Genomic DNA, 54,014 nt, shown 5'->3' on the forward strand with positions numbered 1-54,014 from the left:
AAAGTAAGGGGCATATTTTTTTTTTCAGGTGCGATATGGATGAGGGGTGTACGCAACACAAAAACTACTTTCTTGTCTCCCGTGACAACCTGCTGACACTCCTGAACACGTGCCGCACTTGCTTCTCTACGTCCTGCACAGTGAGCCTCTCCTATTCTGGGACACGCATCACAGCTAAGACTGAATGCCCAAGGGGACATGAGCACATGTGGGCGAGCCAGCCACTAGTAGGAATGAAGCCCAAAGGCAACGTCGACTTGTGGGCTGCAATACTCTTCTCCGGTTCAAGTGCTGCTGGAACACTCAGAATGATGAGGTTGATGGGTGTTCAAGTCATCAGTGATCAAACATTCTTCAGATACCAGAAGGTATATCTTTTCCAGCTGTCACTGCAGTAAGCATTTTGTTTCAACTTTCCTGAATATGTAGATAGCCACATATTGAACAACGGCCCAATATCTCGGGAGCAGCTAGAAGTAGTGTCATATTGGCTCTTTGTTTAACCATTCACTTCAATGGCAGAATGTTGGGCTGCAAAATATTTGTAAGCTGTTATGGCTCGTCATTAGCATATAAAACTGCTAACCTCCTTTTTTTCGTGCAACAAATCTATATGGAAACATAACTTTCAAAATTAGGTGTAGCTAATTTCAGGCAGGCATGCTCAGTGCACAAGCACTCAGCATAAGGCTAGCATTCCGAGAGTAGTTTCTAAAGCTTTAGCATTGCTAAAATCAAACAACAGAATGAAGCAAGCATTTCAAATTTTTCAGGCATTTTTATTGCGCGAACAAGCGAACAAAACACATACAGAAAATATGCCTGGCATGAGAAGAAAATGGTTCCAAGAACAGACACTGACATTATTCTAAGCAGCCTGGAAGTTCATCTTAAATCTTTGCTAGCACACAATGCATGTAGCTGCAGAAATTCTAGCATCTAAGTTCAGGAAACCCATAATGGAACTCTAAGGAAAAGTGCTGCATTGTGCTGTATTTGTAGATGGCATTTTTGTACAATTCTCGGCTTATGCATTGCAGAAAAAAGTTCCTTAGAAGTAGAGAAAGTGGAAGGGGAATTTCTGAATTTTGTGGCTCATATGCAGTACCGAAGATTCCATTGCGATTATGAGAAGTTCATTGTAGTTTCATTAAAAATTAAATTATGGGGTTTTACGTGCCAAAACCACTTGCTGATTATGAGGCACGCCGTAGTGCAGGACTCCGGAAATTTCGACCACCTGGGGTTCTTTAACGTGCACCTAAATCTAAGTACACGGGTGTTTTCGCATTTTGCCTCCACCGAAATGCGGCCGCCGAGGCCGGGATTCGATCCCGCGACCGCGTGCTCAGCAGTTCAATGTAGTTTCATTTACTTGCATTCCTTTTATGCTGCTAATGTCTGCAAAGCTTTGCTACACCAACTCAACATTTTTTAACATAATATGTTCCTTTTGCGTCCACCGACAAGACGTTTAGGGCTGAATGTCTTCAAAATCCGTCACGTAACGTGGGAATCGGAATGATGTTGCAAACTGTGCCTCATTTTTGCATATCATCCTGAATAAAATACGAAACACAAATACAATTCACGAAAGTTACTTTCAGTTTTTAGCCAAGGTCCTGTGTTAGCATGTTCTGTGCGTCAGTGTTTATGTTGCTCTGTGTATCTAGGCAGAGCTTATATGTGGGTGGTGTTTCTCCTAAAAGTCCATTAAAAGAGTGCACAATAATTTGTGATTGCAGCTATTGTTTTTCATTCTTATTATTATCAGACATAAACCATTTGCACAGACCTGTACACGTAGCACCTGGAGTGGATCAAAACTCAGGACAGAGTCCAAATTTCTCGTAGGTCTGAGATGAACACCACAAAGGACTTCTGGCAGCAGGTGGTGACATCAGCTTGGAGCTTTGCGGGGACGGGCTCTGCGACTCACCAGGCCACAGTGCCAAGTTCTTGACATACTCGTTTTTGTGTCCTGGCACGGGAAAGATAATACACACTGAGCAAATTCAAGTCAAACAAGTAAGTAGAAGAAAGAACTACCGAGCATCATTCGACCTAATGTTTGATTATTGCTATTTTGGAAGCATCGTGCAATGATTGTTACATGTTTATCAAGCATTCCAGGAAGCACGAGTTAATCGCATACATGCCTCAGTATTCTTTTTTAGCTTATTAATGCACAGGTGAGCGTGTACACGCTGTATTTAGAAGGCCCATCCTTCCCTGTAACGAAACCTTTCATAATTCCCACACCCTTGACGATTTACTCACATACTCCTGAATTCATCTGTACAAAATGGGCCTTGTGTGCTAGAGGATAGTGCCACAGCGATTTGACTGTGTGATGTTCTTGTGCTAGTGCGATGGTTTCAACTTACGGTAGTCGAGGTGGACCGGGGTTGAGGAGCGTTTTAAGAATATGGAGTAAGATGCTTTATTTGCACAGCTTCACTTCATGCAATTGTGTATCCAGTGCACATACAATTTTTTGTCTTCCAGAGTGCCCAAATTCAGGTGAGCTCACAAATGGAGAAAGAGGGCCTCGTCAGAGGTCTTCAATTTCTCTGTGACCAGGGCCTCTCCATAAGGTCCCTGACAGCAGACCGCCATACAGCAATAAAGAAATACATGAGGCTGCATTGCCCGGCCACCAAACACCAATTCGACGTCTGGCACGTTGCAAAAGGTAATTATGAATAGAACTAACGTATTTACTCCTGCTATTAAAATACCTAATGTTGGTTAATAGCCGCAAAGCAACTCCTGACTAGCAATTACCGTTTATTAAAGAAGAATGCATCATACCTCATCATACTTCAAACATTTGCATTGAAGGAACTGTCTACCACAGGATCAGGTCTTTAGATTTTAGCGGGAATGATAATGTTGTGTGTCACATTGACAGAAACAGCGAACTTGTATCCTATAAGCTAGGAATTCTATTTCTTATCTGGCTCTGAGAGTGGTGCAAAAATTAAGTGTTTCTCGACGGTGAAACAGTGTAACCAATGTGAGCATTGTTATGCCACCAAAAAGCTGTGCAGAGAGAGTTATTTTGCTTGGATGCATTATTTTATTGTCTAAAATTGCATTTTAAGTGCCTCTGCTAACTTTTCTTTGCATGAGAGATTGATTTCTTGTTTTCCAACTAGTGCATGTTGAAAGGGGCACTGAACAAATAGAATGGTGCATCAAGGGGTCTTCAAGTATGCCCCCATGATATCGTGGCATGCAGCAGTGCTAGTAGCATTGTGCGAATGATGCAAGGGTCACCGTCTTTTTCAGGTTGTTCAAAATTACAGGCACTCAGACTGTGCCTATAGAAAACATGCGATTATAGGTGGCCAAAAAAAACTTGCAACTTATGTGCTGAGGACAGCTATTAGAGTCATTTTAGTGCTTTACACAAAGTAATCCTGCAGAAACACTAAGTGCTTCGGGTTTCTCACTTCTACCACCATCGCATCCACTAGTCCATTTTTCGGGCATCTATAGAGTTTTTAAGACTATGTAAGTCGAAATAGATTGTTTTAAAATTTCTACTCGCTTACCAGCGAAACCACTGCACGTTTACACTTTAAATGATAAGCCTTCTATTAAATTACAAAATAGGAAGTCCTTGAAAAATGGTAGACAGTCCTTTAGCTATGAAGAAACAAGTACCTTGAAATAAAAAGCTACACCCTTATTTGAGGCTACACTACCAGAAATAGTGTGCGGAAAGATCTTTCGGTGCACTGTATTCCAATTCCATTCTGTACTAATGCTTCGAGCTAGTCTTCATCTACCTACAGTTTAAGTTTACACGAGATGGACTAAGAAATTATGGCGCAAATTTTTTCCAAGCATCACAAGAAAATTGACAGCTCCTTCACGGAAGGCCAGATGCAGGGCGCTGTTGAGCTGGATACAGCCCATTGCGAACCATCTGTTCTGGTACGCATATGCTTGCGGAGGAAATGGAGATTTACAAGTGGCAACATGGACAAGTCCACTAAACGACATAGTTGACATTCATGATGGTCATGGCAACCTCTATTCCCGCTGTGTCATGGCTCGAAATTGGTAAATACAAGTAATCTGCCAGTTGAAGTGGTACTGCATTTTGTGCAGTGTAATTACATCGTCATTCAGTTGAGATTGAGAATCTTTTGCACAATTCATCAAATTTAGCACAATGCGCATTGCCCATCTATACTTGTGATGAAGGGAACAATACATATATGTCCTATCTTTTCCCACATTAGACTCTCCAGCGCACAAACAAGTCAGACCCATTCTCCTGGCCCCAGTGCTTCCCAAAGACATCCGACAGCTCTCGCAAGACACGCAGACATAAATCCTGGAATCTTTCCATAGTGTCCTGTACGGCTATGCTCCTAAATCTACCGCGTACACATATGAGGGAATGAAGGCTCGGTAAGCATGTATGCGTTATTAATTTTTCAGGCAGACAAGTACTTCCTAAAAAATTTTGCAAAGTACTGCTGAGAATTAACCTTGTGGGAAAACTTGCATTTCCAGAACACTGATTGCTGCCCTTCATTTCAATGAAAATGCCAACAAAGAGCAAGCAACAACAAAGGATGGAACACAGCAAAGGCACAGCAAGACATTCAAGGCCAGACATAGCATGATGACTGTGTGTCCACTCAAGATGGCTGCTACATTTGGCAAGTCTAACTGTGTCACGTCCTTCTTTCAGTTAGCAGTTCTGCTCTACAAGTGCTCAGCAAAACTGCACCTAACGTTGCATTTACAGGCTATTCAGAAGCTAGTGTTGTAAGGAGCAGAGCACTGAAGATTGTGGCAGAACAAACTTTTTTCTCGCAGGGTGGCTATAGAGTTAGATTAGCGGCATGTACTGCATTCGTTGCGTACTCAAGCATCGTGCAACACTTTTTGAAGTAACTGCGATCGGGAAGCACAGACAGCTTTTTCTCCCTATCATACATTTTAACACAAATAGATATTCTCTATCTTTATAGCTAGGCTCAATGCGGAAAAGCCAAAGTTCTTGCTACTTTGACACAAGACTCGCAAACCACACTCGCAGCGACAGACAAGGAACAAAGTTTCACATGATGAATTAATTGTAGAATGTTGCTTGTACTTATTTGTTCCCAGATCAGGTGACCTCTTCAGACATTTGCTATAGCATTAAAATAAAATACAGCGCTGAAGTTACCTGGTTTGTTCTACTTTCAGATTACGTGCAAGATCTACAAAACAAGGTGACCAAGCTTTGCATCGAGCACCCGTCATTTCCAGAAGCACTAACCCAGGTACCAGAAAAAATTGCACCAGCATTTGTGCCACAGAATGAACCTAGGCCCTGCAAAACTTAGCTCACAGTGGCACACAAGACACGGTTTTTGAATTTTTGATATATGTAGAGCAGACAAGCAACTGGTGGAGTTATGAAAAACCAATTGTTCGAAGGCTATACCAGTAAGTTGGAAAGGCAAAGACACAAACTTCATGCTCGAAAGGCTTTGTGCTGTACTGAAGCGTGGAAAAGAACGAACCAAGTCGCATAGATTGTCTCTGCAACTGATGCTGCATGCGTGCAAGGACACCATAAGGTTTCTACCGACTGGCACGGCTGATGAAAAGTTAAGAACATCATAAGTCAAGCAGAAGACACTGACTGACATGCACATCATGCTGGGAAGGCTTTGTGCTACACTAAAGTGTAGGAGTGAGGGAGCCAAGTGGCATAGGTTGTCACTACAACTGTTGCGGCATGGCCACAGAAGTACCATAAGGCTGTATCTGGCTTGAACAGATAATGACAAGTTTTACAGCATCTTAAATCAAGGACAAGACACTTGGTGACATGCGCATCATGTCGGAGGTGTAACAGGCTGACGAATAAATGCAATACTGACCCTTGTAGGTACGCATTCAACTGGAAACAGTGTTTCGCGTTCAGCGTGCCAACATTCAAAAGAAAAAAAACTAAAGTGCATTGCGAGTGGCTCTCCTGCTGCTGTTTGCAATTGTATGGCTGACTGTGATCATCAAATTTTATTCACGCAAGCTTTGGGAAGAACCTCAGAGAAAAATCTAGTCAGTAGCTTTACCTAGGTCCGGAGTCCCTGGTTATGACATGGGAGGCAGGAAATAAAACATGAGCAAAATGGAATGGACACATCGCATTACGTAGCGCTTCCATGCTCATACGCACTAAAGAAACTATGAACAGAACTGCACATCAGGAACCATATCATAACGACCAATTACAGATGGTCATTAAAAATTGGACGTGGCAGGTAAACATATTCAAAAAGCAGAGAACATGTCCTGGCCGAGCTAAGAAATTAACCGCTCAATATGACAGCAGTTTCACTGTCCCATTTTATGATAGCAATATCTTTGGCAAAGGATGCAAATGAACTCGGCACACCTCTAAAGCTTTCTGTATGGGTAGCAGAAAAGGGCCCATCTCGCTGCATACAGGCACTCAAGCTCGCTTAAGTTGGGAAGCACTTGACAGCGTCCGCAGTCGCACCTGGAAAGCAGAAACACACGGTGAAACAGGCAGCAGTGTTGAGTTGTAACCTTGCAGCGAAGTAGCCTTAGAAGCTACTCGACGCGCATACGCGATGTAACCTAAATGCTTCCGCAACGTCCACAATGCTTGCTTTAGCAGTACTCGCAGATGCCTTCTGAGCAAGTCAACGTGCACTATGTTTTACTTATAGCTAAGGCGGTAAATGGTCTCTCGCGCACTTTATAAAAGCTCACAAATACTACGCCCGCCAGAGGAATAAAAAATTTTTATCAGCGCGCGAGGTACGGAGCTTAGTCGAACAGGAGTTGACAGCTCACACGGGCGTTTCGGTCGCAATCGAGCCCGATTAGAAAAGAATTGTAATATTTGGGGTTTTACGTGCCAAAACCACTTTCTGATTATGAGGCACGCCGTAGTGGAGGACTCCGGAAATTTTGACCACCTGGGGTTCTTTAACGTGCACCTAAATCTAAGCACACGGGTGTTTTAGCCCCCATCGAAATGCGGCCGCCGTGGCCGGGATTCGATCCCGCGACCTCGTGCTCAGCAGCCCAACACCATAGCCACTGCGCAACCACGGCGGGTGATTAGAAAAGAATTCTTCCAGCGTGATTGAGAGTGATCACTGCTATACGGCCCAACGATTCGGGCTGAGCCCACAGAGAGTAAGAGCACGGACCTAGCCCAACCATTTGATCGCAATGGATGGGTAGCGATTGAGGGGATCCGGATCAAGCACCATCACGATCGAATGTCCGTGTGCGCGTATCTGATACTTGTGTAATTTATGAGACAAGCAGTTAGGAACAATCGTACGTACCACTTAGTGCTTCGCAGATGCGGCTGAAGCGTGCACCACTTTCAGCTTCCTTGCCTGACGAAGAACTTGAGGCGGTGTCGTCGTGCGGCGATCTTGACCCTCTCTTTCCTTAAAGCTCTCCTGCATTCGTTTCCGCCGACCAGGTTAAAAATGCAGCGATGGCGCGTGTATGGAGGGCCTTTACCTCATCTCATAATCCTGCGGAGCTCTATCGTATGCTGCAGCGCTCGAAGCGCGAGCTCGCACGAGCACTTGGCGTTTTTCTTCGCTTCGGTCGCTGAAGTGTAACAGGACGTACTCAGCTAGAATTCCATTACGCGCACTACATCTAAACATGTTCTATAAGAACGCCGTTCAGAGGAATATGTGACACAGTCACACATGCTATCATAGGCTTCACGCACACAGGAACGCTATATCAGCTGTTTCGCGGTTGCGGCTTGACTTGACGCGCCAGCTGTGAAATCCACAAAACGATCCGTGGAAAACCGCGAACTGTAGCGCTCCCTCTCGGACACCCGCTGATTCACAGAAAGCGGAAGCAGAGACGGTGACGTCAGGTCCTCGATTTTGGCGCGGGCGATTCAAATTGAGCAGCGGCACCAGAGACTTTCGGTGGAAGATTTAGATGCAACAAATTCGTTTATTGGCGCGCAGAAAGTGGTGATAGACTCCTAGACAGGTAATATATCAATGTAACCAAACTTAATATTTTCCTTTAGTGTCCCTTTAAATCAGAAACAGAATCGCACAAGAATGCATACCCTGGTGTGTCCTGGTGATAAACCATAGTAAACCGTGCTTCCATCTCAAAGTCATACAAAGTCATACAATGTAACGTGCTGTAAATTAAATAAGATACTGCAGAAATAAAATTGGATTTTATGCGATAATACTTCAGTATAACTTTGCTTACTGCGCCGCAAGCAAACGCCACTAGTCAAAAGATCGAATTCAATCCGAAGCGTGTACTTCCCATCATCCCCATGTAGGTTGAGGCAACGTTCATGAGAGCCCCGTAGACACCAGCGCCACATTTCCCTCTAGGGTATTTATTTAGAAACTCTATGGTTTAGAGGAAGCGAAAGCTCATTTCAATAGTTAGTGACGATGAACGAGAGTGAGAGCGTAACCATCACGAGAATTTACGGTGAAGCGGGAGCAATAGCTGCCGCCCGGTTCGACAACGCTATTTCTGATCGTCCGCGAAGATTACGCACGTTACATTGGCCAAATAGCGCACGTTATCATAGCATACATAAGCTACAGAAACACAATAACATGCGGAGCATGCGCAGCGAGAAAGACGCGTTTTCTTTACGTACGTAATGCGTCTACTTTCGGTTGCAAACACAAAACTTAAACTGTCTGATGAGGCCTCGAACCTATAGGCTCATCGCAATGGCCGGTCACGTATGCCGTCTGAAGGTAGAACACGAGCGCGTTGGCCCCAATATTCGATTATTCATTCCGTTTCTCGGCGACAGGCATTCTGGCTCATGAAGCAGGCGACGGAAGTGAGAAGCGTTTTTGACGGAATGTTCATAGGCTTTCAGCTAGCTCCTTTAGTTTTCACGAAGGAATCCCTTTTGCTTGATCAAGAAAGTTAGACTTAGTGCCTCCAGTTCAGTTTCTTAGGCGAAACGTGATCTTTATGTCACGTTAGGAAAGCACGACGCCTACATCTGCGCCATTTCGAACACGTCGCGCCTACGTCACGTGTCGACGAAAAGGCGACATTGTCCACAATAGAGGCTCAAGTCACCAGATGAAGGTACACGCGCGATCGTCTAGTAGGCGAGATTGATGAAGAATTATATGGGCGACGGCATCAACGCATAATGACTGCGAAGGCACCTTCAGACGTGTACAAAGGTCAGAGTTATAAACGAAGGAGCCCTGTGATAACCAGAAGCAACCTAGTAGTGTACTGAGGGTTTTTCAGCACAATGAAACGCGTACACATTGCCACAGAACATGCTTGGCCAGCGGAATATTGATGAGCATGTCAAACGGATGTTTATTCTGATAAACTGTCGAGAAGGAGCTTGGCGTGGCTAGCGGTGACCAAGGGCCTCACTTGAATGTACTCGGCACGAGGTAGCAGTAATTTTCCTTGCAGCCATTGCGGCAGCAGATGGATCCCACCTTGAAGCAGTTCAGTTGTTCACAAGTCGTGTTATTCCTCGGCTCAATGCAGTCCTGGGCCGAATTAAACACTGGTGGACAGATCTCGGTGAATTCGGGTGGCGGACGTATACCTGGAATGGTGCGAAATGAGAGAAGAACGAATAACATTTCAACAATATTATAGGCAAGATTGTCTAGTGTTACACTTTGACAAACCCTTCGTCAACCTGCGTTCTATCGAAGGAAGCAAAGTTCAGCTATTAGGTAAGCAGTGTACGTTGTGATGTCTGGTATTGTGCGCCATCAGAAAGTTACAAAAGCTTTTATAACTAACACCACAGTAAATTTTTTTATGTGATAGAGGCATTTCTGTGTATTATTTACGCAGTGGTACCTCCTAGTGCTAGATCCAAACGCCGTACTAGACATTTTAACGTAATGGTTTGCGTGCCATGGTTTGTGGCACCTAGGCCGAAGCGGGCACAGCCTAGGCACTGTGGCAGTTTGCAAGTCAAAGTTCCAGCAGCTATGTATACTCATCGACCAAAAAAAAAAGACTTACAATGCGAACAATTGTTACTTGTCTGAACGGTATAAAGCATAGAGAAACATACCTACGTAAAGAGCGGGCAATCGAGCCATTTCGCAGCCCAGCAAGTAGGGGTCCGACCACCCGCCAGGCGGCGTAGTGATTTGCGCTTCCACTTTACCTTACATCTACGGGCGTACGTCCACGCATCCCGTTTCCATAGAGACGTTAACGCTGGGCTTTTCATGTGCCTCTGGTTACCCCCTCCCCCCTTGCGCTTTTCCACGCACCGCTTCGCTCGTGGGCCAAGGTGTTTCCTTATCTCTGCAGAAATGATTTGGCTGTTTCTTACATTAAGAACATTGTTAGCAATATGTGTGTTATGCAAGGCGAGTATATTTTGCACGTGTAGCGTAGAATCTGAGCCGTGGCACCCGTTTACCGTGCAGCCGCCCGTCTCTCTTTGTACCCATCTCTTGCGTAAGATCATTTGCATTAGTAACAAGACGTAATTTTCCAAAAGTCACTCGCAAGACCTTCACTCTAAAGCGCAGAATTTGTTATGCGTGGCTCACCCGTAGCATGGCACAAACGTTTTCATTTGGCGCGGGTCGAGCACTGCAATGCAGATTTCGGATACTCTTGTGAAGGATGGGAACCTCACGTGCATGGATGCTGCATGCACCTGGCCCAGTTCGCAAGTGCCACTTTTACTTGACATGTTGCCTGTCATTGCTAAAACATTCTTCTTGTAGTTTGTATTTATCTAGGGAAGGATCCGGTATTTTTGCTGCAAAATTCTCTACGTAAACAAGAAAAAAAATGTTTTTGCATGGAACTACTGCTTCCTTTTGTGAGCAACTGAGAAAAGCGGCTTAGAAATTACAAAAGAATTGCAATAAAGAGAGCCATGACCGCATTTTCACAATATGCGCGAGCTGGTTCAGCCTTGCTGTACTTCGAGAAGCTTGGCGTCTTTCCCAGTGAAATATTTGCCATCCGCGAGTTTATTGCGTCCATCTGCACGGCCTGCTTAAAAATGAAATATTGAAGCTCGTGCGCTCCACTAGAGACGACGTATGGAACATTTTTGCAGCCAAAGGTAAAGCAGAATCGGAAACATTGTTATCGAAACCGAAACCAGAAGAGAGCTCAACCACATTTAGTCGAAACAAATATTTTCTAGGAAACAAAAAGACGCACGGTACTTGCACTAGTCTGACTTATTACCTAATTATAAAGCAATAATACTGATTTAAAATCGGTTCACATTAACAGTAATTCCCTATTTGAAACTGAGCACTAATGAAGCAATCTACTTCGAAAGAATTCCGCGCTCCGCATCAGTTTTGAAAAATTCGAGAACAATGGAATACGAGAGAATCCATCCTTTCTTAGTCACAAATACAGGAAGAAAGAAACGATGATGTGGATGCAGCAGACGAGGAATTAATTTTATGTTTATTGCCATGTGTAAATAAAGAACCTACAGAAATTCGGACAATTGTCTCCTAATGCCTAGCGTTGTTTAGCTCGACCGATACTTATTTGCTGCTTCCGTTTCCCCGATTTCAATTTCTTCCACACCCATATAATTCCCAAATTTTCGTTGACTCGCTCCCAAATTCAAGTTGGCCCATCTCAATCCTATGTATTTTCTATAGAGGCCTATGTTTTCCTATGAGAAAAGTCTCACGCTTGTTGGGCTACAGGCATGATTTTGCTCCCGAATCGGCGGGGGTACTCACCAAAGAAGTTGGGGACGCACCGATTATTTGGAGACATTTGGCCACAATAATGCGATTATAAATCTTTCTAATGATGAATGCGTTGCAGTTTTAAGTTCTTATGTCACGTAACTGAGGCCTTTGCTTGATTCGGCACCGTGACGCTGATGGCTGCTCGGCGACATTTGCTCGAAGCGAGTGGCGCGGGCCTTCGGGGGTTCCATCGCATAGCGACGGCTGTGGTTGCGTTCTTAAAACTCCTGGGTAGAGAGTTGCTTCTTTGGGGCGAGGCATGGACACAGAGGGCTCATTGAATGAGGCTCATCGAATGAGGCACATGGAGCGGCATCAGGTACGAGGAGCGTACTGGAGCCAGGCTCCGCGCTCGCGCTTCGCTCTGAGCACGCTGCGCCACCCAGCGAACACGCCGCTACAGATACATATTTAAAGGGGGTTTAACAAGCGGCCACGTTCGACGTGCATGGGGTGCTGTCGCTTTAATATATTGAAGCTGCATGACCCCTGTGTTGCCTCACCACGTCCACTCTGGACGATTGCTTAAACATGACCACATGCCAATATAATGCACGTAGTGTTGAAGTTGTCTGTTCGGGTACATACCCAGTTGGCACATACCCACTGACTAGTTCTCAACAGGCCAGACGGTGCCCTGCAGCAAATTCTAGACCACGTTGTCCGCTCGGCAGCACAACAGTCAGTGCGTACCTCAAATGCCTAGTGAGACAAGCAAGCGGACAACTTGTGTCACTGGGTATGGCTAATAGTCTACATACGGACAGATAGAGAGAGAGAGAGTGAGCAAGGAGAGGAAAGGCAGGGAGGTCAACCAGATGAGCGCCCGGTTTGCTACCATACACTGGAGGTAAGCGAAAGGAGAATAGAAATAGGAAAAGATATGTAGAGTGAGCACGGAGTGCACGTGGGAGGATGTGCAGGGACACTGGGAGGATGCGTAGGGACATTCTTAGCCGATGCACCTCAAGCAGTGTAGCAGTGCAGGAATCGCTTTTTGTGCCAGTGACAGGTGTGGCCACGGTCTGAGTATATTTGATTCGGAGAACAGTCTCGAGTACAGTTGGTTTAAAGTTCTCCTGAGAGAGAGGCCTCGGACGTCGTAGTTCACTACGACGTCCGACGCCCTCTCAGGACAACTCGTACATAAGCCCGTACATAATAGGTGCCCGGCGGTTTCCTCGCACCTACAGGAGTCGCACACTAGGTTCTCGGCCATTCCCATACGATAAGAGTAAGCGCAGGTGAACGCCACTCCCAGTCACAAGCGGCACACCGAAGGTGGTTTCGCCGCCGGAAAGGCTAGACGGCAGCTGTAGCGAGCGGTCCAGCTTATGCAATTGGCAATTGCACTCCAGAAAGCCTGTGAATTTTGCGTGAAAGCAGGCGAATTTCGTGGCAGTGCGTGATCTCACCGAAAGTATTGGACGTGTCTGGGTGTGTGCGTGGGCAGATCGGGCAGCCCTGTCAGCAAAGTTGCTGCCGACAATGCTACAGTGAGCAGGAATCCCCTGAAAGATGATACTGTGTCCAATTTCCAGTGCATGGTGGCGTACTTCCCTGATGTCGGGTACCACCTGATCGTGAATTCGGTGATGTAGTGCAGACTTGATACTGTGAGTCACAGAATATGACCGATTTCAGTGTCGGCTCTTCGTTGACGTACGTCATAGTGGCATGGAGAGCTGCAAGTTCTGCCAACGTATATGTAGTCATGTCTGACTATATGAATTTAGCTGTAGCCTGCTTAGCATTGTGTGAATGCGAAAGTGTCATTGTATTGAACGCCGCTCAGCGTTGTGTCTAAATATGAACTCCTCGCGGGCGAACGAGTGCGTTGAGGCTTCGATCTCAGACGTCATTGTACCTTGATTAACTGCCATAGATTCTCATCCGCGACGTCAGCCTACTTTGATGAAATGCCATAGAATATAATGGGAGACACTCGAGTAAGCGGTGGAGATTTTGACGTAGCCATATTTGTCACGCAGCGATTGGCAGTGGAAATTTCGGTCCCAGTGGCTTGATGTCAAAGCCGAGTGCCTAGGCCTGATATCTAGGAGGTGCTGGTTTAACCCAGTGGGCAAGACACTCCCTTCTGAGCGTGGGGTCGTAAGTTCGAAACTAACCACCGCCAACCCCTCAGAGCGATAGCTCTACTACGCCGTGTCTCGGAAGGTGATCCATCGTTGCCGAAATGACCTTGAGCCGCCGCAACGCAAGTGTGGCAGGTGTGACGTCACGCCACGTGATCCGCTGCAGAGATGGGTCGCAGCCGCGTGGAGCCTTGCCACTGTGGCACCACGTGACTAAGCGAAGGTTTTTCGCCGGCGCTTCGTCGCTCAGTCAGGCCCCGCACACTCAAGTTCTAGCGATCGCCACAGAGGGCGAAAAATCAACCGCGGCGCGTTCCAGCGTAAGTGGAGCTACTGTAATTTCGTCGCATACTTTGTATTTTTTCTGCTAGGGGCGCTCAACGCGGCTAAATATTTGATCTATAGATGTACACATAATAACCGTCAAACAAAGTTGACGTGTAACTTTCTGCAAAATAAACAGACAATTGTTTTGATTAAACTTACGTTATTAAAGCCTGTGCTTTATCACTTTAATAAAGGTTTTGGGACTTCACTGACGTGTAAGAAGCCGCAGCCCACTGGTACCGATGGCAGTCCGTGCGGTTATCGATTCAAATTATACGGCGGTTATATTTGCGAACGGGGTGGTCGTTTCCTCGGTGCAGCATCACGCAGGTTCGTCTTAATTAGCCAACAATAATATCTCAGCCAGTTTATGAACCCGACATTCGATAGCCGCAACCAGGCCACCGGGTTTAAAGACGGTAAATTTTATCAGCTGCGGTGCATCACTGGCGTAATGGGTACATACACGGCTTTCGTCGTCAGTGGTCTGCCGGGTCTAGCCGCGTAATGACGGGTTGTTTGAAAAAATGTGCTAGCTAGCGTGAGAACTCGTCGCCGCAACCGAGCACAGTCTGTCTGGAAACTACCCAAGAAAGCGGATTAACCTTGCAGCTTCTGGGTGTGTGCACCGGTGAGTCAAAAAACACTGCTTCGCATTTTCAACTTTCAGTTCCTTCGGGTACAAGGCGGGTACAACAGATTGCTGTAGTCATTTTTTTTTCAAAGTGGAAAATCATAATAAAGTTATTGCTCTTCAATGCCAATTCAAACAAGGCTCTTGTTATTTTGCCACGTTGCGAGAATTCCTAACACGGAGTACAGTAAAAGAAATGAATAGTTCTGGCTGTGTCTGCATGAATGATACACTGCGATAAATTCTCAGCACATTAGTGCAAGTATACTTCCGGCGATACAGTTGAATTAATATCATTTCATACATAATAAAATTGCTGTGTTTATTACCTAGTAGCTGGAAAAAAAATTAATCGAGGCTTCAATAATGACAGCCCGCACAAGGACACCATTGAAAGAAATGCACACTCAAAACAGTGTTGTGTGTGCTTTTCTGTCAAGGAGCGTTTTGTGCACTGTTCTTAGTCACATGAAACACAAACTCACCCACGTTACCACCATTGTAATTGAGGCTTTCTTGTGCCTCTAGCCTCCAAGATGCTGCTCATATTTGATCACCACTTTGGACTATTGTCTCTGGACGTGCAAGTCACCAGTGAATGTGTCGCCACAGAGCCAGAATCCTCGCAAGGTATGTTTCTGAACACTTCAACTAGAACTGATTTGTTCATGTATTGGACAAGCTTTTGTTTCACCATTCTTTGCATGCATGTTTGTCATGGCTTCATGATTGCTCTTTTCAGGAAGGACAAAAGAGATTATTGGTTTGCAAGCTGCCCACACCAAGCCGTAAGAAGCTCAGCGGACACCATAATGACAACAGGTCCTCTTGAACTATGTGCCCCACTATGAAATGTTTGCAAGTTTACCAAATAGAGGGCTGCGAGCCTTATCAGGAAAGCAACAGTCTGCAGTTTTGTATCGTACCGAGCGGGAATGCTAAAATTTGACGTACAAGCTTGCTTGATTTTAAGGGCATTTTATGACAATCGGAGAAGTAACAAGTTCAGTTCCAACTTGTTTCTTTTCTCGTCATGTAGTAAGCTGCGACTTGGTAATGCACAAATTTCATCTGCTATTTGAAGATCAGGTTGACGGGCATTACCAACAAGTATCACATGCTCCTTCATAGCGTTGATTTGTTACATGAAACTGCAAAGAATTTTAAAGCCTTCAAAACCGCTCAGTGCAATTTTGAGGATATGATGCTTCATGTTCACAGAAACTCTGGCCGTCACTCTTCACTTTATTATTCTATTTTTTTATTTAACGTACGCTCAGGGCTGTATGCCAATAAAGAGGGGAGTGGTTACAAAGCAGTAGAGTAAAACAAACAAGAGCAGTGAGTTTTGGTAATACAATGATTCTCCTGATTATACAATGTTAGCTAATGTTTTGCAAAAAAAAGTTGGTTATCGGTGATGGCTACGATACTTGAGGGAAGGTGGTTCCATTCCTGAGATGTACGAGGTATGAAAGAAAGACTTCGTGTAGCAAGACTCAATCCCTGCGTTACTGCGATGATCGATGCAGTTTGAAATGTACTTGACGCCGCTATATGAAGTCGTCGTGAAGTGTCGTATGACGGAAAATTTTATGAAATATCGAAACATGGCGACTAGCTAGGGGAATAAGTGCTGGTTAGCTTCGTTAAGGTTATATTTGCGGTACAGTTATAGCTAGAAAGAATGAAATGAGCAGAGTTATTTTGTACTAGTTCAAGTGAAGTAGAACGACTAACGTGACTGGGATCCCATATTGCAGATGCATATTCAAGTTATGAGCGTATTAGCGTCTTGTAAAGGTGTAGTTTTAAAGTAGACAGCGCTTTGGAAAAGTTGCACTGTAAGTACCCGAGCAGGTGAATTGCATTGGTAGTGACATACTCTATATTGGTCCAATTTAAATATTTGGGAATGTGTGCGCAAATATACTTATAGGACATGATGAAATCTAAGGGAGCATTGTTAAGATAGTAGGTGATAGGGTTAGAATTAGATCTGGATATTGCATTTTTCATTTGCAAAAATTTGCAACTAGGCTAGCCCTGCACCGTGAAAAATGGCTAGAACAGACAACTTCACACAACTGGCCTACTCCACACTTCTCAAACATGACGAACCAATAAAATCTAATTTTCTTTCGTCTTCAAACAGCAGATGACATACCTGAGGACAGTGTGTTCCCAACAAGTTTGAAATATACTTGAAGTTTGGCTTAACATTCAGCCAATCAATACTGGACGAGCAAGGGAAGCCTCAGCGTGGGAACTATCTTCGCAACCGCCTTCACAAATATGTTTGATTTTTTTAAACATTGGCTACAGGCATAGGCTTTCCTTGCTCACCTGTGTTACTCAACTGACATGTTCATCTCCTTGTAACCTTTTAGCATTGTTTGAACACGCAAGCCGAGATGCTTTTTCAACATGAAACCGTAAATCGCACTTTACAAGGATCTGTGAGCATTAATTGGGCATACTGATATGTTTATTTAGTGTCGTCGTTTACACACAGTATTGGCAGAGGTCCTTGTAAGCACTGTCATCTCCATAACGTTCCTCGCCTTCCTACGAGTACTCCACTTGTGTCAAATGCTTTACTGCCGCAGCTGAACAATAAATGTGCAGTAGATTTGCATTGCAGCTCGAGCTTACCTTACTGACAGTACACGTTTGCTGAGCACTTCTTGTGTTTCTTTTTTTAATCTAGCTGAAATTGTCGAAGGCAGACAACATACATATAATATGGAACACGTCAAACAGCACTGTATGCAACAGAAGTACTAGCGTAGGCGAGCACAATATCGTTGTCCTTCCTTTAGCGGCACGCCCAAACTTTCCTCGATTTCAGCTTTCAATTCCGTTAAATAGATTACCGTGTTTCTGTATGTTGTCAACTCAGTAACTGACAGCATTAGCTCCACCTAACCTGTACGAAAATTGTGGGTCATGTACTGCTTCCTTCACGATTGTCAATAAACAATGCAAGCTTACTTGTCTGACGTGTTTCTTTACCATTTGAGGCCTCTCGGTCACCTGGCGATATAATAAAGGTATCGATAGTCATTTAAGAGTATTGTACACACGAACACCGCTCCAAAAGCGGTAGCAAAACACCAAAAACGAGCGAGCGAGCGAGCGAGCAGCACAACGAACCCCACCAGCCGCTATCGTGGCGGCCATATTGCGCACTACGTAATGATGATGATAATAGTGCCAGCGCCATCTCTCGGTTGCATACTTTAGTTCGCAACGCCACCGCTACTCTTATTTCCGTTGCAGTGTGCAAGGTACAGTTTCCCTTCTCTTAATTTGTATAGGTGTTCTGTGGCTCAGTGGGCTCAGTCGAGCCATGGATGGCACGCCGGCTGGGCCCTCCTTGCGTGCGCTTCACCGCAAGCGACTGGCTGAGTGCAGCCACCCGCTAGATATAGCTAGACGGCAGGCTGCGAAATCTCAAGCAAAGGCAAAGTTGCCTGCTGAAACACCGGAATACAGGGAGGCCAGGTTAGCACGTTATAGAGACGCTTACCAAGCGCGGAAGTGTGCTAAGGCCGAAACTACCACAATCACCGCCGTCGTTCACAAACACGAACAATAACAAGGAGACGAAGCCGTGGGTACAAGGGCACCCACAATGAACGTTTGACTAATCGCACCCTACGGCTCTGGCAAGTTCGACTGCGACGGCCAGGCTTCACCGCAACTTCACGGGCAACCCGCTCGCGGCGTGTGTAACGTGTGTGAGACTGTGGCCTGACTTTAATGAAAGACTATGTGCATAGTCCTCGAGCTGTTATAACTATGGTTAGAGGAGTTAAACCTCAGCCAATGTTTCCTTTCGGCTTTCATTACACGTCAATTTCTTCATTGCGATTACCGAAGTGAAGTTCGAACGTAAACGAGAGCTTGCGCGGATAAGACAGACTTCCACGAGCAAAGGTGCTATGGCGTCGCTGTGGCGTCCGCTCCCCTAACGCAACACCTGACGCGGCAGCTGTTTCCTTTGCCCTGCTCTGCTCAGTCGAGCCGCGCAGCTTACGTGGCACCGCATCCAGTAGGGATTTAGGTGACGCTTCCCTGCTACAGACGCCGGCTTTGTCACTCAATGGCACATGTGATGCTTTGGAATCAAAAGATTTCAATCGGTGGAGCATGAAAATCCGTTTAGTTTTATCTGATTGCACTGCGCCACCTAAAATGGATACATTTTTCATCTACAGTTATAAAAAGAAGTGCACGTTACAACGCTAACGCAGAATATAAGGCAGTATGGATTCAACTCGCTTGGAATATTGCGTGCAATAGGCAATGCTTACAACTCCAGCCTACAGTGACATGAGCAAGAACGATTCCACGCTGAATTTCGAAGCCCGAAGCAGCGCTGGCTAGCACATTGAAAACGCTGTCACAGGAAGTGCTCGTTATTTCGGTCCGGATCATTTCCATGACAATAGGCACAATTCATGAGAAAGGACGTACCTGTCTAAGCCTTCGGAATAGTTTCGCACAATACATCGTACCACGCACTGCGTTGGCTCATTAACTGCGGCGCTCTGCAGCTGAGCGCCGGGACGCGCAGGCTCGATTCGCCCTCCAAATTCCAATGTAAACGGCACAGAATACATTCGTGCCCTTAAGTCTAAGTGAACACTCAAGAATATCAAGCCCTCAGACATGCCGTCACTCATAACCCGCTACGTTGTTTTGAAATGTTGAACCCAGTGGATCAGTCAATCGTGGTTCAGTAAACAGTGGGCCGTACCTTTGACGCACCAGCTTCCACCGCACGGTTTCGGGCAGCACTCCAGACCCTGCGCGGCGCACTCCGCGGGGGAACATACGGTGTAGTCGCAGGTACTCAAGAGACCCGACCGCCTGTGAGGGCAGCGAGCTTGCACTCCCGTCACTGCGGCTAGCACCAGGAACCCTGTAATGGCAGCGAACGCGTGGCAGCGAACCCTGCCGACACCCAGGGTGATCATTGTACCCGTTGGAATGGACGCCACGCACATGCAGAGAGCAAACTGCGCCATGGATGTTACATGAAAATCTTATATATGTGTCGACCGCTCCATGCTGGCCGAGTTACGGGGAAGCGCTCTGACGTCACGGATGCGATATCACCACAGGTGCGTGGCGATGCGCAAGCGCGAGATATCACTTACCGCAGGTGCTACGTGCTCATTTCCACCAATCGACAAGCGACAGTCCACCACGTATAAAAGGAGACCGAGGGAATCGGCGTGAAATGTCGGAGACCCGAACACGGCATTGCTCGTGCCGCAATTTCCTTTCGCAAATAATCAACTGCATCGCCCGACGGGCACGGAAAGAATGTAAACGAACATGCTTTCTCTTCGTTGACACATGATTCGTTTAGCACTGTGCTTATTTGTGGATGTACCACTTTTGCAAAACGACTACTATCAATTTTTATTCGCTTGCACTGCTGTTTACGGCCTTAAGGTATGCGCTTCAGCAACATACGTGATAACCTAATTCTGAAAAAAGAAACCCGGCAAAGGAAGTTTTCGAGCAGGAAATAAAGGAAAGCTGTTTGGGCGCTTAGAATAACAACGACACACCATTCATGTTCGAATAAATTGAGGCAAGCTTACCCGCTAGGAGGTCGTCTATGGCATCGGCGATGTAGGATAGTAGCCGGCGACTACTTGCTGATACCTTGCTGTCTGTGAAGTGATGCGCTGGAATTGAAAACGGGTCTCTACTTCCATAAACCACACTCGACGATTCTTGGTCCAAAAGCCTGGAAGCGGAAGCTCTGCGCCTATGACCACTGACACCACTATACAAGCGCGCGAAGCCGCGGCTAAGCGTCAAAAACGAGCCGAAGGAGACGAACTGCGAAAGCAGCAACGCGACAATGCGAGACGGCAACGCGGAGAGGAGGTTGAAGCTTGCATGCGACGGTTTGCTATATGTGTACTTCACACTGCGGCTCATTATGTTCTGCAAGAAGTCGGACCCCTCCGATCGTTATACCTAATACATTACCAAGTCACAAGCAGGCTTTCGCCTTCACGTGTTACAGGAGTGTACCATGCTGCCATAACTTTTTCGCCAGTCTCATATTTATATTTACGTCATCGCATAATGAAAAATTATCGTAAATTATTTCAGAGAAAGAATTAGGCAGAAGTCATCTTACGATTACTGCCGATGTAATGCAACAGTAATCAAGCAATGTAGTGACAGATCTTAGTCATGGTCAAGTTTATTCAGCACGTGTAGACGTAATAATTAGTCTTTCGTTCTCTACACTATGTTCACAACTTGTTCAAGTTTACTGGTTATCCCCGTATATGCTGAAGGCAGCAGTGTATCGCTATGCATTTTTCCTCCGAATTCTCGTCCTCTGTTGCCGACTCGTTGAGCCCAAAAATTGTGTACAGCCAAAAAAATAAAATAGAAGAACAAAACAAAGAACAATACCAAGGAGGCCACCTGCCTGTCACTCACGTACTGACAAACACGCTCATGTGTCTATGGTCCGATTCCAGAGAATGGCAGGCAGAGTCTTGCTGTCTTCTTCTGCCAAGCTTCCATTTTATTTAGAGCGAAAACAAAATGTAAACTTGGACGATTCTAAGGTTCTGTAGCTCTGACATCAAATGAAGAATGAAGCTCAACCAGAAGTCGCACCGTTGCTTTGTTGCAGCTAGCGCATTCGCGTGCGTGAGTCTATTTACGTATGACACATTCACTAATTTACTATCGGGTACTGAATAGGGGCCTCAAGTAGGATTGGCCATTTCGCCTGATGGCAATGCATTGAAAGTGATGGGAAAATTTAGCGTAGTACTGACAGCGTCTTACAAAGTTCCCGTGATGACGACCCAGGCCCCGCAATTAGATTGTGCTTGAGATAAGGTATAATGAAACCCATCTGCGTTTGCAGAGTCCACAAGCAGGACTGTGCTAATTTTATCTGACGTTTACCCATAATCTCTTTAGTCGTATATGCAAAAGGAATAAATGGGTGTTTATTCCGTGACAGCCTGAGAACGCCAACGCCATCGGCGGCCAGGCAAGCGCGCCTTGAGCGTCCTTCTAATTGCTCTCTCAGGAATAAGTACGAGATATTATATTTAGTTCATTTCTGAAAGCCAGAATAAGACTGTAGTCGGTGAAAACCTGATAAATATAAACAAGCTCCTCCGAGAAAAACGTAGTGCGCCTGCTCTTCACCTCTGAAAGCAAGCCGAGCTTACAGGAATCCTCTCACAGCTCAATAAATTGGCTCTGCTAATGTAAATGCTGCGTCAATTGGAAAGTAAGAGCTGATTGTTTCAAGCTAAAATGCTAGCTATGGCTGAGAAGCTATATCAAGATCAACAATAACATTTTCCCTAAACGTTCAAATTTCATCCTGAAACCAGTGGCGCAAACACAGTTCTGGCGGAGAAAACAGTTGTTTTGCGCTCGCCAAGCCGCTTTAAGTCAAGCAAGTAAGTGAATATAATTGTCTTGCGCACCTCGGCTAACTGCGTTCGAGTTATAACCATATAATATATAACCTCGTAATTCTTGTGTTGTCACCGGGAATAGGTGTCCGCAATCACTGAGGCTGGGGACGGTTTCGCGAAGGACACAAGTAATCAGAGTGGGCTGTGAGAGTAAGACATGGACCTCGCCGTGCTTGTCGGCGACGAGAAAATCTGCGTCGCGCCGATCGGTACGAAACGAATTTCCATCACCGGAAAGAAAAAACGCGCTTGTCGCAAGCCAATCAGAAGGCGTAATGTGTGCCTTGCTAGCACACTAACGGCAACATTCCTGTTTGCACGATGCATGGAATGGAAGCACATTTCTCTCCAATATACGTCACATAGTGTGATATTGTCTCACTTTCCTATAACTCTCGCTCGTAAAGGGAGCAAATGAGCATTGAAGCAAGACGACGGATGTATGACACTGACACAGGGGTGGTGGAATAACGAAGAACGAATATCCATGGAGCGGCATAGGCTGCGTAACAACAACGACAAGACAACATTGACATAGCCATGTTTAAGTTATAACGATGGTATAATGACGACAGCGTGGCGACGACTATATGCTGCGACGTCAGAAGCAGAAAAAAATGTTTCTTGGGCTCCTGCCATCGGCTCAAACGGTTGACAGGCCTTTCGCTCACTGACTCACACATTGTTGTAGTGGACCTAACCGCGGTCACTATAAGTACAATCAAATGACGACGATGGCGTGATGACGGCATGACAACAACTGGATGAAGAAGCTGCAACTACGACTATTTCATGACTACAGTGGGAGGAAGCTACTGAAGTGATGACAATGATAAAGCGAAAGCGTGACGACGACGGCATATTAACAACTGCTTGACGATGATGGTGTGACGATGCCATGACGAGACTCAGATGACAAAGTTCGAATGACGTCGACACAACGACTACACCATCACGACGCCGAACACATACCTAGTGGCCCAAGCTATTTGATAACTTCGACCACTAAGTGTGCGCATCGTAACATGACCCGAGTTAGATCACGAAGCTGGAATGACGAAAAGAGAACGACCACGATGCATCCCGACCAGCAGCATATACATAGTAGCCCAAGCAGGCACACAACATAGATAGATAGATAGATAGATAGATAGATAGATAGATAGATAGATAGATAGACAGACAGACAGACAGACAGACAGACAGACAGACAGACAGACAGACAGACAGACAGACAGACAGACAGACAGACAGATAGATAGATAGATAGATAGATAGATAGATAGATAGATAGATAGATAGATAGATAGATAGATAGATAGATAGATAGATAGATAGATAGATAGATAGATAGATAGATAGATAGATAGATAGATAGATAGATAGATAGATAGATAGATAGATAGATAGATAGATAGATAGATAGATAGATAGATAGGCAGGCAGGCAGACAGACAGGCTGGCTGGCTGGCTGGCTGGCTCACGTGTCTGAAGTAAACAATGGTATTTGCATTAAAAATAAGAGCGTAGGGCGAAGGCGTGTGCTGCGCGTGGCAATGTAGCTTTCATACCTTTTCTTATCAACAGAGTCTCGAATAGGCATGGAGGCTTAAAGGAAGACAACCTCCTCAGGTTGTTCCACGCCTTCCTCATGAGTCATATAGTTTATGTGGCAGCCATGCACAACTGGTATAACTCCGAGAAGAAACGATTAAACACGCTCATCAGAAAAAGTATAAAAAAAGTACTAGGCATTCCGTTACGGGCGAGCACGGATCTCCTTATGCAACTAGAAGTGCACAACACATTGGACTAGATAATCCAGGCCCAGGAGTCAGCCCAACTGGCCCATCTATCCTGTACCCCGGCTGGAAAGAAGATCCTGGCGGCTCTTGGGATCAACCCTATCCTCATGGAAGAGCGGAAATATGAAATTTCAGAAGATCAAAGAAACAACGTACGAGTTGCACCGTTTCCCCGTAATGTTAATCCTCGACACAACGTAGGCAGACGCAGGGCAAGAGCCCTCGCCCTCCTCAAGCGTACCAAGGACGATCCCTACTCGGCATGTTTTGTCGACGCAGCCCAATATGAACAGTCGTCTAACTTCGCCATTGCCCTCGTTGATCACAACGGACAGATAGTGAATGCGGCTTCCCTGAAGTACTCAACACCAACCAGATCGGAGCAGGTCGCAGTTGCTATAGCACTCCTAGACAACAGCAGATCACAAATCTTCACTGATTCGAGATCGGCGGTCAGGGCTTTCGCTACAGGATCCATCGCTGAGGAGGCTCAGAAGATCTCAAGAAAAAGATGTTCTCTCCGCACACCATCGCGTGGTTTCCGGCTCACCTCGACCCCCAGCTTGCTACGTTTCCCAATCTCAATGACATCGCCCACTCCCAAGCGCGCGCACTAACCCACCGCGCGGGAGCAGGATCAGGCTCAGGAGGAAGAAGACGACGATGGTGTGAGCGGTCGCATGTTGCCTCGGCTCCTGCATTTTTCATTTTTGTGCCTACCCAATCGCTTCAAGCGCCTGATTTCCTGCCTGGACCTATGTGAGTGTTATCGGCACTTCTTGACAGTTCCTTTAGCAACTCCGACGTCCCTTACGCGAGCCGTAGTCCTTTTTAGGGCTCTCGGCTGACCGTCTCGCTGCTGGGCCTAGCTCGGCCTAGCATGGGCGCAGGAACGGAGCGCGATGGCGCGCGCACCTGGCGCGAGATCCACAATAACCTCTCGAAACAGCGTCAGTATCCTTCGCCACCAGCATACCCCACAGTGGCTCATAGGACTCAATCAAGAGCAGAACCGAAGCCCCCGCCGCTGCCGCGCAGCGATTATAAAATCATCCTAAGAGTTCGTGGGGGCCTCAACTGCGCTGGAATCCATGCATGCATCCTCAGACAAGTCATCCTCAAGGCTGCCGGGCTCCCCATCACCGACCGCACCAGTTCTGACCAAATTCGTGTCAACACCATCAACAATACCGTTCTAATCAGCACACCAGACATGGGACGTGCAGATCTCTACCACAACATCCAGAGTCTGCAATTCAATGGTAACCCTTACGAAGTCGCCACCCATGTGGCCGATCCCATCGATACCTGCAGAGGATGCATTCACTTGCCCCCAGATTACTCAGAAGATGACATCACCTCAACCCTCCGCAGATGCAACCCAACATTGATTATTGGGGGTGCACGACGCCTGGGCAATACTGAAACCATCATGGTCATATTCCAAGGCGAAATCATCCCTTTCTACGTCAACTACGACGGCTGTTCACTTCGATGCCGCCCCTTCAGGCAGAAGGTAGAAGCCTGCACCCGATGCCGCGGGATTGGTCATCGCCAGGACGTCTGCACTAATGCCACGGACACACTCTGCCCCAAGTGTGGAATGAAAGACGCACCCATGGACCACGAATGTGACCCGATATGTGTTGTGTGCAACGGAAACCATCAAACCGGCTCCTCACTGTGCAAACAAAGGTTCAAACCGCGCCCTAAACGTCCCAGGCACAAACAAGACACTTCACCCACCAACCGAACTCCCAGTCTCGACCGCACTCGCGACTCAAGCCGGCGAAGAAGTCGGAGCAAAAGCAAGGACCGCGGGCCTGGCTATGCAACCCAAGACGTCGCCTGGCCAGCTCTATCATCAAGCCCTACTCTCGCCAACTCCTCGCGCAACCCACCCCAGGTAAGCTGGGCTAAGGTAGCCTCTTCCAGCTGCTCCTCAAACCAGACTGCTAATAATGAATCCCTCCTTGAAGAAAATGCAATTCTAAAAGCCGAAATTCAAAGACTTAAATTAGAACTCCAATCTCGTCACCCCTCTACTTCAACCTCTGAAGCCCCTCTCTCTAACACGACCCTTTCGACTCATCATCCATCAGCCCTACCTGAAACCTCTTCACACCGCCCCATGGACACTAGCCCCTCCACTGAACGGGAACCGCCTCACCCTCCCCCCAGCAAACGTAAAACTCCGAGCACTCCGCGATCAGAGGACACCCTAGACGAGACAATCTTAAATTATAACGACAGACTAACCGCTTTGGAGACTAAATTCCATAATATACTCACTGCAATTGAAAAAATCAATACAGATTACACAGCCAGGAATGAAAAGCTAGACAAATTTATTGAATTCGTACAAGCACACATCCAACAAACTACAAGTTGGATAGCTGGAGTCACCGCGAATCATCCTAACATAGTTGCACCTGCTCGATCCGCCTCCCCACCAGCTCCGCTTAACAATGGCCAAGAACCCGACCCGCTCCGAGTTTGAAGTGTGGCAGTGGAACTGTAGGGGGTTTCGAAAAAAGAAAGCACACCTCCAGCAGTTTGTAGCCTCCTCTTCTAATCTCCCAGCTGTCATTGCGCTTCAGGAAACTCACGGACTAATCAGCTTCCCAGGTTATAATGTCTATCAGAACAATAAGGTCTCCCGGCCAGATACGGCAATTCTTATGCAAAAGCACCTCACTGCCAATCACTCCCAATTCGACAGCGTCGATATAGAGCACGATTTTCTAGAAATTATTCCTCGCAGAAATAACGCACCTGGCCTTTACATTCTCAATATCTATAGTCGTCCACAAGACAAACATCACCGCTTTGACTCCCTTTTCGCTCAAGCTATTGCCGCTGCCACCCACCACCCCCTCCTAATCCTTGGAGATTTCAACGCACCCAACCATTTGTGGGGTCACTCCGTTTCTACTCCTAAGGGCAGAGCCCTATGGATCCACATACAAGACCACAGACTCACATTACATAACGACATCGATGCACCAACCAGGCTAGGCAATAGCGTAGCTAAGGACACCTCCCCTGATCTTACGCTTACACACAGAATCCAACATGTCACATGGCACAACTCACAAGTTAACCTCGGCAGCGACCATTATATCATTACCATCACACTACAATTCAAACACAAACCCTTTGCACCCAAACGCCTCAGCCTTACCAATTGGGACAATTTTCGAGAGGCCCGCCAGATATCAGCTCCCACAAACATTCAAGACATTTCAGAATGGGTTCAGCAACTACACGCAGACGCCCAGACGCACACTACCACTCTGCCCCCCGAAACCGCTCTCACTACGGTTGATTCCAAGCTTCTACACATGTGGGAAGCCAAACAGTCTCTTCTCAAACGGTGGAAGAGGCAACGGTTCAACCGAAAACTAAGACTCAGAATTGCCAAATTAGACCTCCAGATCCAGGAGTACGCCACACAACTGGCCTGCCAGCAGTGGGGCCAGGTATGTGAAAGCATGCATGACAACCTCGATAACAAGCGCACATGGCAACTCTTGCGACACTTATTAGACCCTACCACATCGCGCACACACCACAACCATAGCATAAACAAACTGCTACATGCACACAAAAACAATCTCAACGGATTCTTCGACGACCTCCGCCATAAACATCTGCCTCCCGCTCAGAAGTATGACATGCCGAAATATACTGGCGAACCCAACGACCTACTTAGCGCCGCTATCACGGAAGCAGAGGTTCGCCATGCCCTCGCCACCCTGCGCACAATGTCAGCACCAGGCCCCGACCTTATTAACAATAAAATACTCCGCAATCTAGACGACAACTCTGTCACAGCCATCACGGCATACTTCAATCACTGCTTTGACACTGGCACCCTCCCTAGTTCGTGGAAAGATGCCAGGGTAATTTTTATCCCAAAGCCAAACAAACCCCTCAACACTTCTAATCTCAGGCCTATATCACTAACCTCTTGTCTAGGTAAAACACTCGAACACGTCATCCTCAACCGACTCAGTAAATACATGGAGGACAACAATCTTTATCCATCAGAAATGGTAGGTTTTCGAAAATCTCTCTCATGCCAAGATATCATGCTTCGAATGAAGCATGACATCATTACACCCAATAGCAGTCTAGATACGCAAGCAATTCTCAGTCTGGACCTCCACGGCGCCTTCAATAACGTTTCACATTCCGCCATCCTCCGAGAGCTTAATCTCATTGGGGTTGGCGGAAAGACATATGACTACATATGTACCTTCTTATCCAACCGTACCGCAACGATACACATAGGCACAGAGCAATCCCTTTCATACGCTTTAGGTAGCTACGGCACGCCCCAAGGCTCAGTGCTGTCCCCTTTTCTTTTTAATCTTTCTATGATGCCGATGGCGCAAGCATTGCGGTCTATTCCCGATCTCAAGTTTTCACTCTACGCCGATGACATCACTCTTTGGACGACTGGCGGCTCCGACGGAAAGATTCAAGACACTCTACAGGCCGCAGCAGACGCCGTCGTGGCTCATGCCGGGGCTATGAATCTCACATGCTCCCCTCAAAAATCCGAGCTGCTACTTCTGCCATCCCACCGGGGGACCGGAAAACACATGTCTAGCATAGAGGTAATCCTAAAGCACATCCCCGTTACTAGAGTGGACAGGCTCCGGGTGCTCGGTTTACACATTCAAAGCAACCGGCTCAACACATATACCCTACATACACTCCAGACCACAGTCGATCACACCCTGCGTCTTCTAGGGCGAGTCTCCAATAAACATGGCGGACTAAAGGAGGCCGAACTTCTCCGCTTGATTCAGGCCTTCGTTATCAGTAAGATTACATTCGCAACACCATATCTACATTTCCTTAAATCAGAATCAGATAAAATCGACACTCTTTTACGCAAAATATATAAATTCGCTCTCGGAGTCCCCATACGTACCTCCACTGAAAGGCTAATGCTTACTGGAACTTTCAACACACTTTCTGAACTCACAGAAGCCCACCTCACATCCCAATATAGCAGACTTTCTAACACCGCAACAGGTCGACACATTCTACAAACTCTTTCTATCACTCCGGCATCCATCATCAAGACTAAATACACCATTCCACATCACATACACGAGAACCTCTGCATCCCCCCACTTCCTAAAAACATGCACCCTGTGCATCACAAACAGCGCAGGAGGCAGCGAGCAAAGGCTCTCCAAAAACAATTCTCCACCTCTAAAGACGTGCTCTATGTTGATGCAGCCGAATATGGGAACAGAAATCATTATGCAATATCAGTCATTAACTCTCACGGGCAGGTCGCTGCGGCCGCCTCCATTCCTGGCTCTTCCTCGGAGGAGGCGGAGGAAGCGGCCATAGCCCTGGCCCTCACAATTCCAAATTCATCAGTTATCGTTAGCGACTCCAAAGCAGCCATACATAACTTCGGAGCGGGTAGGGTCTCTAAGCCAGCTTTTTCTCTCCTCTTGGCTCATCCTTTCAATCAAACTGTGGCATTAATCTGGACTCCCGCGCATGCGGGCCTTCCCGGAAACGAGGCGGCTCATGCCAGTGCCCGAGGATTTACAGTCCGGGCTCAGGCATCAGATGCGTCGGACCTCGCCACGGAGGAGGCGCCGTTCACAGCGCGGGATCGACTTATTACTTACCACGAAATCTGCACACACTACCGATTAGGCCGCTTAACCTTTCCGCCACTCATGGGCAAATCCCCGCGTAGGTGTGAAGTTCTGTGGCGACAGCTGCAGACTCGCACCTTTCCGTCCCCTTACCTCCTCCACCGCATTCATCCCGCCATTTACCTTTCTCCCTCTTGTAAATTCTGTGTATCTCCCAGAGCATACTTAAACCATATCATGTGGGGGTGCCCTAAGCACCCCCTTCCCCCTTTCCTCAAGCAATTAATATCTAGTGAGGAGCAGTGGGAGGCTGCCTTGCGCAGCTCCAGGGCCGATCTTCAGGAGGCCATCCTGGAGTGGGCTGAGAGGACAAAGGAGGCCTACTTCAAGTAGTTCCTCCCCCCACCCTCTATTCCATTGCCCCCTTCCCTTTAAAGAGGGATAACTAAAGTTTTTCATCATCATCAGGCTCAGATTCCGGGGTTCTCGAGTTTCAGGACACTCTCACTACTTTCAGCGAAATTACTACGCACTATCACCTGGGTAGGAGGACTTATCCTCCCCCTCGCAGTTAACTGGCTAGACCTCTGGCGTCCACCTTACGAATGCTTCAGACTAAGTGATATCCAAACCTGGCCATTTTCCACATGATCACTCCAGAGGCTTTTAGTTTACTTGCCCCGACTGTGGGGCTGTTAGCAATCTCGCATACATGCTCTGGCGATGCCCCTCGTTACAGGGATCCAATCGCATCACAGAAGAAGAATGGAGCTCTGCCATCCAGAGCTCAGAACTTTCACGTCAAACCTGGGCTGCCCAGAGAGCCCACGAGGCGGAGGTTAGGCTCGGCCTACCAGTCCCCACGTGAGAGCGGCCCGCAGCTTTGCCCTAGGGCAAAGCTTCTCAGGACCTTGTAATTAAAGTTCTCTCTCTCTCTCTCTCTCTCTCTCTCTCTCTCTCTGTCTGTCTGTCTGTCTGTCTGTCTGTCTGTCTGTCTGTCTGTCTGTCTGTCTGTCTGTCTGTCTGTCTGTCTGTCTGTCTGTCTGTCTGTCTGTCTTTGCTTCAGTTGCTACGTTGCCGTAGGCCTTTTCGGTACAGAAGTATTATAGTAACTGTAATAAGCTTAAGATACCCTTAAAGCTTTCGTATCGACTTCGATCCGCTACAAAAACCGCCGAATTTCGGGCATGAATTCCAAATAGCTAGTTAAGTAGTATCTTTCACTTTGCCTTATGGTTGCATAAACCACTTGGTCGGTACGCCCAGTAATTTCTATTTAATGTATTAGATGGTTGAGCAGTTCAAATAAAGCTTGACACTTGCGCATGGGCTGTTCTGACAAAGCTGTTCATGCAGTCACTGTAACGTAGTATGTAAACGACATCTCATAGCGGCAAGGTATAGCAATAACTACTCCAAAATAAGAATAAGTTCCTGGTAGAGTTGCCTTGACTGTTGATATGGCTTACTTTCACTGAAGTCCAATTCTCAGAGCAGTAACCGAAGAACTGGTGAAAATTGAGGCAGCCAGTCATCAACAGACTGCCGGGCACCAGAAAGATGGCACTGTAGGGATCGAAATACCAGAATTTCCCGTTTCTATTATGTCTTAGTGATCTTATATGCTAAAATTACCAAAGCGACCGTAGATTCGAAGCCGACAGAAAAAAGTACATTCCGAAAGGCAGCGGTAAGGAGTAGGTCATCGTCAGTTGCCAAAGAATAAAACACCGTCATCCACTTGTACAATAAAGAAATTATTGCATGCCTTTAAAACTAGAAAATAGTCTTTCAATTGTAACAAGTGCTACCTTGTGCCTCCTCATAAAATGGTATCAAGTGTAGCTATTATGTTCATACATCTATTTCTTCTTAATATAAAACTGTATAGGTAGAAATGCAGTATTTTTTTAGTTTGGTAAGTTCTTCGTAATTGTTTTTAGACTAAGTTTTGTACACGAAAAAATTATTGTTATTGCCGCTAGATCAACAACTTTATAAGGAATTTTATTGATTAAGATCATTGGAGAGGTTTTACAAGTAGTACACATCTCATTGCCCTCTTATAGTAAAAGGCTGCAGATGAAGGTCAGGTGGAGAGCATGGCTTCACCTGTGAACGGTTCGGAAGTAAACAGAACGTTGTTGTTGTAAGTGTTCCTTTTTGTGAATGGCTCTGCATGAGCAACTGCCCCATATGCTTTTCCTTCGTCACAAAATTGACTTTCAATTTCAGCGAAGCTGGTTCAACCCAAATTCACGTTCTTTTTTTTCGTTGGTATAATTACGTCTTTAAAGAAACACACGACCCCATTTCCTCATTTTCACTTTATTTAGAATCTCAACTTTCTAATGAGCAATTAGGTATTTCTAGGAGCACTTTCCCTTCAAGGAATTTTGTGTATTTTTCCCATATGGCCAAAGCCTGAAAGCAGTTTTCAAGGGGGCTAAGCAGTTCCGCAAAATTTCGCTTGACAGCATGCTGTCATGTTTCAAAAGCGTTTGATAACTTCTTGCTTTCTGTGAGCGTGGCCCGGTTTTTCCGTATTGTTTGGGTACTCAATGGGGCAGCTGAATGACGCCAGCTACACTTTCACAACTCTGATTATGCAATGTCATTCCTATGCGACAGTTCAAAACAAATCGCTGCAAAGTTTTCCTTCTGAAAACAAAAATGACAGCTTGACAAGTTAATGAAAATGATTTCCAGTGTAAGCACGAAACCTCTAAAGTATTCCAAATGTTCACCGGCCGAATATTTGAAAACCATGGTATTTTCATCGCTACGGAGTTTACTTCCAATTTAGCTGCAATTAATGCTTTCGTGAACGATATCTGTAACTGATGTACATTTTCATTCGGCAGCTCGACATATTTAACCTAGGAAGTTTGGCTGGAATAGGCCTAGCTTCACCAAGCTTGTATGAGAAACTCCTTCTATCTGTATGCTAGCCTTCATTGCAGTTAGGCCGCCTTACGTCATTTCTGAAAGCTCCGCTCCTGAGGCATCCTTAGTGAATGATTATTTGGAGGTACCTTATACCATGTGGCCGCTCCGATGTTATCTTCAACTTTCTTTCCCTGCTGCAACGGGGTAGCCTGACTACATAGCCCTGCACTGTTGTTTTAACCGACTGCTCGCCCATGCGATGCTCGCATGCGTGTACTTGTTGTTGCCTGTGGCCATTTTTGTAAGCTTCCTTGATGAAGTGCCCTTAGCGGAGCAATCTTTGCTGGTGCCCCCCTAGCTACGGTAAAGCTTGCTTTCCCTGTTCCTAACTTTAGAGACGCGCTTGCGCTTACTGCACAGCCCTGCATGAATTCATGAGGGCTTCGCCTTAGTGTTTCCCGTGAGTGATACTTACCTGTTAATGCGTGCTGCCGCCTGTTGCTGGCAAGAAGTCATACGCGAGCGAAGCGTGAACAAAGAAAATGCACTTTGAAAAAACTAGGGAGGTTAGGAATTGCGATGATACGCTTTCGTAATGTCAACTTGTGGCGCCCTGCTACTATTTTGTTACTTCACACTTCGTGGCGCCATGCGGCGCTGGCTATCGCAAACTGGTCATTTGTACTAGGGTTCAACTTGTTATTTAGAATAGCATACGGCAGGGCCTGTGTTGTTTATTACTCCTGCGGTGCTTCTAAATGGCGCTGTTCCCGAAGCGAAGCAGTCAAAGCGAGTACTGTCGTATTCTGTTAAACATGGCTTCTGCCGGTGCCGCGTTGCTCAATAGGGGTCTGCGCGTGCGACCACTGGACCCGGGCGAGAAGATAGCTTCACCGTCGTTTCCACTACACCACAGATGCTGGAATAAGACGGGAGTAATTAGGACTCCAGCGTACCGCTCTTTTTCACGCCTCATTTCGAATCAGTTCTGGCGTTTTACGTGCTAAAACCACAATATAGCCAGAGTCGGGGACTCCGGAATAATTTTGAGCCCACGGAGCTCGTCGACGTGCGCTCAATGCACGGTACACGGGTGTTTCTGCATTTTGTCCCCACCTAAATGCGACCGACGCTGCGGCGATTTGATCCCTCGCACTCAGGTTTGTCAGCACAACGCCACAGCCACTACGCAACCACTGCGGTGGCGTCATATTTCTCTCAACGTGCATCACTGCTCACCGTTCTTCTCTCGACAAACATTCGCTTCATCGTCGTGACATGACTGCGTCGGCGTCACACTGTTCGCGCTTGGACTCAGAATGTTAACGCTGTTAAGCGAGGGCTACATGGGGCGTTTTTCTCCTGCGATTATCGCGCACCAAAAAAAAAACGCGCTGGCGGGACGCCGGTTAGGCTACATGAGGCGTACGGGCGGCGAACGCCGCCGCAGTGTGGCCATACAAGGCAAAAATGTTTTGGCGACCACTAAATGAACGAACAATGCTTATATGTTGTTTGCTTGTGTTATAATTAATAAATTCTGCAATAAATATCCCACTAATATATCTATACACATTACCAGGTATGTTTAGTATTGTATCGATATCTTTTGTGGATGTTCAGCGGAGAGAGTTGGCCGGAAATGTTTCGTCTGGTCACCTTGTGCGACTGAAACGGGTGTGCGGATTGCGCAGAGTTTCTATCTGAGCTTCGTTCTCTACATTGCTTGTGGCTCTCGTTGCTGAAAACTAATTTTAAAAAGAATTTTCATTTACTAAAAAGAGTTTTCATTTTCATTTAACGGTGAGACGGCTGGCTGCTCCCACCGAAAACAGACAGAAGTGACTCCGACAGGCACTTCCGGTAGCGCCAGACGCGTGCGTGCCGCGTCAAAATCTAGCCGGTCCTGATCGGCGGCGGCGGGCGTCAAATCGGCACCGTGAGGCGAAAATTGCCTAAAAAACGCTCCATGTATTCCGGGCTTTAGGCGTACACATCAACTTTGCATCACGATAAGTCTGCGTCTTGCACAGCGCATAAACACAGAGATTACGTGAGATTAGACATTGCATATAGATGAACAGAAATACAATTGTACAGCAATTAACTCGTCACATGGAAAGGATATGTTTTACAGGCATTCATTTATGTACGGTGAACCTTTTCACTCAGGTGTCGTGTTTTGTTTTCTCCTTTATGTCCTGCCCCTTCATCGCTTCGCGCAACAGTTTTAATTATGTCTAACCAACCATCCCACTGCGTGATTTTCTTTTAGCTGCCGAGATTTTTGTTTTCAAAATCGTTGTCATTTATAATAGCACAACAGACCAAATCATACTGTACCGGTTCCACATTTACAGAAATGCTAAGAAAAGATTAAAGTATATACACACGCTTCTTAATCTATTTTGGTGTAACTTTCCTTGGCATAAAATTAGACCATAAATTGAAGTTTAATAATCATATCGCTTAGGCAAAAAAGCTGCTTTTGGTATAAGAGCTCTCACTAAATCTCGTCCATTTTTTTCTGTTCACGCCTTATTGTCCTTATACTTTGCCGTCATAGATAGTCACTTTTCATATGGCATTACTTCGTGTGGACATACATATAACTATCACCTTTCATCCGTACAGCACAATAAGAACCAGGCCATTCTCATTATTGCCAACAGTTCTTTCTCACACTAATGCTGCTGTGCTTCACGCTAACTTCATTCTTCCTATATCTGGCTTGTTTAAATTTCATTTTCTTATCAGTCTATTTAAATTACTTAACAAACACCTCGAGTTTCAATCAATAGACTCTCGATTGCTCCCAAATACCAATAGCACTAGGTTCGCCCATAATCACAACTTTCTATTACCTAAATGCAGCCAGAATTATGGCGAAATTACTTCCTCGTTCTCAGCGATTCAACTGTGGAACGACTTACCCCATACTCTTATATCATCATCAATTTTGCGTGCATTCAAATATGAACTTAAAAATTTCATTTTGTGTTAATTAGTTGTCCTGATTCGCTTGCTTTGCATATAAACTGTGCACTCCATTTGTAATAGCTTATTACAATTCAGACGGGTAATGTGCGAATTTTTTTATTGTACATGTATGACTCCTTGTATAAGAATTGAATGTATTCCTTTTCACTACTTGGTTCTTTATTTATTAATATATTTTCTAATTTTACACTGCTGTATTAATCATTTTGTACCAATCTTGTTAACCGAGGGTCCCGCTGCAGTCGTTTGACTTTGGGACACCTCGCCTGTATACTGTTAAGAACCAACTATGTATATTGAAAGAATAAACTGAAACTGAATGTAGAGCTCACTTTCGTGCAGTTACGTGGTCGGTATGGTCGAACACAAGAAGATTCGCAGATGAGGTTTCTAATGAAGACTGCCAAACGTTTGCACGCACCTACTGCAAATTTTCGAGTGCGTGAAGAGATTTGGCAAGGAGCCAAAAATTGAGCTTCAAAACTGCCACTTTTTTATCATCAAACTTTAAAGGGACACTAAAGCGAAACAATAAATCAGTTTAGACTAATGAAGCATTCCTTGAGAACCCTGCAGGCAGTCATTTCAAAAAAATTGTTTGTTTATTAGATGAGAAAATGAAGGTCCAAGTATCAGTATTTAAATTTCGCGCCCAAACCCCAGCGCCGGTACGTCAGCGTGACGTCATGGATTCCAAAGTATGTTTTCGCATTTGGGCCGCGTTGGCTGAATAAAGGTTCTCGAAACTTGCCAAGTTTAATATTTGGTTCCTTTAGAACACAATGTAGTCAATCTGTACCGCCATATATAATTAGTAGGCCCTAGAGGATGCCATCAAAATCCAAGACGTCACAGCCCCCAGGTGCGGGAACTTAAGTAGGCGTCGCCACCTGTATATCGTTCTTGCGCTTTTTCTGGCTTACCAAACGTCTTATCGTTGTTAGAGTGGTGGTTTCGGTGTTGTAGAACGGTAATTTACTGACGCAGAAGAAATCATTTTTCCCTTTAGTGTCCCTTTAAGGAACTTTTCGTCACTTTGGAATACACAGGGCGGTATTCTATATTCGAGAGGGAGCAACACAAGTGGCATTTATCAGCTGTCAGCTTTGTGGAAGCCATATAATGTTCTTTTAAGTATTCGAGAGCCAAATTTGGTTCACTTGAATGTCAATTGAAAAAAAAAACTAGCACAAATAACTGTGAGCGTCTTGATGAGATACCAAACCGTGCTTTTCCGAAAAGGCCAGATGTATAATGATGTCTTTGATAAAGCGTTGAAAGAAAGTAAACCACGTAAAATAACTTGTTCAAGTTTACTGGTTATACCTGTATATGCTGAAGGCTGCAATGTATCGCTGTGTATTTTTCCTCGGAATTCTCGTCCTCTGTTGCCGACTCGTTAACCACAAAAAAATGTGCGCAGCCAAAAAAGAAAGACAATAGAAGAACAAAACAAAGAACAATGCCAAGGAGGCCACCTGCCTGTCACTCACGTACTGACAAGTACGCTCATGGGTCTATGGTCCGATTCCAGAGAATGGCTGGCGGAGTCTTGCCGTCTTCTTCTTCCAAGCTTCCATTTTACTTAGAGTGAAAACAAAATGTAAACTTGAACAATTCTAAGGTTCTGTAGCTCTGACATCGAATGAAGAATGAAGCTGAACCAGAAGTCATACCGTTGCTTTGTTATAGCTAGCGCATTCGCGTGCGTGCCTATTTACGTATGACACATTCACTAATTTACTATCGGGTACTGAATAGGGGCCTCAAGTAGGACTGGCCATTTCGCCTGATGGCAATGCATTGAAAGTGTTGTGAAAATTTAGCGTAGTACTGACAGCGTCTTACAAAGTTCTCGTGATGACGACCAAGGCCCCGCAATTAGATTGTGCTTGAGATAAGATATAATAAAAACCATCTGCGTTTGCAGAGTCCACAAGCAGGACTGTGCTAATTTAATCTGACGTTTACTCATAATCTCTTTAGTCGTATATGCAAAAGGAATGCATGGGCGTTTATTCCGTGACAGCCTGAAAACGCCAACGCCATCGGTGGCCAGGCAAGCGCGCCTCGAGCGTCCTTCTAATTGCTCTCTCAGGAATAAGTACGAGATATATTTAGTTCATTTGTGAAAGCCTGAGTAAGACTGTAGTCGGTGAAAACCTGAGAAATATAAACAAGCTCCTCCCAGAAAAACGTAGTGCGCCTGCCCTCCACCTCTGAAATCAAGCCGAGCTTACAGGAATCCTCTCACAGCTCAATAAATTGGCTCTGCTAATGTGAATGCTACGCTAATTGGAAAGTAAGTGCTGATTGTTTCAAGCTAAAATGTTAGCTATGGCTGGGAAGCTATGTCAAGATGAACAACAACATTTTCCCTAAACGTTCGAATTTCATCCTGAAACCAGTGGCGCAAAGACCGTTGTGGCGGAGAAAACAGTTGTTTTGCGCTCGCCAAGCCACTTTACGACAAGCAAAGTAGTGAATATAATTGTCTTGCGCCCCTCGGCTAACTGCGTTCGATTTATAACCATATAATATATAACCTCGTAATTCTTGTGTTGTCACCGGCAATGGTGTCCGCAATCGCTGAGGCTGGGGACGGTTACGGGAAGGACAAATGTAATCGGAGTCGGCTGTGAGAGCAAGACACGGACCTCGCCGTGCTTGTCGGCGACCAGAAAATCTACGTCGCGCCGATCGGTACGAAACGGATTTCCATCACCGGAAAAAAAAAACGCGCTTGTCGCAAGCCAATCAGAACGCGTAATGTGTGCCTTGCTAGCACACTAACGGCAACATTCCCATTTGCACAATGCGTGGAATGGAAGCACTCGAAATTGGAAGCACACCCTGTTGGCGCACAGTGAAGATAAGCAAACCGATACCTAGATGTGCCTGCTTTGGGGTGCTGCGTGTGATTCCATATGTGTGGCCTGACACTGAAACGACACCACAAAAAGTTCAGATCGGGCATATTTTCAAGAGTCCAACGAAGAAACAACGAAAAACAAATTTCTCCAGGAGTGGTGCCGAGCCTATGCACTTTTGGTTAAGAGCCTGACCACGAAACACGGGGGTCCATATATTTTTATAAAATAGCTGCTTGCGTAACTTCCGTAGCTTTGCACCCTACGGGCTAACCTTTGATAAGGCATGTAAAACTAGGTGAATGCGTTTTACCGTCAGCGTTTCTTTTTCTCACCATTGCGCATGTTGCAGTTAGTGGCTCTGAGGCATTTGCGCATTTGGCGCAGATCAGTGTGTTCGAACCATTTCATTGGGCGAGATTAGTTTGGGGGATGAAATTAAGAAATTCGCAGACGGAAGTTAGAATCGGTTGGCGCATGACAAGGGTAATTGGAGATCGCATGGAGGGCCCTTCGTGTTGCAGTGGACATAAAATAGGCTGCTGCTGATTATGATAATTACGCGAGCTGCCGCAATCGAAGCGCGCATGTTGCCAGAAAGCACCTCACAACAAACTAGTGACACGGCCGACCGCTTTCGTGTGTTATCATAATCTAGGCCTCTCTATATTATATTGAGAAACACTCTTATGGTGCGCCGAGACGGCGTCGTTCAATTCGCAGCCAGGTGTGATGCGGGAGGAAAATGTGCTCAGAATTGCATACTTGCCGTGGACTGTGACCCTCGAAGTCAGAAGTCTGAAGCTCGCAGGCCACGCGCCGCCATCGGGTATGTCGACGTACACTTTGCTCTACCTTTATACCGAAAGTCTTGGGAGACACAAAACGTTTTCGCGACGAAAAATTCAATAGAACGAGCGCAAGTAGAAAGCATGCGCTAATGCACAGGAATAACATGTTACACTTGTGCCCGAATGCACTTTGTGTAACGCAGAACACGATTGGCAACAAGATAAGTGACATGGATAAGCACGAAGCGGTGAAGAGAATACAATGCAAAAAGAGAAACGTTCACGAGTGACCACTCAGTTTTTCATAAACAGTTCTCAAAATGAAGTGATTGATCGGGAAGACAGCTCGAATGAGACACGCCATCCATTAGAGAAGAGGGATTGACGCCATTTGCCTGTCAGAAAATGCGTTTACGGGTGCGTTGCATATGTAATCGTGAAGGTGCATGTTGGATGGAGGCGAAAATGATTAACGAATAGCGAACGCGTCTTATTAGTGGGAAAGTATTCGTGAAATGGCTCGACAGAGTGATGGTGCGGCGAGTGGCGACAGACAATGATATGGGACAGCTCTGTTCTGCCAGCATTCAATTGCGGTAGCAGGAAAATGCAGATCAGGCGATCACATAGAAGAGGCGAGTTCCGGCTATGGTATGCAAATTTCAAGTTACTTGCCTCCGATTAAGTGTCGTGGAAGCTACTGGCTCTCAAACCATCTTACGAACAAACTCCATGCTGTGTTTATTTAACTGATGCAAAAAGAAATATTCTAATACCATGGACACTATGCAGCGACGGGTACAAAGGTGCTGCTTTTCTAGGTGATATTTTCTTCTATTCCTAGTAGAACCCTTAGGGAAGAGCTTTTGTAACCTTCCTATATTGCGTCCTATGTTTTCTTTACTTAATTTTCTCACATAAATAAATTGCCACGCCGAAATTCGTTCCAGCCTTTAACTACGGGGAAAAAAAAAGAAACGAACCTTGAAATGGCGTGAGGGTTCAGGTGCGGGGATGAGCAACTTCTCCATGCCAGGTGATAAGGGATATATGAATGTGGCCTGCTGTAATATCCTTGATTGAGTGAGCGTTCACAAGATTCATCATAAGAAGAGATCGGGGCAGCGTGCCGAAAAAAAACATAATAGCTGCCAAACTATAGCGTACTAGGTCATGAGTGGGAAGGCTCCGCGATTAAACAGTTGTCCCATAAATGCACAGGTGGCGTTGCTGCACCTTTGACCTGGGCCCTTTATATGCGCATACTCGTCGCACATCTCCTCGCCCGGGTGAAAACCGCGTTCTTGAATATAGAGCTGTGCACGGGCCGCAATTCTGAGCCCGCGCCCGGCCCGGGCCCTACACTACAATAGGCGGCCCGGTCCGGCCCGACGCTAAAGAAGCCTGAGTTCGCCCGGCCCGGCCCGGTTCGGCCTCTGCCTTACGGAGGTGAGAGCCATAGATGATGATAGTTTTCTGTCGACGTGGCGCAACGAAGAAATCCCGCGATCCTAGCCATAAACAGGTTCGTTGTAAAACAGTATGAAAACAGTCATGCAGTGCCTGTTTCGCTTCTTGCATGGTGTGCGAGAGTGGTTCTGTTATTAACGCGCAGCAAACAGACGTCCGGCAGACACCGTCACCTGGTGTACTTCCGGGGTGCAAAAAGATAGTCTTTTCGAACATGACAGTGCGAGACTCGCTGTTAAAAGAGGCCTGAACACAAGCAGCATCACCATAGTTGGGAAGTTTATGAGCGGCCTACTGCTCTGTCGGTTGATGCGCATTCCATAATTCAAACGGCATGTAGTGCACGTCGATTGCCGGTCCATCCGTTTGAAGATCATCAACTTGAAAGCAATGTTTCTTAGACGAGCCACACTCTCCAGGTTCTGCGCACATCTTTTTTTTCTTTTTTTGGAGGTCTGTCGTGTACTGGCTCCTTTCACATGTGCTTGCATACTTTCGGCAGAATGGTCGGTACTGCGTCCGCTGGAAAGCGAGGGCTTTCCACGTGGTATCCGCACTTCCTTTCCATCAATGGCGGGAACATATAGCCTCGAAGCACGTACTTTTCTGCGAGCTGTATCTCACGCGCAGCGTCAGTGAGTTTCAGGGGCTTACCAGCGCGGCGAATATTCCGATTCCTGACACAGCGCCTTTCATCGTCCTCGGGGACACCAAACAACTTCGGTGCGTTCTTCACGCCACTATTGGAGGCGAGGAGTTACGGAGTCGCCATCTGTCGGAAGCGCCTCACTTGTTTAGTATAAGCACGCATGAGTATAAGGGATGACGCGGTGCGCTCCTCATAGGTTTCGCTTACGGCGCTCAATGAAAGCACTACGCGGCAGCCCTCCTGGACATTTATGCAGGTACTCTCAAAACGAGGGATGTTTTTGACGGTCGATATAATAATCTTGCGCAAACTGAAAGCGCAGAATCGTTTACAGACGCTATCTCTTTACCGAATACGTACAGTACGTGAACGCCTCTGCGCGCGGTCGCCGCAATGGAGTCGACCGAACCGGCTTCTTGCGTGAAAGGTAGGCAAACGCTAAGAGTAAACTAAGTGAAATATGTTCTTATAGTGGGCTGTCTCTATAACCAAATGGGGCATAACAGAATGGAGCCTCAATCCAGCGATCGCACAGGTTCGCAGAAACCGACTGCGCGTCTGCATGCATGTCCGTGCACAATGTTTTGCGTATGCTGTGAGCGCGTTTCCGCAGCATGCCGTCAGCTTTAGGCAAAAGCATATGAGCATTTGACAGTACACTAGCAACCATTGTTGCGTGGACGCTATTAGAACTGTTCAAAAATAATTCCGTTATAAAGACTTCGACGCCTAGCTACGGCGACTGTGATGTGCCGTCGCGACAATTCAATCTTCTTTTGTCTTCTAAATTCTTGGACATTTCAATATTATTACTGAAGTTGCGTCGCACTGTATGTTTATCGGTGTTCCCAGCGTGCGATTTCCCTCTGCTTGATTTTCGTAAGCCAGTGCAATAATTCATAACACAAGCATGACCATATGCCGTGCCTTTTTAATGTGTGTCTTACTGCTCCCTTTCCGTTCCAGTGAACTTGCCAGTATCTAGCATCAACAAGTTCATAGACCAAACCGTCATGACATTAGCCGGGCAGCGGGCGCGGGCGAGCGTCTCAGTGTGCGTTTTCTGCTACTCACCGCACATCGCGCAGTCCCGGCGCCGTAGCTGAAATGTTCCTCGCGTCTGTGCTTGCTGCATACCCGAGTTGTAGCCAATGGCTGCCTGCCGGTTCTAAGTTTCGCCAGCCAAGCTTCACGCAGCTCCTTGCCCTGTGGCTCCGTGTGAATAAGGCTGACACCGGGCTCCGTTGCGGGCGTCCGGCATCGCGGCACCGAGCAGTAGCCTACCATGCTGCACGCCTCCAAAGGCAGCCACTACCTATTATAGTACTTTCAAATGTAGTCAAGCAGACACCCAAGGCGGTAAAGCCTCACCACTTAATCAGAACTGCGGCGCAGGTGGGACTTTAAAATTCCGTTTTCAGCTCGCTTCGGCGCTTCCGAACATAGAGTTACTATACTGACTCTAGAGGACAAGCTACCCATAGGGCCCATGCATTGAAATCGGGAACCGCAAGAGCGCCGCCATGTTGCTACGCGCCGAGGTTGCCAGCTCCTGAGACGCTTGCTAGACTTGGTGACAGTAGTCAGTTTTAATCCGGCAACAGTAGCAGCGTAGCAGCATGGCGTCTCGCTTGTACTGTCGTGATCTGCGCGTGCAGCCGTGTGTTTGGGCTTTATAAGTTGGTTCTTTATTCTATGTTGCGGGACGGTGCGGGTGTGGTCCATGTTGGCCGTACAGGTGGCAGTTATGCAACCGAGGGATGATCCTGCTGAAGTTTCCGGTGGTATGCGGTTTTCAGCGGTCACGCCTGTTGCAGGAGTGTCACTCGACGAGGTTACGAGCTCGAAGCTGTGGTCAGATTCATCGTTGGCGTTCCGTAATTCTCTTCGCACGGGCGCGGTATGTTGCAAAAGCCGCTTTCGCGATCTATCGTCGCGGCGATAGATCGGGATTTTTTATTATTATAAGCACTGATCCATTTGGGGTAGGGCACATGTAACCTACAAACGGAAGTATCAGGAGAGCACCTGAGATTATAATAAAGCAGGCGGCGCAGGAACTCCAGGGCACCCAAGGGACAGTGGGGGGATCAAAGCTCGAAGCAGAATGGTACGTAGGTATGGGGCCGCCGAGGCATGTGTGTGCCAGGGAGTGTTCGCACGGACAGCTCCCCTGGCACGCGCAGCAGAGCCTCGCAAGGACGAGATACCTAAAAGGCACCTGCGCCCATGATCTTTCTTTTGCCTCGGTGCAGTGTGCACGATTAAAGAGAATAATATGGAGGGCATCCGGTGCAGTCGCGAATGCGTCATGACAAATGTAGCTCGCGTCGCCTGGCGTGTGCAGTAATACCAGAGTTGGTTGTGTGAACTTTATGCATAATACGCTTTGTTACGGTACCTTAACGCAATGGGTCTAGAGGACGGTGTTGGTACATTTTTTCGTACCGCCCTAATCCTATACCCCCTACTACAAACACACACACACACACACATACCCCCCTCTTTTTATGTATACATACAATTCCTTGCCATGACGGATCCATAGCCTCCTTTATTTTTGAAAAATAGAGGAGGCTATGGACCAATTGACCAGTTCAAGTTGTCAACTTGTCAGTAACTGTCATAGGAATCACTGTATTAAACACAATTCCACGATCGGATTGTTTACTTTCATTTTTTGTTGCAACACTGAGGACTACATAGAACTTTATTTTGTATATGTGAGAGAAGTATGTGGATATCACGAGCTTAAGCCAATGTGCGATACACAGACAAAGCAGCTGCTACAACATGAACTGCATTGAGGGCCACACAACACATACGTAATTAAAGGTGCAAAATATAGGGGGAAGCTTCAAAATACGCTCTGTAGCACTGCAAAGTGTAACATATATTGTATGTGTACAATAAATGTTCAAAAATACAATGCATCAATGTCCCATTTGCCTTCAAGTTTATTATCAAGTTCAAGTTTACTGAAGTTTATTATGAGCATATGTACAACAGGAATCTACTGACACACCCGCAGTCAAGGTGGCTGTTCCGAGGTATGCTGGCTGCCTCAGTGTAAGAAAAAGAAATTGGGTGAATGTCGACACCAGTGCCACTGACTGCTTCTTGCCTCTGACCTGCACGTGCCTCCACGGCATCTTTGTGCACAAGTGTGCTGGCGTGGCGAGGCGTAGGAGTCATCCGAGAGAAAGAGTATCGTTTACATGGAGAAGTGGCTGTTCACATTGCCTGCCGCTTTCCCTCAAATGTTTCCTTGGCGACTAGGGTGACACACCCGCAGTCAAGGTGGCTGTTCGAGGTGTGCTGGCTGCGTAAACGAAAGGAAAAGAAAGAAATTAGATGAATGTCGATACCAGTGCTATTGCTTCTTGCCTCTTACCTGCATTTGCCTCCATGGCCTCTTGGCTTGCAGAGTCTGTATGAGGGAGCTGCTGTGACTAGGTGTAGGCATTGTCTAAGCAAAAAGAAAAGGCCATTCAAATGGGAAATTATTGAAATCAATGCAGTTATGTCTGCTTCTTGCACTCTTCTTGCCCAAAAATTTTCAAACATAGTGTCCAGTACACACCAGGACTTTGACTGCTTTTGCTTTTTACCTGCAGGTGTTGCTGCGAGATCCTTAGTATGGCTGCGTGCAGCATTGTAACACTTGGTGGAGGCATTTGAAGTGGTAGCCAAAAATATAAAGAATCATCCTTGTCTGCACGAATGCTTTCAATTTCTAAATGCAGTGGTAACTATCACTATTAGTGCAAGGCCCCCCACATCTATGCGGCAAGTTCCATAGCTCGAAACTGAATTTTTCCTTTAGTGTTTCACAAGGCGTCTGATATGTCCACATTAGATGTGATGTGTTTGTATTTATCCCAGTGTGGAGAGAGCATCATTAAATTGTTTTTTTATTTTTGCTTGTCTTGTTCTTTGGTTTATTTCTGAGTTTATCAAGCACCAGTCTCATAATGCTAAAATGACTTATGTAATGGCAATCAGCTTTTGTTTTGCAGAAAAACAACGAATTTCCTGACCCATTGTTTGACATCCCCTCACTCGCATAATTTTGCAGAGTATTCTACCTATATTGACTTGCTTGACCTCCACTAAAGAGTCTTGCATTTTCAAATACGACTCTTTCCTTAAAATCATTCGACACTTCTCATAATTTCTGTACCTTGGGCTTCGATACTCTGCATTCACCATTTATGCTTGTTTCTGACTAAAAATGTCTTTTTTTAATTTAGAGCTTAAATTTTACCTTTGGAACACACGGAAGGGCTTGCCATTGCATATCTGCATAAAAGGGAAACATGTTTCATTAAACATTTGCAAAATCCAATTGAAGATTGATGAATGCAGCTTGCAGTGTGATATGACTGAATGAGCCATAAAAGTAACTCATTTCACTTGGTAAATTAAAGCACACATTAGTGTGATGTGCAAGATACGTTACACTAACGTGGTGGGTTCTCTTGCTTATACAGCAAAATAATCGGTGCGCGAGAAAAAAATTATTTTTGCATACCCCTTGTACACACTGATTTAAGGAGAATGAGCTGGAGCTGTCCACATGATCTACTTATTTTACCTGCGAGTATGGTCAACAAAAATGTGTCCCAGCTGCTTAGTGGTACTCGGGATTATGTCAGTATTGCATATGTGCCTGTTGTCTAAAATAATTGAATTTTGAAAATGCTCGCAGGGATCTGAAGTGCATATCTTCAGTTTATGGATACATGTAAAAGACTCAGCATCAAGTGCAAGTGAACGTTCCCGCAGGCCCGGAGTCAATCATGCAAATAGATTCGCTGCACAAATTTGTGACCAGAAAAGATATTCCACATGAAATGGCATGCAAGGAAGTGTTGAAAATATTACACAGTTAATAAAACGCCTACGCTATTAATATGTGGGTTGATGCACTCGTTATGCAAAACGGAGGTGAGGCGTGTAGACAGGACACAAGAGTAGAGTATTTACAAGCAAACAACACGAGCGCCGCCCACATCTCTACTCTTGTGTCCTGTCTGCACGCCTCACCTCTGTTTTGCATAATGAATCCTTACCAAGTAGCTGAGCTTTCTGCCGTTCTAAGTCTCGATGCACTCGATTTCGTCCGCATTAGGCATTCGCCTCTTGATTACTTCGTGGCACAGAAATACTCGGCATCAGGCTGTTTGTCTGCTGTGACCTTTGTAGAAGCATGATTGTTCAAAGTGCAACAATTAAACAGATTCTTTGAGTTGCTTGCGGCTTCGCCAGTACAATTCCGGTGCGCTGGTCCGCCTGTGCAGCAATTTCCTACTGAAGGGAAACCTGCAAATAAAAACACCGCTCCGCATGCAGAAAAATGCTCTACTGTGACGCTTCTCAAACGATGGTGATGCACCACAAGAGCTGCCTATTCGCGTGATATTCTCAACAAGGAGATACATTTGTTTACTTACATGTGAAGGTATATGCCAGAGCACTTCGGGGCTTCGGTGGCACACAAGGCACGAGTGTGTGTGCCATAGCGTCCGATGTCGACGCGCGATCGCATGTCAAACCTAAACTGTACGAAACTACTACGCATCCAAAAAAAACAGATTCGAAACCGAAATTCGCGTCATCCTTTATTGCAAGAATGCGTACATCGTGATTTACATAAGTCTCGGACTTAGCGATCGCTTTCTATAAACTTAATATTAACGTACCACCTTCATAAAGCCATCAGGTATGCGTTTTTAGATGAGAAAGCATAAGCTTGCTTTCAGCTCTTTCAATAGTAATTACGCTGGCCACATTGACCAGTAGCAACAGGGCGGCGCCCTAGAGGTTCCCACTTTTCCGGCCCAGCTTTTCCTCTAGAGTGGTTCTACTAACTCTATGCTTCCGAAGCAGCCGACGCGGCCGCTGTGTCCACGTGAACCCTCATGCCACTTCACGCCGACGGAGGCGCTAGCTTTTCCAGTGGTCGAGCTCGCCGCCAATACCCGGTCGGGAGCGAAGCAGTAATTCCTCCGACGATACATTGTCGTGAAACCTCATCGGTCAGAGAAAAAAACTGCGCGCTAAATAAGAAAGCTGCGCAGAAAGCACAGAACAACAAAAATACGTGGACAAGGGCATGCGAGACAGGCTGCCAACGCGCGTGCGCGGTGGTGACACGGCAGGTCCCCGGTGAAAGGCTCCACAGCGCCGCCTCGCGGCTGCAAGGATTTCCGGATTTTCTGCTTCACGCGCGCGCACTGCCCTCGCCTCCCCATCGGTCCACTGACCCCACTCAAGTACACTGTAGTCAAGCCGCTTTTTCCATTTAACGATGAAGTGCTGATGTTAAACCAATGCGACAAATTAGTCCCACAATTCTTCACTCTTTCGAGTAGATTGGTGATGTATGTGTTGCGAGGGTGTTGAGTCGCGGCACATTATCTACTTCGAGGTCTCAGAAACGATTCATAGGCGCGTAATTGGGCAAGTCGTGGTACACGACGTACCCTGACGTTTTACGAAGCATAGGGTTTTATTTTCCGGTGAATTTAAGTTACTCGAATGCGAACTACCTTCGTCCTTAAAAGCAAACCATTCCCGCCACCTAACTATGCTGTGAAAATTTTTTTTCCAATAAAAGTAAAACTTTTGGTGTGCCCCTGCGGCGTCTGTTCTTTAGCCTTTGTGGGATTCGTGAAAGTTTCACATTATCATCATAGCAGTCAATTATCCCCCGTTCCACGCTTACATTTCGTTAATGTCTCTTATACTATATGCTGAGCTAAAATTTGGCATTGATTAATTAATAACCAGATCAAGAGTAAGTTATCAAAATATATCATTTTTCAAAGTCGAGTGCATCACGACAACATCGTTACGCCTTGACTGAGTTCACTGGCCATTATGACACCTTCAGATATTTATTTTTCTACTTCCAGTTTAGGAATGGAACCAACTTAGTCCACTCATTGCTGTTTGTGTATCACTAACCACTTTTGCCTCTATCACCTAGGATGCAATTGTAAGAAAAAACACTAATGGGTTTCTTTTCCCGTAGAATCTGCATAGAGAAACTGTGTAGAATTTGCGTGCTATTACTTTCACTACAGCTTGTATTCTTATTAGACTACACTAGAATGAGAGATTCTATTAGCTGCCTTACTTTTTCTCAATACTATAAAAAAAAGAAGTCTTTTAGTATTGACCATTGTTTATATATATTGTAATGTCCACATGCCTTGGTCTCACATGAGACTCGCAATAATGGAAATAGATAAATAAATCATAGAACCGGATCCTTAACTGCAAACATTGCAAAGCCAGTCCAGCTTCACTGCTTCCTCTTAATCTTCGATAAAATATGTGAATGTCAAACGTAAGGGTAGGGTGACCTTCTCCAAACATGTCTATCATGTTGCAAGCTACCATAGCATCAATGCACTTTGGAAGGCTTCTGGACCCTAAGAACACTTGTGGGTATAGGTGACTGAACAGTCAACAGGGGATAGGCGCAGTGTGACTCTCCTTCCTCCTGAATATTCTCGTTTCCCTTTTCTCCTTTTCCAACAAGTAGGGAAGCAATCATCTCGACTGTGGTTATTTTCTGAGCATTTACTTCTCTGTCTCAGCTAAATCATTTTACTCTTCAATGCGCACTGTGTTGTTTATCTTAACATTAGGCCTATACTTTTTCCACCGATCGGCCACCTTGGTACCTACACACATTTTTGTTTTTCTGAGATACCACACAAAAGTCCTTGGTAAATCGGCGCGGCAACAAAACAAAAAAACACGGTGATTGTTAGAGGGTACAGGTTGAGTCGCGACTTCTGTACACATGGTTCTACACCCTTAGACAGCCACCAAATGCAAGCACAGCAGACAGCACAAATTATGTTACTCTGACAGATTGCGCTGATTGCTTCGGTGAACAAAAATTCAACGAAACTAACATGAACCAAACGTCAACAAAAAGTATAACGCGTTACATACATGATTCAACATTTCCCACATTTCTAAAATAGCCACAAATCCCCAACCTCTAGTATGCCATATCCGCAAAGCTGGCGCGGCGGACACAGAAGTGTTCATTTGACGGTCGACCGCTTCTGTAGTGTCTCCTGGATCTTGCAGTGCGCTTTAATTAATGCGGCTCTGTTCGTGCGCGCCCTGGATAACGTGACCGCTTGACATGTTTGCATGGCGTTTAGTTTTTCAGAAATTGCAGCAACGCACTGTACCGTACCTTGAACTTAAGCTTATCCTGTTTCCCAGCAACCGCTGTCGTATAATAGCGGGGTTTCCATGCCTTCTCACAACACCTCCCTACTCTCTCATATAAGGAAACTGCCTCTGCTCCCTCTCTTCTTCGCCTTTTCTCTTCTATTCCGTTTTTTCTGCGTCCTCTCTGGCCTCGCACGTTACTAAAAAAGAAAGTGAAGCGCTGCAGTTTCTGCAATGCTTCTGAGGGGAGTCACGCATAATTACAGCTGTCAGGCAGCTAATTGGGCGACGGCCAGGGAGTGCCAGGGGCTATTAAGCACATTAAACGTGGTGGGGTGAAAAGGAGTTTCTCCCGTCGCCTTTCCTTTCTTACTCACGCCTGTCATCTTATACACGCTCTGAACCACTCCTCGACGCGCTGTGCGCGACAGCAGCATTCCGCAGCAGCAGCAGCAGTGGGAAAGTCGAAGGGAGAGGCAAAGAAAGCTTTCCTTTAAACACCAGCGTATCTTCTTGCATCACACAAAGTTTATGGTTGCGCTAGCGAGCCGAGGAGCAGTGCCAGCACCGTTGGCGGCGTCTTACTTGAGTGGTGCACCTGGTGAGACCGAAGGAAAACCTTGGCCGTTTGTCAGTGCCGGAAAAAAAAGTCGATAAGAATAGGTTGGCATTTACTGTGCGTTCCGTTTAGACAGTGCATAAACAACGACGTGTTATGCACACAACTGCTCAACAGGAACGATAATATTTGCGCGCAAGACGCCCGCGCCAGCAGAGGAAGGTAGAACGGTGACCTGGCGCCACTTCTGAGCCAATTCAGCACAGCTTCAAGGTGCTTCCACTGTTGTGTCGTGTTTTTTTTCTTTTTCTTTTTTTTTTTGCAGCCAGACACACTGTGCCTCTCTGGCAACCTTCTGTACGTTCACGCGCTGCCTCCGCGTGCGCTTCGATAAGATGACAGCACGACGTTGCCGGCGTCGACAAAGCGAACGCGCCTCGAGTATCCATATAATGGCTATCACAATAGCGAAATTGGGGCTGTTTAATTTTTGACGCAACGATGTCCAATGCAACCGTTCGAGTTCGAGCACGGGCCAAAGTAACAAAAAAAATGTATTCATTTTATAGCTGCAGTCGGAACCAACGAAATTCACTTTAAGAAATGAGGATTTGGGCTGGAATGCGTATACATGTTGCAGGGAGGATGATGGGGTAGCATCTGGAGGTTTTTCATTTTTTTTCTCACTTGGGACCATAGAGTCACTTAAGCACTATGGTCCCAATAACTGTATCAAAGCAAATACCCCAAAAGTCTGTACTTCTGTCGGTTCGCGCAACCATTGTGCATGATAGACGTGCGTGCGAGCGCACGATGCACGAAGCGAAATTCCCGCACAAACTGAGCTGGAGTTCTCCAAGTCGCGTATGCATTGTGCTACTTGCTCCACTCCACGCAGCCCGGCGTCATTATCAGTCTTATCAAACTTGATCCGACCATTATAAACACTAATCAACCCTTATCGGTTGTCATCAACCTTGTCGGACTAGATCCGAACTTTATCAACACTTATCGGTCGTTATCAACCTTATCGGAATAATTCCGACCCTTGTCGGGTTTTATTATTATTATAGAATTCTATCCGACCGTTATCAACACATGTTGTTTGGTATCAATCTTATCGCAATTGATCAGATCTTTATCAACGCAGCGTTTAGAGTATATTTTATGACATGATGAGGCTTATAGCACATGAAAGCACGAGGACACAGAAAGACGTGGCCCACACGGGTGCAGCGCCTGTGTGCACTACGTCTTTCTGTGTCCTCATCATTTCGTGCGCTATAAGCCTCATCATGATCCTTATCAACCTTTATATACCTTATACGAGATGATTCGACCCTTATCAACTATTATCGGTCCTTGTCAGCTTTATTGGACTTAATGCGAACCTTATAAAAACTTATCACTCGTTATCACTTTATTATAATTGCTCTGAGCGTTATCAGCCCTTATCGCTCTTTAGCACCTTAGTCATCGGCGTCGAACCGTTATCAACCGTGATGAAACCCATAATATATCATATCAGTCCTCCTTACCATCCTTATCAACTGACTATTCATCTGCGAATGGTGGGTGACGTAAAGCGCATGAGCCCTCGGAGATCGGTGGCATGTCGATCGGTGAGGAACGCCCCAACGGAAGGCGCATCCAGCCACCACCAAACCGCATCTGGGATGTGGCGCGTTTGGCATTAAGTTTCACGTAAAGTTGAAACCTTCCTGATGTCTACCATGCTCCAAGTCGGCTCTAGATGTGGTCCTAGAGAAGGTTTTTATTCCACGATCACCAAATCTTCCAACAAAGCCTCGATGAAAGTTGCTCTCCTACATTTGTTTTGTACAGCAGGTACAACATGTTGTAGTTCACAAGTATTTACCTTCTGCAACCGTGGGTGCTCAGCCCAGTGGGTAAGACACTCGATTTTTGAGCGTGGGGACGTAGGTTAGGTAGTAACCACCGCCATCGTTATTCCTTTCAAATTTACCTTGTTTTATACATAAATTCCTTTGTAGCGAATAGGCTTACGTGACAGACGGATGGACGGACGGGTTTTCTCGTTGGGTAGGCACAGAAACGCTTACGCGTTAATAGTTCGTGGCCTGCGCGCACCTGCTACGAGCCTCGTTGAGTACGCTTTAGTGTTCTGACACCTACAGCATGTTGGCCCCATAACATGGCCTTACCAAGACAAGGATGGTTTGCCGCAGTGCGTTTAGTGGGATACATCAGCATGTTCCCGCTCTTGCACAAGGAACACATGCCGGCTATACAAAGCCAAAGCGACGACTGGGAGGGTCCTTGATCGCAGGAATTTCAACTTCTTCATTGCATACTAAGAAGTGGCGCATGCTGCGCGGCTTTGTTAAAGACCTGGTGCGGGGCACATCGTGTTCAAACCGACCCTGCGTGGTCGCCTAGCACAGCCAAAATGTTACCTCGCAAAAGCAACAGTGTTCGGCCGCGGATGCGGCTGTCTCAGCTTATCCCAGCAATCATTGCCCGGCATCCGGGCCCGTACTCACAAAACATTCTTACGCTAGAAATGTTCGTTAGAGGGAATTCTTGCCAATCCTGATGCTGAACGTATTATTAGAGAAGGTAGCTGGCCAATGGCAAATACACTTTCGAAAGAAAAAAATGCGTATTAGGCACCTGGAGCCAAATTCTCACACACGGGATAAAAGTGTATCTGCATGTCTTAGCCTGCACTTTATTCAAGACTCTGAGACTAGTACACCTGTCACACGGGAAGATTTAATCTCATTCGAGTCGAATGGCATTCGCATGTAATCCTAATATACGGGATTTACACGGGAAAATTTAATGTCATTCGAATGGAATGACACTTGCCACCGAATGGGTTAGGGGAACTCATTCGCATTCGATTTCGAACCGAATGTATACCGTTGACCCCAGATAGACAACAGCGACACGCAATGCGAAAAAATAATGCGCGCGTCAGCAAAGTCAGAAGGTATTTTTTAAGCTTACAAAAAGGAATAATTATTTCTGCCGCTATGATATTTTCACCACTGGCTGTGCTCAAGCGCTATTACTTCTTGCATCAGGAGTCTGTCGCGGCAATCCGCCATATTGAATGTTTGTTTAGCAACGGCAGCAGTGGTAGGGTGGCTAGCAGTAGTGTTCTGTACTTTCGTGGTGGTTCGTCAGTGTTTGACGTGCGGTGCCATGGCTACAGCTGCAGCGGACCCGAAAGAAAAAGCGCACTGGGGCCCCGAGGAGACATTCGCCCTTATCAAAATATGGGAAGACCATCTCCATGACTTAAGAAGGCCGAAGCGCAACGCAAGAGTATACCAGCTGATTGTTAAAAAGCTGCTCGGTGAGGGCATCAGCAAGACTTTCAAAGAGACGAAGACAAAGATTGAAAATCTGGCAAACAAGTACAGGTGAGTGTATTTTGGCAGGAACTGATTTAAGCAGAACTGCACGCGCCAGGAAGTCCGGGCTGTATCGCATGCACGTGTCATTGTTTCGTAAGCGCCGCTGTGGGTAACCCGAAGCTTTTGCTCCACTGCGAACAACTTCTGAAACGAATTATAGCTTCTCGTACATTGTTTGCTCGTTAAAGTGATTAAAGAGAAAACCACGACACATGCAGCGGCGCAGGCGGATGAGGTTACGCTATATTACCTTTACTATTTCCTTACCACGGCACTACGCATCAGTCACCGGCTATAGACCTCAGACTCTGCCCAGGCGGCGCTACGGAACCAGCGCCCCCATCGCAGCCTTGGCGCTAACTGAGTAGTGCAAGGAGAGCTGTCCGCAAGCGAAGGTGCATAGGCCACAATAGACCCTTCT

The 54,014-nt window shown here is 46.1% G+C and overlaps 1 protein-coding gene and 1 long non-coding RNA gene across 3 annotated transcripts; both read right to left on the minus strand.

Annotated features, from left to right (window-relative positions):
• Positions 1-813: 813 nt before the first annotated feature.
• On the minus strand, positions 814-7,790 carry LOC142583323 (uncharacterized). Its single transcript, XR_012828594.1, has 3 exons — positions 7,347-7,790; positions 6,419-6,523; positions 814-1,981 (listed from the first exon to the last, which is right to left on the minus strand). It is a non-coding gene; the product is annotated as an uncharacterized LOC142583323 (long non-coding RNA).
• A 1,535-nt stretch (positions 7,791-9,325) lies between these two features.
• On the minus strand, positions 9,326-31,309 carry LOC142582032 (uncharacterized). Of its 2 annotated transcripts, XR_012828364.1 has the most exons (4): positions 31,223-31,309; positions 20,444-20,530; positions 19,588-19,784; positions 9,326-9,607 (listed from the first exon to the last, which is right to left on the minus strand). XR_012828364.1 is itself a non-coding variant. In XM_075691454.1 (3 exons), exons 1-3 carry the CDS (start codon positions 20,787-20,789, stop codon positions 9,423-9,425), a joined length of 696 nt encoding a protein of 231 aa, XP_075547569.1. In that variant the 5' UTR covers positions 20,790-21,042; the 3' UTR covers positions 9,326-9,422. The 2 variants fall into 2 exon arrangements, 1 of the variants encoding a protein (XP_075547569.1); XM_075691454.1 differs by lacking the exon at positions 31,223-31,309 and having other exon boundaries at positions 19,588-19,752; positions 20,444-21,042.
• Positions 31,310-54,014: the final 22,705 nt, after the last annotated feature.

This window comes from Dermacentor variabilis, chromosome 5, assembly GCF_050947875.1.
Source record: "Dermacentor variabilis isolate Ectoservices chromosome 5, ASM5094787v1, whole genome shotgun sequence".
Taxonomy (NCBI): Eukaryota; Metazoa; Arthropoda; class Arachnida; order Ixodida; family Ixodidae; genus Dermacentor; species Dermacentor variabilis.

Excerpts from the sequence above, each read along its gene's own strand:
- LOC142582032 (XM_075691454.1), bottom strand. The coding sequence starts at position 20,789 with ATGAGCCGCAGTGTGAAGTACACATATAGCAAACCGTCGCATGCAAGC. Across the intron at positions 19,753-20,443 it reads CATAGACGACCTCCTAGCGG|GGTTCCTGGTGCTAGCCGCA; the intron begins GTAAGCTTGCCT and ends CTGCCATTACAG. Across the intron at positions 9,608-19,587 it reads TGGAAGCTGGTGCGTCAAAG|GTATACGTCCGCCACCCGAA; the intron begins GTACGGCCCACT and ends GCACCATTCCAG.